At 44.4% G+C, this 60,948-nt stretch overlaps 1 protein-coding gene and 2 long non-coding RNA genes across 4 annotated transcripts in view; 2 read left to right on the top strand and 1 right to left on the bottom strand.

Annotated features, from left to right (window-relative positions):
* The first annotated feature begins 423 nt into the window (after positions 1–423).
* LOC140586885 (uncharacterized) lies at positions 424–3,419 on the top strand. 2 transcript variants are annotated; one of them, XR_011988680.1, is made up of 3 exons: positions 424–1,402; positions 1,506–1,573; positions 1,669–3,419. It is a non-coding gene; the product is annotated as an uncharacterized lncRNA (long non-coding RNA). The 2 variants fall into 2 exon arrangements; XR_011988679.1 differs by having other exon boundaries at positions 424–1,573.
* Positions 3,420–11,475: 8,056 nt separating this feature from the next.
* On the bottom strand, positions 11,476–13,625 carry LOC140586886 (uncharacterized). The gene is made up of 3 exons (XR_011988681.1): positions 12,647–13,625; positions 12,476–12,543; positions 11,476–12,380 (listed from the first exon to the last, which is right to left on the bottom strand). It is a non-coding gene; the product is annotated as an uncharacterized lncRNA (long non-coding RNA).
* A 31,849-nt stretch (positions 13,626–45,474) lies between these two features.
* The window catches only part of LOC140586887 (cytosolic phospholipase A2-like), a 17,709-nt gene continuing 2,235 nt past the window's right edge, over positions 45,475–60,948 (top strand). Inside the window, exons 1-4 of the mRNA XM_072708378.1 lie at positions 45,475–45,731; positions 48,112–48,294; positions 51,225–51,409; positions 52,647–52,836. Coding sequence (XP_072564479.1) covers positions 48,207–48,294; positions 51,225–51,409; positions 52,647–52,836 — 463 coding nt within the window. The 5' untranslated portion in view covers positions 45,475–45,731; positions 48,112–48,206. The remainder of the gene's footprint in view (positions 45,732–48,111; positions 48,295–51,224; positions 51,410–52,646; positions 52,837–60,948) is intronic.

Raw genomic sequence — 60,948 nt, 5'->3', positions numbered from 1 at the left:
GTCGCGGTCTGTGAAAACCCAAGCGAACGCGTTAATTCACACCAGGAGCCGCATTATTTTGCTTTTTCACAATTTACTGGATATAATAATTGAATAACCAAGGTGTGCATGTGATTTCACAAACACACACGAATTTGTGAATGTGCAATTTACTTTGTTTTGTAATGTTTTAATAGAGTAAATTCAAAGATGATCTGTGAATGCCTGGCGAAAATATCGAACCCACTGAGAGAGAGATAGAATGCCGCTTATGTCAAAGTGACAGGTTGGGTCAAAGGTCACAAAGGTCAAATAAATCAAAAAGTGACAGGCGGGGGCTGCAAGCCGGGTGACGTCATGAGGTAGTGGGAGGGGGGGCTTTTTTTTTTGGCTGTGAGCCAGTTGAGCGTTGGGATAGGGGTTTATTTGTATATAGTTTATTTATTTATTATAATTATTATAATTTAATTATGTATTATTATTTAATTATGTATTATTATGTAATTATTATTTTATATTGAGTAGAGTGCTTATGAGTGTGGTGTTTTGTCTGCATCCAGCGGGTGCCGAGCAGGGGGGACTGAGCAGGGGGGTTGGTGCGTTAAGGTCCCAAACACTGGGTCTGAGTGGGGGTGGGTTACCTGATGGAGTGTGAGCGTACGCTGTACCACCGTGGTAAGGTCCGTGGCTTTGGAGAATCTGTAGAAAAGGGCTCTGAGAGAGCGATGCTGTGTCTGTTGCGGTACCGTGGTAAGGTCCCATGGCTTTGGATAATCCGCAAAGGACTCGGAGAGAGCGATGCCGGAGAGCTGAGAGTTGTGCTGCGCGAGACTGAAAGAAATCCTGTGAGAATGACCAAGTTGGAGCTAAGAATGAGAGGAGGAGCTGGGTCTGACGTCCAGTAAAAAAACGCTTAGCAGTAGTTTGACCGTCTGTGTGTGTGTGTATGTGTGTGTGAAAGCCGACACCCCCCTGCAGCAGTAGCAGTTTGGCCTTGTGTTTTTCCTCATGCAACCTATGTACATCCCGATAGGTCAAATCCCGGTCAAACTGTAATTTCGGCCACAGATCAAGTTTGACACTTTGTATTTCAGTAAATTTTGTTAAAAGTTTTGTCTTTTCCCCCCGACTCCCCGCCACACATCAAGTTTGACATTTTGTATTTCAGTAAATTTTGTCTTTTCCCCCCGACTCCCCCCATACCGTCTACGCAGTTAAAACGTACATCGAAATAGACAACAGATAAAACTTGACAGGACGTATATTTCTCCTTAAAGAATCCTAAAAAGTAAGCAACCGGTGAAATTTTTATTACCTTGAGAAGGGTCCCCCTCCTTTGGTAAAGAGACACAAGTACCCCACACCCCGTATCATCAAGGCATTGCCCTACTGGAAAGAGAAAACTACATGGGACCTGCATAGAGTAAGTATATTATTTCTTTTACGCGTGTTTTATGATATTTTACGCGTGTTTTATGATAAACACAATACAATAAAATAACTTAAAATAATTATTTTATTTTTAGAGATTCAGCTATTTTGGGTTTGTTTTTTTTTCTCTACGGGAGACACTGCGGATAGAAAACTCCATATAGTGAGTATATTATTTCTTTTATACATATGATAAACGCTATACATTAAAAATAACTTATTCTAATAATAGGTATTCTCTATTATTTTATGTACAAGAGAGACGGCACGGACCGGTCAAGAGAAAATCTACGCAAGACCTGAATCAGCAGGTATGGATGGAGCAACACCCCCCCTCCTATACCTGAAGCGCTATTAAATGAAATAGACAACATCAACAACGCTAATAATGATGAAAATGATGCGGTTTACTTTGCTCAACACGACTCGCCACCCGCAGCGTCTGGTGAAGCGACGGCCCAAGAGCCCTGTTTGCTACCATCCTTAGAGACATTATTAATAACCTTCCGGTGCTGATAGGGTCGGCACCGACCCATTTTTAAGTTTAACATGCATAAAAGCACCACATATATTTGTGCATACTCTTAAAACAAAAGGCTCCATATTGAACCTTTTAGCTTGGTACATATATGACACTCCTTGGACATTCTCAATTAAAAGAAATGGCACCTTTTTGAAGGCAATGGTTATATTTCCTCTGGTTAGAACCCCTATAGTTCTATATAGCACACCCAAGAACCTTTTTTTTCGAAATATATACTGCATCAAAGTTTTTTGACTTTGTCAGGAATCTCTATTTAAACTAAATAAATTAAAACAAAATCAAGGTAAGGCATCCCCACACATGTAAGGTAAGATAAGACCAGTTCAGTTTATTTATATAATTCTCTAGAGGTTTATTTTATCATTATTTTTTATTGAAAACGAGAGGAATGCTGTCAAAAGAAAGGTCCAGAAAGCCACACCAAAAATATTAAAACCAATCTTTTCATGGATAAGGAAGCCTAACAAGGTAACCAAGAAGTAAGAAACAAATTGGATGATAAATAATTGTTTTGAGGGTATCTTATGGCTGATGTACTGTAAGACACGTGCTGCTTGACACCGACCCGTCTAACATAAGAGACAGGAACAGAAAGCTAACATAGGCCGAAGGTTAAGCGTGTTAAATGAAAGGCAGCGGGATAATTCCCCATAATGCCGCACTATAACAAAATCAAACGCGACGTGAAAACGTTTAATAGACCTCAATAAAAATGTCAGGGACGTCTACGACAAACGCAGATTGTTGCCTAGTGGGGAAACTGCCTTTTGGATACCGAAATGTAAAACTAGCAGCATCGCAAAAAGGGTGTTGTAAGTCTTTAAAAATATTTCATCGAATGAATTTGTTAGTGTAACATGAAAGTGTTTCAAAGATGTACAGATGTTTTAAAATGTAATATGAAAGTTTTTCAAAGTAAGATGTACAGATGTTTTAAAATGTAACATGAAAGTTTTTCAAAGTAAGATGTACAGATGTTTTAAAATGTAACATGAAAGTTTTTCAAAGTAAGATGTACAGATGTTTTAAAAAATGTAACATGAAAGTTTTTCAAAGTAAGATGTACAGATGCTTTAAAAATGTTCGGGTGTTTTATTTTCTAGACGCGTTGTACAAAAACGGTTTGTTATGTGTACGCAGCGCAAGCATGTTTGTACAAAGTTTTATGCATTCATTTTGCGAATCAGTTTTGAAATCTAATATGAACGTGGCTTTTATTTTACAAAAACAAAGTTGCAAAAAATTTGTAGGCTCTTTATCAAAGCAGATTTTGTTAATATAACATGAAGTTTTTTTTTATTATTTTCAAAGTTGCACAAGGGTTTTAAAATGTAACATGTACACGTGTGTTTTATTTTTCAAACTTGTACAAAAACGTGTGTGTACATTTATCAAATGAGTTTTAAAATGCAACATGTACAGGTATTTTATTATTCAAAATAAAAGTTGTACATACATTTTGTTATATGTATGCAGCACGGTCATGTTTTTAAAATGTGCTAATATTTGCGGGATGGTGGGAATAAAGCGTATTTAAAAGGGGTACCTCTCGTGGAATCTACCAATCTTTAGCAGCTTTTGAACCCTGAGCCACACGGGGACTGGGGTTTTTAACCGTGAGACTCGACACCTAGCTACGCATTAGATCCTTACTTCAGCAATGGTCCCCATGTACCCAGTGTAGGGTCAGGTCCATCGCAAGAGAATGTCTCCGCCGTGAAAGAACGATCCACCAGCATTTTGTGTATCAACGAATCTGTAATCATTCTTTCCATTCATTATATGCTGAGTTTTCCAAAATTGTTTTTTAGCTGAAGCATCAAAAGCTGTAACTTCGAGTGCACCTGGTTTAATAGCATTTTATTTATAACAGTAGGAGCTTGTAAACTGCATTTAGCGGTCGCATGAAAACACATTAAAAACTTTAAAGAATAAAGCTTTAGTTATTTTTAATAAAGACGGCTTTCTAGTAAATGGTTTTCCTACAAGGTGACCCCGCGGCCTATACTTAAGACATCCGGGCGCCTGATTTGAGATGTTTACTGAGGACGGTATGTTAAGTTAACAGTGGTGACTGAGCTGCACCGTGTTTGACTCTTAATGAAACTTAGACCTAATTCAACAGAACCAGTCGTCATCCACTTTGCAGTGAGATTTCTGTGCGAAATGTGAACAAAGATTCATTTTCTTACTTTACCACTTATCGGATAACAAGGGAAATGGCAGCGGCAATAACCTACACAGTTATTTGTTCCTTCCATATGTATATATATAGCACCGCAGAACGTTTTGCACTTTTTTGCACTATTTGTTTATTGTTTGTTGTGTGTTCTACATGCATGTTTGCACTGGAGGATCTGCTTTTTATTCTCATTGTACATGAGTATAGTGACAATAAAAAGGCATTTCATTCATTCATAATATGTCGGACACAATGGCTCTGAGCACCAGGGAGTCCGCCGTGAGGCGCACGAGCTGCTAGCTGATGTAATGCTGCGAACGGTCGGGGCTCTGACATTCTTAAGGTGCGGCTATCTATCCCCGAGACACTTTAGCCAGGAGCGTGTATATTTGCGCTTATTAATGCTGCAGTGTCAGGGTTTTGCTGACTCTTATAGGAAGCTGGCTAGCAATAACATTTTTAGCTGGTCTTTTTCATTTAGTACATACACGGTTTAGAAGAAAACCTAATCACCATTAAAAAAAATTAATAAATAAACGTACAAAACTATTGAAATCCCCCAGAAGCATGTGCATATTTTTCTGGTTTGCATGTTGTGTGTGTGTGTGTGTGTGTGTGTGTGTGTGTGTGTGGTTACCTAAGCACAGTCGGCCTAGTGTTTGATAGGTGATGGAGAAGCGTACGGTCGTGGGGACAATAAACTACATGCGCCTATGCCAACATGTGTTTAAGTATAGCGACAAACATGGACGCTTTCTTTAACGTAAAACAGTTAAAGGCTCATACGGTTTTGTTTACATTTTTATTTTTTTAATTTCAAGTAGCCTCTAATCACCTTACATTAGTTCTGATTTACTGTAGTCACCAATCAGAGTATTTTAAAACAATGGCACTGAAATGTCACCACATGTTAAAGCTAACAAAGTAACATGATTATATCAGCGGAACAAACCAGTCGCCGGTACGTATAGACAGATCATGTGTTGCTCAACAATCGACAGCATTTTGAAATCTATTTGTATTTAGACAAATATATTGGGAATAAAGCGTTGTGTTTTAAAAGGCAGACATTGAGGTCGAATTTAAATTGGTCACAATTGTATTGTTTTCCGCAGCTAGAAGTGTCGGCTGAGGTTGATTTTAATTGGCATGTCAGTTTAGGATTCTTGCAGTAGAAGTTATGTAGTGAATTGCGGTACTCTGAAATTAAGTGATATGTGTATTAGAATCGTGAAGCGTCATCTTCCTTTGTTTTAGGTTCACCCCGGGCATTTTATGAATTGTAATGTAATATCAGACAGTGTGTGATGAATTTCTGAAGGCCTGTTATAGGCCTATATGACAATTTCGTGGAAACGTCTCATGGAAAAATGTAGTTGCAGTTTGTCAGGACTAAAGACTGGCTAATGTGACATGGTGAACAAGTCCTGTGGTTAAAGAATGCCGGCCTGTTGCTTAAAACATTGTGTTGTATGCCGAATGTTTCTTGCCCATAGACTACATGTTGCTATACTGTTCCTTTATAATATTCAACTATTATTTTTTAAATCATTTAATGAAATAGGTAAATACCTCATCATTGATGACTATGGTCCACCTGAGTGACAAGTAACCCGTCCTGGACAGAGGTTTCTTCAAGGCCTGTTGTGGGAACCCCATGGTGTAGGATTAAGAGAAAGAATACAGGGAGTGGTACAAATGAGCAGTTGTCCTGCCCCCTTTTACTCATTTTGGATGCTTAAATTACTAAATTGTGATTTTAATGCTCATCTGTATGATTCTATGGTCTGAGCGAGTCTCCAGTACTACATGAATGGTAAACTTAAAAACTCTACTTCTCTTAGCTTAATGATATTTTCTTTTACTGTGTACGATTGGTAGAAATGAAAATCGTGATTTGTCTCTCAGCTTGTGTGTGTGTGTGTGTGTGTGTCTGTGTGTGTGCGTGCGGTGTGTCAACAATGGCAATTATTCACTAAATTCTAAACAAACCCACATATAAAACCCCCTCCCCACCCACCCCAGACACCTATAAAACACAGCATTCTTGCTCTCACCCCCCACTCATTTTGTGAAAAAGCATGTCTGTTGCCAAGACTACAGCTCGTGTCTTGAGTCGTACATACTATGACCCCAGCCACCCGGGGTCATACGGAGGGGCCTCCAGACTGCAGAGAGCCGTGCAGGAAGATACGGGGGAAAAAAGTGGCTACTGATGACATCAGAGAGTGGCTGTCTATGCAAGACAGTTATACTTTACATAAGCCGGCTAAAAAGAATTTCCCCAGGAGCAGAGTGTTTAATACCGAGAGCCATGTATCAGCGGCAGGCCGGTTTATGCGACATGCAAGGGCTGGCGATGTACAACGACGGGTTAAAGTATCTCCTTACGGCAAACCCACATATAAAACCCCCTCCCCAACCTCCCCAGACACCAGCCCTTTTCCTGGAGGACATGTCTGAATTTACTTTTGGGTCGATACAGCACAACAAGTCTTCTCCTCAACTTAACCCCCAGCGATCCCCATCCATGACCCTCTATACTTTTGGACAGCGAATGGATACAACGCCACCAGAGCTTCCTCAATACACTCCGCGGCAGGCCGCATCATGGTGCCCGTATGGGGTTCTGTTCCAGTCACAACCTCCGCGTGCGGACTCTGCCCTAATGGATACATCGCGGGTTACTGCATCGATGTTGGATGATTTCCGCGATCGTTTTGCGGCTCCATCATTATCTGGAGATTCTGGGTGTGGCGGCATCACCGTAGCTGCCATGAAGATAATCAAAGGGTCACTTGCCTTTATTCTGGATCGGCTAATCGAAGATGACTTGAAGGCGACCTGTATCGGCTGTACTGTGAAACACCCTAGCCTGCTTCAGCACACGTGTCGCTATGAACCTGTACCGTTTTATTTCTTTAACAATTTTGAAAAGCTGTTCAAAAAGCTGTATAGGCCACGGCTTAAACATATTATCACAAAGGCGGTGGCCATGTTTCACCCTCATACCGCTCCTGTAAAAATACATGCATCAATCGATGTGTTAGTTTCTGAACTTAAAGGCCAAATTAATGTACGGGCCAAATTGCGCGAGCTGAAACGCTTCGCTGAAGACGGTGATTGTGAGTATGCTGTAGATGAGGCGTTTAATGATTTCTGCAATTTGTACACATGCGAGCACCCTATGGCTGGTGTGTAAACGTCTGTCAAAATGTGATTGGCTGCTCATTTTTATATGCTTTCTAAATAAAATGAGTTGAGTCATGAAAACATTGTGTCGTTATTGCTAACAAGTACTTGACCGTGTTTATTTTACGCCATCAAAACCCTGGGTCATTTGGTGGCGTAGATAGATTATACAGGGTGGTACACATGTTGCCTGCTTAAGGGTGACATAATGGGGTAGTTGTACATCGCCAGCCCTTGCATGTCGCATAAACCGGCCTGCCGCTGATACATGGCTCTCGGTATTAAACACTCTGCTCCTGGGGAAATTCTTTTTAGCCGGCTTATGTAAAGTATAACTGTCTTGCATAGACAGCCACTCTCTGATGTCATCAGTAGCCACTTTTTTCCCCCGTATCTTCCTGCACGGCTCTCTGCAGTCTGGAGGCCCCTCCGTATGACCCCGGGTGGCTGGGGTCATAGTATGTACGACTCAAGACACGAGCTGTAGTCTTGGCAACAGACATGCTTTTTCACAAAATGAGTGGGGGGTGAGAGCAAGAATGCTGTGTTTTATAGGTGTCTGGGGTGGGTGGGGAGGGGGTTTTATATGTGGGTTTGTTTAGAATTTAGTGAATAATTGCCATTGTTGACACACCGCACGCACACACACAGACACACACACACACACACACACAAGCTGAGAGACAAATCACGATTTTCATTTCTACCAATCGTACACAGTAAAAGAAAATATCATTAAGCTAAGAGAAGTAGAGTTTTTAAGTTTACCATTCATGTAGTACTGGAGACTCGCTCAGACCATAGAATCATACAGATGAGCATTAAAATCACAATTTAGTAATTTAAGCATCCAAAATGAGTAAAAGGGGGCAGGACAACTGCTCATTTGTACCACTCCCTGTATTCTTTCTCTTAATCCTACACCATGGGGTTCCCACAACAGGCCTTGAAGAAACCTCTGTCCAGGACGGGTTACTTGTCACTCAGGTGGACCATAGTCATCAATGATGAGGTATTTACCTATTTCATTAAATGATTTAAAAAATAATAGTTGAATATTATAAAGGAACAGTATAGCAACATGTAGTCTATGGGCAAGAAACATTCGGCATACAACACAATGTTTTAAGCAACAGGCCGGCATTCTTTAACCACAGGACTTGTTCACCATGTCACATTAGCCAGTCTTTAGTCCTGACAAACTGCAACTACATTTTTCCATGAGACGTTTCCACGAAATTGTCATATAGGCCTATAACAGGCCTTCAGAAATTCATCACACACTGTCTGATATTACATTACAATTCATAAAATGCCCGGGGTGAACCTAAAACAAAGGAAGATGACGCTTCACGATTCTAATACACATATCACTTAATTTCAGAGTACCGCAATTCACTACATAACTTCTACTGCAAGAATCCTAAACTGACATGCCAATTAAAATCAACCTCAGCCGACACTTCTAGCTGCGGAAAACAATACAATTGTGACCAATTTAAATTCGACCTCAATGTCTGCCTTTTAAAACACAACGCTTTATTCCCAATATATTTGTCTAAATACAAATAGATTTCAAAATGCTGTCGATTGTTGAGCAACACATGATCTGTCTATACGTACCGGCGACTGGTTTGTTCCGCTGATATAATCATGTTACTTTGTTAGCTTTAACATGTGGTGACATTTCAGTGCCATTGTTTTAAAATACTCTGATTGGTGACTACAGTAAATCAGAACTAATGTAAGGTGATTAGAGGCTACTTGAAATTAAAAAAATAAAAATGTAAACAAAACCGTATGAGCCTTTAACTGTTTTACGTTAAAGAAAGCGTCCATGTTTGTCGCTATACTTAAACACATGTTGGCATAGGCGCATGTAGTTTATTGTCCCCACGACCGTACGCTTCTCCATCACCTATCAAACACTAGGCCGACTGTGCTTAGGTAACCACACACACACACACACACACACACACACACACACACAACATGCAAACCAGAAAAATATGCACATGCTTCTGGGGGATTTCAATAGTTTTGTACGTTTATTTATTAATTTTTTTTAATGGTGATTAGGTTTTCTTCTAAACCGTGTATGTACTAAATGAAAAAGACCAGCTAAAAATGTTATTGCTAGCCAGCTTCCTATAAGAGTCAGCAAAACCCTGACACTGCAGCATTAATAAGCGCAAATATACACGCTCCTGGCTAAAGTGTCTCGGGGATAGATAGCCGCACCTTAAGAATGTCAGAGCCCCGACCGTTCGCAGCATTACATCAGCTAGCAGCTCGTGCGCCTCACGGCGGACTCCCTGGTGCTCAGAGCCATTGTGTCCGACATATTATGAATGAATGAAATGCCTTTTTATTGTCACTATACTCATGTACAATGAGAATAAAAAGCAGATCCTCCAGTGCAAACATGCATGTAGAACACACAACAAACAATAAACAAATAGTGCAAAAAAGTGCAAAACGTTCTGCGGTGCTATATATATACATATGGAAGGAACAAATAACTGTGTAGGTTATTGCCGCTGCCATTTCCCTTGTTATCCGATAAGTGGTAAAGTAAGAAAATGAATCTTTGTTCACATTTCGCACAGAAATCTCACTGCAAAGTGGATGACGACTGGTTCTGTTGAATTAGGTCTAAGTTTCATTAAGAGTCAAACACGGTGCAGCTCAGTCACCACTGTTAACTTAACATACCGTCCTCAGTAAACATCTCAAATCAGGCGCCCGGATGTCTTAAGTATAGGCCGCGGGGTCACCTTGTAGGAAAACCATTTACTAGAAAGCCGTCTTTATTAAAAATAACTAAAGCTTTATTCTTTAAAGTTTTTAATGTGTTTTCATGCGACCGCTAAATGCAGTTTACAAGCTCCTACTGTTATAAATAAAATGCTATTAAACCAGGTGCACTCGAAGTTACAGCTTTTGATGCTTCAGCTAAAAAACAATTTTGGAAAACTCAGCATATAATGAATGGAAAGAATGATTACAGATTCGTTGATACACAAAATGCTGGTGGATCGTTCTTTCACGGCGGAGACATTCTCTTGCGATGGACCTGACCCTACACTGGGTACATGGGGACCATTGCTGAAGTAAGGATCTAATGCGTAGCTAGGTGTCGAGTCTCACGGTTAAAAACCCCAGTCCCCGTGTGGCTCAGGGTTCAAAAGCTGCTAAAGATTGGTAGATTCCACGAGAGGTACCCCTTTTAAATACGCTTTATTCCCACCATCCCGCAAATATTAGCACATTTTAAAAACATGACCGTGCTGCATACATATAACAAAATGTATGTACAACTTTTATTTTGAATAATAAAATACCTGTACATGTTGCATTTTAAAACTCATTTGATAAATGTAAACACACGTTTTTGTACAAGTTTGAAAAATAAAACACACGTGTACATGTTACATTTTAAAACCCTTGTGCAACTTTGAAAATAATAAAAAAAAACTTCATGTTATATTAACAAAATCTGCTTTGATAAAGAGCCTACAAATTTTTTGCAACTTTGTTTTTGTAAAATAAAAGCCACGTTCATATTAGATTTCAAAACTGATTCGCAAAATGAATGCATAAAACTTTGTACAAACATGCTTGCGCTGCGTACACATAACAAACCGTTTTTGTACAACGCGTCTAGAAAATAAAACACCCGAACATTTTTAAAGCATCTGTACATCTTACTTTGAAAAACTTTCATGTTACATTTTTTAAAACATCTGTACATCTTACTTTGAAAAACTTTCATGTTACATTTTAAAACATCTGTACATCTTACTTTGAAAAACTTTCATGTTACATTTTAAAACATCTGTACATCTTACTTTGAAAAACTTTCATATTACATTTTAAAACATCTGTACATCTTTGAAACACTTTCATGTTACACTAACAAATTCATTCGATGAAATATTTTTAAAGACTTACAACACCCTTTTTGCGATGCTGCTAGTTTTACATTTCGGTATCCAAAAGGCAGTTTCCCCACTAGGCAACAATCTGCGTTTGTCGTAGACGTCCCTGACATTTTTATTGAGGTCTATTAAACGTTTTCACGTCGCGTTTGATTTTGTTATAGTGCGGCATTATGGGGAATTATCCCGCTGCCTTTCATTTAACATGCTTAACCTTCGGCCTATGTTAGCTTTCTGTTCCTGTCTCTTATGTTAGACGGGTCGGTGTCAAGCAGCACGTGTCTTACAGTACATCAGCCATAAGATACCCTCAAAACAATTATTTATCATCCAATTTGTTTCTTACTTCTTGGTTACCTTGTTAGGCTTCCTTATCCATGAAAAGATTGGTTTTAATATTTTTGGTGTGGCTTTCTGGACCTTTCTTTTGACAGCATTCCTCTCGTTTTCAATAAAAAATAATGATAAAATAAACCTCTAGAGAATTATATAAATAAACTGAACTGGTCTTATCTTACCTTACATGTGTGGGGATGCCTTACCTTGATTTTGTTTTAATTTATTTAGTTTAAATAGAGATTCCTGACAAAGTCAAAAAACTTTGATGCAGTATATATTTCGAAAAAAAAGGTTCTTGGGTGTGCTATATAGAACTATAGGGGTTCTAACCAGAGGAAATATAACCATTGCCTTCAAAAAGGTGCCATTTCTTTTAATTGAGAATGTCCAAGGAGTGTCATATATGTACCAAGCTAAAAGGTTCAATATGGAGCCTTTTGTTTTAAGAGTATGCACAAATATATGTGGTGCTTTTATGCATGTTAAACTTAAAAATGGGTCGGTGCCGACCCTATCAGCACCGGAAGGTTATTAATAATGTCTCTAAGGATGGTAGCAAACAGGGCTCTTGGGCCGTCGCTTCACCAGACGCTGCGGGTGGCGAGTCGTGTTGAGCAAAGTAAACCGCATCATTTTCATCATTATTAGCGTTGTTGATGTTGTCTATTTCATTTAATAGCGCTTCAGGTATAGGAGGGGGGGTGTTGCTCCATCCATACCTGCTGATTCAGGTCTTGCGTAGATTTTCTCTTGACCGGTCCGTGCCGTCTCTCTTGTACATAAAATAATAGAGAATACCTATTATTAGAATAAGTTATTTTTAATGTATAGCGTTTATCATATGTATAAAAGAAATAATATACTCACTATATGGAGTTTTCTATCCGCAGTGTCTCCCGTAGAGAAAAAAAAACAAACCCAAAATAGCTGAATCTCTAAAAATAAAATAATTATTTTAAGTTATTTTATTGTATTGTGTTTATCATAAAACACGCGTAAAATATCATAAAACACGCGTAAAAGAAATAATATACTTACTCTATGCAGGTCCCATGTAGTTTTCTCTTTCCAGTAGGGCAATGCCTTGATGATACGGGGTGTGGGGTACTTGTGTCTCTTTACCAAAGGAGGGGGACCCTTCTCAAGGTAATAAAAATTTCACCGGTTGCTTACTTTTTAGGATTCTTTAAGGAGAAATATACGTCCTGTCAAGTTTTATCTGTTGTCTATTTCGATGTACGTTTTAACTGCGTAGACGGTATGGGGGGAGTCGGGGGGAAAAGACAAAATTTACTGAAATACAAAATGTCAAACTTGATGTGTGGCGGGGAGTCGGGGGGAAAAGACAAAACTTTTAACAAAATTTACTGAAATACAAAGTGTCAAACTTGATCTGTGGCCGAAATTACAGTTTGACCGGGATTTGACCTATCGGGATGTACATAGGTTGCATGAGGAAAAACACAAGGCCAAACTGCTACTGCTGCAGGGGGGTGTCGGCTTTCACACACACATACACACACACACAGACGGTCAAACTACTGCTAAGCGTTTTTTTACTGGACGTCAGACCCAGCTCCTCCTCTCATTCTTAGCTCCAACTTGGTCATTCTCACAGGATTTCTTTCAGTCTCGCGCAGCACAACTCTCAGCTCTCCGGCATCGCTCTCTCCGAGTCCTTTGCGGATTATCCAAAGCCATGGGACCTTACCACGGTACCGCAACAGACACAGCATCGCTCTCTCAGAGCCCTTTTCTACAGATTCTCCAAAGCCACGGACCTTACCACGGTGGTACAGCGTACGCTCACACTCCATCAGGTAACCCACCCCCACTCAGACCCAGTGTTTGGGACCTTAACGCACCAACCCCCCTGCTCAGTCCCCCCTGCTCGGCACCCGCTGGATGCAGACAAAACACCACACTCATAAGCACTCTACTCAATATAAAATAATAATTACATAATAATACATAATTAAATAATAATACATAATTAAATTATAATAATTATAATAAATAAATAAACTATATACAAATAAACCCCTATCCCAACGCTCAACTGGCTCACAGCCAAAAAAAAAAGCCCCCCCTCCCACTACCTCATGACGTCACCCGGCTTGCAGCCCCCGCCTGTCACTTTTTGATTTATTTGACCTTTGTGACCTTTGACCCAACCTGTCACTTTGACATAAGCGGCATTCTATCTCTCTCTCCACTGCTAACTTTACTCCAGTCCGCTACCGCATCATTTCATCATAAGAAAGTAAATGTTCCCTTCCTTTAATGCTGAAAAATTGTACCATCGTACAAACACCACAACTTCATAATATTCTGCCAGTTTATGTGTCTATTGGTGATTCTTTTTCGTACTTTCTGTATAAAGAAATAAAATTGATAATGATAAACCTAACTTTATTTGGCTGTCTTATAATGTCTTATAAATGTACTCAGTACTATGAGCTTCTGTATATATTTTGCCCTTTCAGTGTAGCCTATATTATATGTCTGTCATGGTTGCGGGCATCTCGGGCACGGGAACGGGAACGGGGCATGGTGCACAAATAAGGGGCGGACGACCCACTTGCGGCTCCAGGAACAATAGAGGGGTTTATTAAACAAAGACAACAAAAACACAAGAAAACCAAAAAGACCACGAGGGGTCAAAACTAAAACAGGGAGGAATTTACTAGACTAAAACACACAAGGAAAACTAACTAGCACGACACTAAGGTAAACTACAATCAAGGGAAAACCAGAGACAAGACTAGACAAAGGCATAGATGACTTAGACAAAGGCATAGATGACTTAGACAAACCATAGACGAGTGTAGACCTCAGAGACAATAGTCCAGACACGATGAACCAGCGGGGAACAGAACAAAGGCAGGAACTAATATACTACAAGGGGTAATAACTAACACAGGGCAGGTGAGACTGATTAACAAGGACTAGGGAAACAAGACACAGGTGAAACCAATTAACTCAAAGAAACTAACAATCAGGGAAACTAAGAACTAACCAAGAATGCATATCAACACTAGGGAAGTACATAGGAATAACACAGGCAGGGGAACAAGAAACAAAACCGATTACTAAATCAGACACCAGGGTTTAACAAGCACAAAGGAAAAAACCAGGGAACTAAATACAAAAACAGAGGAGGTGGGATTCGAACACAAGACAAGAGGGAACTCAGGACCGAGGGGCAAACAGACAGCACATGCTTAATACATTGAGCCACGAGACCAGACAGGAGACAGGGGAGAACAAGGACTGACGTATGGACGGGATGACCAGCACCACCTGCTGGTCAAATGGGGAAGGGGCACGGAAGGACCACAGCGGGAGGCCGACCCTGACAATGTCATTTTCTTTATGTTAATGAGTTACTTCGATTCCTCGTTATTGAATGAGAACGAAATGAAGTTGGAATCAACGCAGCTCGTTTCGAGCTGAATCACATCGGCACCCTGCTGTGTTTCACCGTTGCTGTCTGCTGGAAGATGTGGACATGTCTGTGAAAATGCTTGGTTTCAGATCAGTGTCATCACCCCAAATTATGCGTTGTTTTGGTGCCAGTGAGTTATCCGTTTAAGAGTACACACACTGTAGACTGTCCACTTACATTGTTCTTAGTCACTCACACGTTTAAAAAGCAGTGCTGCTTCCCAGCATCCACCTGACTGTTTGCTGAGCATAGTGTAGTGAGTTGGGTCCCCTGCTTAATGCTGGATGTGTGAATCACTACCGTGGATCCAGCGCTGCTGATCCCTTCACATCCTGCTCTGAGAGTTTCCCATACCCAGGCCAAGTATGGAGCACCCCTCAACTGTCTGAGATATCACTGTGGCAACACAGGCATGTTCCAGCCTAACCACTGGTTTGAACTGAATTAACCCTTAGGAGTCTGAAGGTGTTTTGGAGCCCTGAAGAGATTCTGACATGTCCTGACATTTGTGTATTTTTCAGTTACTTATAAACATATAAATGTCTAAAGTCTGATAACATTGTATTCAGCAGAAACTGGGCTACAATAATATATGAGCAGCATGTATGTACAAGTCGTTATATTGGAGAAAATAACAGTTATGCGTGATTCTTGAAAACAACAAAAAAATAAGTCACTGAAATTAGACCACAAAACACATTCATGACATTTGTGTACAAGACTTTTGTGACCTGGATCTTGTAGTGTAGAGGTTTTACTTCAAAATGATGTGACAATCATCTCACTCACTCATTTACAGAAAACAATACATCCATTTAAATTTTCTAAGACACTTTTTGTTTGGAAAGGCCATATGCGAGGAGGTGGGAATGCTCATGAATAATGCTGTAGTTCACACCAGAGAAGACAAAGACCTGCATAATGAGCTGTATAATTACCCCTTTCAGTCAGGTATGGGACAGAGGAAAGTGCTACAAGAAAATACTTTGAGGACAGAAACATATTTCTTGGTTTGTGGTTTATTTAGCATGCATGTCCCGATGTGAGGTGCTGGTGAAGGCAAGGGTGATGCAGACACATTCCTAAAAACAAATAAATAAAAAAATGTTAGCATCTCAAACATTTACACCCGAAATGTTTGTGCTAAATAACATTACCGATAGCAGTATTATAGGCTAACCAAAACGGAGCCAAATATATATTAGCAACCATAATCTAAAGCTATCCAAAACGAGGTGAAATACATTAGGACATTTACAAACATCTGTAAACTCCATAAGGCATTATCTTAGCCACCAGGAAACAACATGTTTGCTACATAAGGCAGCATGTTAGCAGAGTTATCTACATGCTACACTAACCTATGTAAATGGCATTGAAAGCCAATGTTTCACATAAGCTGACAAAAGCTAGCTGAAGTGAGGAAAATATTTACTAATATTAGTTTATTATTATCAGAATAAGAGTTATATAAGACTTAATAACTTACCCCAGGGCTGTCAAGTTTTGAACACAGGCAAGAGTGACATTCCACAGGATGCCTTTTCATTGGTTGTTGTGTTGTATTTTACCCAGATACAATAGTACTATTTTCTGATTGGCTATTGTGTAGGCCCTTTCTTTTTTTTTGATTGGCTGGTAAGTGACAGGCTCTTGGGGCAAATCTTGTCCGACTTCAACGTCATGAAAAAGGCGTGTTTCCGACGGGAAGCGACGTTTTTCTTGACGTTTCGTGACGTTTTCATCCGAGTTCCGACTTGGAGAGAAATAGTCGAACGCACCATAATGTCACTCAACTCAGAATTTCCGAGATCCGATAGAAAAACGAACGCACCATTAGACTGTATGTGTTTTTAAACCGGGGGGCGTGGCCTTGTACGCATACTGCCCGGACTGTTTTCCGTGTGAATGGCTGTGGGCGTGCCCTGCCTCGGGTCATTAGCAGATAATGAAGTGCGACAGAAATTCTGTGCCTCTCCTTGGTTTCACATGGATTACATAAACCGAAAATATTTATTTTTCATTTAAATTGCTTTATTTAAAAGTAGACACTTTAATTACCCCCTTTAGTTTTGACCCCTCGTGGTCCTTTTGGTTTCATTGTGTTTATAGTGTTTTCTGTTTTATTTGAATAAATCCCCATCTGTCTCTGAGCCGCAAGTGGGTCGTCCGCCCCTTTTTGTGCCTGCACTATGCCTCGTTCCCGCACCCAAGCTGCCCGGCACCGTGACAAACTTTCTTACGCGTAACTTTCTTACTTGTAACATATGCAGAAACACGAGCCGCCCGGTACCATGACAGAACGAACCACCCTCAAGGACGATCCCCAGGCTCCGGGACACCTGCCCCCCCTGAAGGTCTGGATGACGTCCAGGCTCGTGTGGAGCAGCTCCGTTCCCTTCAAGCAGTCTGGAAATGGCTATTCCTGACCCCTACAGTCCTCCGGTCACCATGGTTGTGCCAGGCCCTGATGGAGGCTGGCAACCAACTTCTCCAGCTCTCTCCTGCATCTCCAGAGGAGGAGGTGTGTAAGCTGGAGACAGTTTTTTTGACACCTGGTGGACAAAAACAAGTCTCCTCTGCCGCTCTGCCCGAGCCCTGCCCAGGGGAAGCCTCCGCCACCACCGCCGCTCTGCCCGAGCCCTACCCAGGGGAAGCCTCCGCCGCCTCCGCCGCTCTGCCCGAGCCCTGCCCAGGGAAAGCCGCAGCCACCTCCGCCGCTCTGCCCGAGCCCTGCCCAGGGGAAGCCTCCGCCACCACCGCCGCTCTGCCCGAGCCCTGCCCAGGGGAAGCCGCAGCCGCCTCCGCCACTCTGCCCAAGCCCTGCCCAGGGGAAGCCTCCGCCGCTCTGCCCGAGCCCTGCCCAGGGGAAGCCTCCGGCGCTCTGCCCGAGCCCTGCCCAGGGGAAGCCTCCGCCGCCTCTTTCTCATCACCCTCCAGTTCCTGTCCTGTTCCTTCCTCATCGCTCCCCACTTCCCATCCTACAGACCCCTCCTCGTCATTCCCCAGTCCTGTAGTCCCTTCCTCGTCACCCTCAATTCCCAGTTCCAGTCCTGCAGTCACCTCATCGCCCTCCAGTCCTGCACTCCCTTCGTTGTCCCCTTCCAGTTCCCATCCTGCTGTCTCTTCCTCATCGCTTCCTGGTTCCTGTCCTGCAGTCCCTTCCTCATCGTTCCCCAGTTCCCGTCCTCATCCTGCAGTCCCTTCCTCCTTGCCCTCCAGTCAGTCACAGAGCCCACAACCTACCCATCCTTTCCCTTTTCTGTTTCCTGGCCAGCTGCCCCAACAAGTCCCATTTCTGCCCTTCCCTTTCAGTTCATCTGCCCCATTTCAGTCTCAGTGTCATGTCCCTGGTCATTTTCCCTCGCCCTGCTCCTTTTGTACCTTTCCTTTCCGGTTCCCCTACACCATTTTGTTTTCTGCCTCGTGCCCCTGGTCCTGATCCTCAGTGTCCGCCTCCATTTGTTCCTGGTCCCCTAGTTCTGCCCCATACTGTGCTCCCTTTTTTTGGCGTAACTTTTTTTGGCGTGATTATAAATGTGCTGTGTGTTATGTCATGTATAGTGGTTAATGATTATTGTGAGAACTGCTGTTTTACGCTCTGGGGTCGAGTGCATCGTCGGCGATGCAGCGTACTTTTCGCGTCTATTTCAGTTTATATCTCGTTGAAATCTGTTGGGGTAAGCAGTCTCCACCGGGTCCGTGGATGAGAAGAGATTCACAGCTGAGACGAGGAGTAGTTGCAAGTCACCAGTTTATTCTCTGACTGATTACAATCAGGGAGCGACTATCTGACATACATTCAGCATGTACAGTAAGAAGCTCGAACAATAGTTATCGGCTCTGTCTTTTTACATTTGCTCCAGTTTGTCAGTTAGTACATGACCCCCCCTCCCAGCATGTAATTGTGTCAGCATATTCAAATCGCATTCGCATGGTAATTTGATTAACAGCGCAACGGTGAAACGCGATCCAGATACGTCCCCATCAGCTCCATAAAAGGGGGGTAGGGACGTGGCCAGGTGACAATGGTTCATTCATACACATTAAAGTTGCTACATATTCAATGAAAGGAGCCAGAAATAGTTACATGAGTTAGGTTTTTCTTATTTATCCAAATGAATGTTGCAACTACACCATTTAGTCATCTTCATGTAGCCAAGACTTTGGTGATCAGATATCTGGGATCAAAACAAACTGCCAGCATTGCTTACTATGTACTTTTATGTTTCTGCAAGTGTTCCAAACTGCATTTTGCAATGTCTTTACTTTGATGTCAAATTACAAACTTACCAAAAATCTGACATATTTACAAAATACATTAAAATAAAGACGAGTGTAATGGCAAAACAAATATATAAAAAATAATTTGTCATGAATTAAGTTTATGATATTTGAAGAAATGTGTGATCATGCCCCAGTCAGTGAAAGTGTGTTTCTTACCCCTAGGCTCCAGAGGATTAATTATTGTGAGCATGACTCAGCGACCCACTATTAAAATACTTTATTAGAAATATTATTGTGTGTGTGTGTGCGCTCGCGCCTGTTTGCTAACCTGGAGCCGCTCAGTCATGTTACAGCTGGGAGTGGCAATTGAGAGCAGCAGCGCGAACACAGCCGCAGTGCATTAGGGAGAGAGATTGAAACTGAAGTATCGGTCTCATTAAACTGTTATTGATCAATATAAATACCAACATTATTATCGATATTATCGATACTTGGATCGATCCGCCCACCGCTATCGGACAGTATTGCTGTGTTATAATCACTTCAGCATAAATGTTAAACCTAGTGTTACTGTTTCTGTCATGTTGTCGATATCAAACAGTAAACATTGTAATGGGTTTTTATGTATGCCTACATGTGGGGCTAACAGAACACATCTACCAAATAGGTATACATATATACTATAAACCTGTTGTGGGGCGTTAGAAAGTCGGGCGTTAGAAAGTCGGGCGTTAGAAAGTCGGGCGTTAGAAAGTCATAAACTCCAAAGGAACTGAAAACAGGTAAAGTAAGAACTGACCAAGGAAACAGAAACTAACACTGGAATTAAACATGTAAAGACACAATCAGGGGTACAAGGAACAAAACCAAAACCAACTACAAAATCAGATACAAGAACTAAAGAAACTCAAATGAAACACTAGGGAGCAAAATACAACAGAGGAGGTGGGATTCAAACACAGGACAGAAGGGTACACAGACAACCACATGTGCAACACATTGAGCCACATGACTAGACAGGTAACAGGGGAAACTCAAAGACAAACATGAAGGACGGGATGACCAGCAATGCCTGCTGGCCAAACGGGGAAGGGACACAGAGTGACAACAGCAGGGGCTGACCCTGACACTTATTAATAAATAATATTTTTATATCACTATTATTTTTAAAAGAGTTGCTGATTTTGTAATACTGCTGCAGCATTCTCCACATGCTAATCACTGCCCACATCGAATTGGCACTTTGATCTGCCACATATCACTTTACTACCCCCTGTTGAATGTTGTATTGTATGTTGTTAGATATCTCGTAGTAGTAAGTACTTCATTATTAGGCTGCACAATATTGGAAAAGATGTATTTCTTCAATGAGTATTGCAGTATTTATTTAAATTTAAAATGCTTAAAACAAACCAATTTCTCACAAACACATCTATTCATGAGTGATTTAAACGGCAAGGATGAAAATTATTAGGATTAGCTCTTATGATTAGCTCTTGCCAAAACAGGACTTGTCAACTTTTGTGGTACTCAGAATTAACCCAAACAACTATGACTCTATAATCCTCTATAATCACTCTCACTCTGTCACACTTGAATCAAACTCCAGACCTCGCATGTAATGGGCAAAGTTTTCTTCTTTATTCAGCAATCCAGCATAGGGACAGAAGCAGGATTGACAAATTGGTGCGGAAGTCTAGCTCTGTGCTGGGATGCCCTCTGGAGACTGTAGAGGTGGTGGGTGAGAGGAGGATGCTAGCTAAGCTGACATCCATCATGAACAACCCACATCACCCTCTGCATGAGACTGTGAGTGTGCTGAGCAGCTCCTTCAGTCAGAGACTGATACACCCTCGCTGCAGGAAGGAGCGCTTTCGCAGATCATTCATCCCGACAGTAGTTAGACTCTATAACACATCATGATGTCATGAGTCACCCAGATACTTACCTCTACGGTCACCACTACTTACATAACGCACCTTATAGAGGTAAATGCAACTGTTTTAGTAGTGAAATAGTTGTTATTTAAATTACTTGCACTTTTTCCCACAACCCACTATCCATATATTACATACTGTGTATGGGTGTACATAGGCACTACTGCTGTATTCAGTGTTTATCTTATTTTATATTGTTATTTATTTTATTTTTTTCTTGTATTCTTATTCTGTATTTTTAATTTTTTTTTACTCTTGTACTCTTTTTATCTGTCTAGAGCTGTGGTAACACACAAATTTCCCCACTGTGGGATCAATAAAGTCCTATCCTATAGTGTTCCAGCCACACTTGGGTACAATGCGCAATGCACCCCGCACCCAGAAATCAGCAGACGAATTCCCCTATATGGACTTCTAAGTCCTGATTGGTTACCAAACATCTGCAAACCAGGTTTCGAACATACAACAAACATAATACGCCACCTCTATTGGTCTACTTCAAGGATGTTCAGCTTCCAATCCTCGTTAGGCCTAGGCCTCCTATGAGTCCCACACATAAGCCTGTCTATCCAGCCTAGGAAGGAGGGCAAAAACCCTAAAGATTAGGGAAATTCCACTCCCTTTTTTTTTTTTTTTTTTTTTTTTTTTTTAATTCCCTCCTCCACCCCCCCTCTGCGGGGGACTGTATCTATTTATTTTTTTTTTATTTTTTTTTTTTAAATTATTATTTATTTATTTATTTTTTATTTTATTTTATATTTTTATTTACTTCCTCAAAAGAAGGAGAGGGGGGGGGGACAAAGGAGAAGGAGGGAAGAGAGAGAGAGGGAGAGAGAGGAATGGAAAGAAAACAGAAAAAAAACAAAAAAAACAAAAGAAAAACAAAAAAAAACAAAAAAACCAAGAAAAAAACAAAACAGATAATCTGCTTCCATGTCTGTTGAAAAGAGAAAGACAACATACAACATCTGTACTAATCACAACGACCATCAAACGTTAAATGTTGTTGAACAGCACACACAACCAGCCTTACAACCCATGCCCAGAAACAACAGCCGATCAGGACAGTGTGTGTCCGTGAGCACGTGTCCGTGAGCACCTGTGTGCACACCTGTGTGTCAGCGCGCTGGTGTTCCTAAGGTTTCTCCAAGTAATTGTCTAGTAGTGTGTGTGGGGAGCCACAGCCCCGCCCACCCAGGACATGAAGTCGACACGGGGGAGACCCGGGCCCCAGATATCCAGAGGCCCCCCAGGGCACGGGAACCCCAGGAGGACCAACGCAGGGACAATTGCAGCCCCCACCGAGAAAAGGGCAGAGGAGCGCTCCGGAGGGGGGCCATCCGGCAGCCACATCACAGGAGCCCCAGGGGGCCGTGGCGACGAGCACGCAGGCCCCACTGGCGGCCGGCCACACCAGGGCAGACCGGACCCCGGGCCCAGAGATCCAAGGGACCCCCCACCCCCCAGCCAGGGCCCCGACAGAGCCGGAAGGGCCAGGCCCCGGCAGGCAACCGCCGAGAGTGAGCCAGCACACACCAGAGCATCCAGCCCCAGACATCGAGAACCACCAACGCATCGGCGGCCGGGGGCCTCATCCACCAGCAGGGAGTGTGGCGGGGGGCAATAGAGCCTGAGATGTTATTTCAGGTGGAGTCTAAGACCCAACCTGACACATACGTATAGACAGACAGGCACACACATACACAAGCATACGTTCCCACCCTCATGCACACATAAACAAATATTCACCCATTCGCCCAACATGAAGACACAGAAATGAACGCCGTACACACACTCACACTCCCCATATATACTCTATACTCCGAGATCTAGGCACCACCGCCCCCAGAGGGGCAATCCGCCACCAGACCCCGGAGATGGATCCCTTTTTTCCTCTGGCATGGGGACAAGAAGACCACCCCGGACCCCACAGCAGCCGAGAAGCCCACCAGCCCAGACCCCGACCGGACGGCCAGCTCCTCCCAGCCCCCGGCCCCAGATGGTGAACAGAGAACGGGGGTGTGAAAAGACCCCATGCTTCCCTCCGCCCGCTCATATGTGGTGTTGGTGCGTGTTGTTCTAAAGTGCTTTAAAACAGGGGAAGGGCATGGTGCTAACCACCCTCTGCCAATCAGCAGCTGGTGTCAGCTCGGCCCCTCCCCAGAACCCTCAATGTCTATATGCAACTTAAAATTGAGAACTGGGCACTGGCACCAGAGGTAAGGCTGAATGAACAGACCGCCCTCTGGACGCCATTCCTTGTGCCCACCCCCAAGGCCCTAAATGTATGTGTCATGAGAGAGTAAGTAATGAGAGTGTCTAAGTTGTGATGTGTGATTGAGACACAGGTGGCCACGGGAGGACAGAGGAGGAATCCCCTGCATCCCAGCGACGCACCTGCACCTCAAAGCCCTATATGTGTGTTGGGGTGACGGAGCGGGAGGAGGGAAGCATTTAGGGATGGGGAGGAAAGGATCGGGGGGGGCAAAGTACCCCCCCTCTGGAGCCAGCCCCCCCGCTGACCCCCATAAGCACCCCCGTTCCCCGAAATCCACCCAGGGCGGGAGAGCCGAGGCCCATCCAGTCCGGGGGCCCAGAGCAGCGGCACCACCGGGCACCACAGAGCCCGGGGCAGCCAACCAGACCCCACCACAGAGGGAAAAACTACACCCACCCCACCATTCAGTCAACTCCCAGACTACATAAGACAACAGACACCCAGGTTTGGTCCATTCTCCTACTCTATTGGATTCCCCCCCACCCCCGCAGAGTGGATACCCCTAAGGCAGGGACCACCTGCGGGCAGATGGTAACAACCTCCCCACCAGCTAAAGAGGCCCCCAGCCCCTCCAATGCGCCGAAGGTCCCCGCGCCGGGGCCGGGCCCCAGTGCACGCGCCAGCCCACACCCCGGCGACCCACCCACCAGGACCCAAGCCCCCCCAGCCCAGCCGGAACCCCAGCCCGGAGGCAGAGCGCCCCCAGAACCCCAAGCCCGCCCCGGACCCACCCAGGAGCAGCACGGCCGCCAGGCTGGTACCCTACGTCCGCCGGCACAGGCTACCCCAGCAGCGCTGCATGCAGCCACCAGAAAGACGCCACCCAAGAGCCACCAAAGCCCCATCCAGGCCAGGACCGCAGTCCCAGCGCCGAACCCCCCCAGAACCCCCCCCCCCCCCCCCAGGGAACCCCCAGACACCCCAAGCCCATAGGCCCCCCCCCACACCAACAACAAAGACCGAAGCGGGACAAACCTGCGACCCCCCACCGCCACTAGGTGATGGAGCTGATCAAAGGAGCCCAGAGAGATTGGTCTAATGTGGCGGCAGAAGCTGTATCAAGACTAATATGGTCCAGCAAACTCTCTCTATATTGGTTGATATTAAGGTTATTTTTATTTTTCCAGTTCATGAGGACAGTCTTCTTAGCAATGCATAAAGCGGTGAAAGCCATGTGGGTTGTGTTAATCTCGGTAGTGACACCATCTAAGTCACCCAACAAGCAGACTGAAGGAGAGGCTGGAATAGTACATTTCAGACACTTTGATAAGTCCTCACAAATCCTGCGCCAAAACATCTGAACAGGTGGACAGAACCAAAGAGCATGGATGTAATTGTCAGGTGTATCCCCTTGACAGTGTGAGCAGTTGTTAGAAGATGTAAAACCCATCCTGAACATCCGATGCCCTGTATAGTGCACTCTATGCAGGATTTTGTATTGTATTAATTGTAAATTGGGACTTCTAATCAGTTCAAAGGTTTTTAAGCATGTCTTAGACCAGAAATTGTGGTTCCAGCTGATTGATAAATCTGCCTCCCATTTTGCAATAGGAAGGGATATTGAATCATCCATTTTAGAAAGTGTCCTGTATATTTTAGACAGTAATTTGGGGGTTTTGAGATTAAGGAATTCTGCCACCCTTGGTGGTATTTGTAATTTGATTTGAGTAGACTTGAATTTCCTTTTTACTATAGATTTAACTTGTTGATATTCTAAAAATCTATTCTTGTTAATCCCATGTCTTTTAACTAATAAGTCAAAGGGGATAAAGTCTATTTCTTCAAATATATGTTCCAAGTATTTAATACCTTTACAACTCCAATCCGGGAAATTTATGATATTATTGTTTAGTAGTATGTCAGGGTTGTTCCAGATGGGAGTACGTTTGCATGGGATTAATGAAGACTCAGTCATTTTAAGAAACTCCCACCATGCTGTCAGAGAAGAGCTGATACTGATGCTTTTGAAGCATTCATGTCGTTTAATGTTTGAGCTAATGAATGGTAGATCCGAAATGTCTATGTTATTGCATAGAGCCTGTTCTACGTCTAGCCAAGGTTCATCTAAGAAGGTATGTTTTAGCCATCCTGAGATGTTTTGAAGCCTGTTGGCTAAGAAGTAGTGGTGAAAGTTAGGCAGATCTAGTCCTCCTTTGTCCTTGGTCCTTTGCAGCGTTTTTAGGCTAATACGCGGTGGTTTATCTTTCCAAAGGAATTTAGAGATGGCGGAGTCCAGAGATCTAAACCAGTCAGGTGATGGAATCATTGCAAATAAATAATTAATTCTTGGTAACACCATCATTTTTATTGATGCAACCCTTCCCATGAGTGATATGGGCAGGGACTTCCATCTAACCAGCTCATCCTCTACCTTCTTTAAAAGTGGGATGTGGTTTAATTTAGTTAAGTCTGCCAGCCTAGGTGAAACATTAATACCTAAATATTTAATATCCCCAGATTGCAGTGGAGTGGAGGAAGAGTTCTGAAAGGAGCAGTTAATTGGAAGAACTGTAGATTTTAACCAGTTTATTGAATAATCTGAGACTCTTGAGAAAGAGTTTATTAATGTAATTACCTCAGAGAGAGTGGTTTGTGAATGCTGGAGAAAAAGTAACACATCATCCGCATAAAGACTGACCTTATGTTCCACATTCTTGCATTTGATGCCTTTAATCACTATAGCCTGTCTAATTGCTGCTGCTAGTGGTTCAATAAAAATTGCAAACAGTGAGGGGGAGAGAGGGCATCCCTGCCTGGTGCCCCTCTTGAGACAGAAGCTAGAGGATGTTTGGTCATTTGTCCTAACACATGCTGTTGGGGAACTATATAATATTTTTAACCAGTTTATGAAAGAGGTTCCAAAACCAAATTTGTGTAATGTTGCAAATAAAAAACTCCAACTAACTCTATCGAATGCTTTTTCTGCATCTAGAGACAATATTATGATTTGAAGGTTTTTATTGCACGAATAGTCTATCAGATTGAGTAATCTACGTGTGTTTGTTGATGAGTGCCTCCCTTTTATGAAACCAGTTTGGTCAGGATGAATTATGTGAGGGGTTATCTTCTCTATTCTTTTTGAGAGAGCTTTGCAGATTATTTTAAGGTCAACATTAATAAGTGATATTGGACGATAGCTGGTAGGCAATATAGGGTCTTTGCCTGGTTTTAGCAAGAGACTAATGTTGGCAGAATTCATATTTGGTGGTAGGCTACCATTTTCCTTGGTTTCCTGCAACATTCTGTAGAATGTTGGTGACAGAATTGTCCAGAATTCTTTATAGAATTCTACTGGAAATCCATCTGGGCCTGGAGCCTTATTATTGGGCATACTGTTCAAAGCTTCCTGGAGTTCACCTGGTGTCAGCAGAGAATCCAGTTCTATCATTTGATTATCTGATAATTTCGGAAGGGTTATACTATCAAGAAACTGATCAATTTCGTCTTTAGATGGGTTTATCTGTGGTAAGTATAAAGATTTGTAAAAGTCCCTGAAAGTGTTGTTTATTCTATCAGGGTCATATACTGTATCCCCAGTTGAGTCTTTAACAGCACATATAGTTGTTTTTTCTTTATTTATTTTTAACTGGTTAGCTAAAAATCTACCTGATTTATTACCATATTCATAATTTTGCCAGCGAAGTCTTTGTGCTAAGAATTGTGTTTTTTTATGAATAATTTCATTTAATTCTAATTTTGCTTTACGTATTTTATTCAGCATTTCCTGTTCCTGGGATGATACATAAGCTTCTTTTAAGGATTTGATGTTTTCTTCTAATTCCTGAATATACTTGTTTTCTCTTTTCTTTTTATGTGATGAGAATGAGATTATTTTACCTCTCATCACAGCTTTGCCTGCTTCCCAGAGAACAGATGCTGATGTTCCAGGCAGGTCATTATAGTCTAAATATAAAGCCCACTCTTTTTTGAAATAGTTAATAAAATCTCCATCTTTAAGCAATGATGTATTAAATCTCCAGTTTCTAATTGGTGGAATGGCTTTCTTATTTATTAGGGTTAAAGATACAGGAGCATGATCGCTGACAGCTATAGGGTGTATCTCAGTGTCTGAAATGTCACTCAGCAGTGAGCTACTGATTAGGAAATAATCCAGACGAGAGTAAGAGTGATGGACGTGTGAGAAGAAAGTATATTCCCTACGGTTGGGGTGAAGAGAACGCCATGCATCACGAAGACCATAGTCACTCATGTACTGCTTAACTATATTTATGGATTCCCAATTGCGCTGAGCAGCTGTACTGAGCCTATCCATTTCTTTATTTAGTGCGAAATTGAGATCGCCCCCAAGAACGAGTGCGCTATCTAGGTGTTCAGAGAGTGCGGTAAAGAAAACGTGGAAGAATGAAGGGTTATCAACATTTGGACCATATATACTAACAATACATAACTTCTTGTTAAGTATAGACAATTTAATGATTATAAATCTACCTTCTGGATCTATAATTGTGTTGAGTAATGTGAAATTAACATTTTTATGTATTAAAATTGCTACTCCCCTTTGCCTAGAGTTATAACAGGCTGAGAACACATTAGGAAACTCAGGTGTTTTAAGTTCATCTGTAGCTGTGGCAGGTCTATGAGTCTCTTGTAATAAAACAACGTCTGCCTGTAGTTTTTTAAGCTGGCTAAATATTTTTAACCTCTTCTCTCTGGAGCCAGCTCCATGCACATTCCATGAGACAAACCTTAGTGTGCCCATAGACATGTGTGTGTAGCTAATATTGCACGTGCAAATGAGTCAGATACGAACGAGCGTGTGAGCGCTTGTGTGCGTGTGTATCCTATATGTCTGTGTGCACTATAAGGTCGGAGTGGTTGTGGTGAAGCTAAGTACATATGTACATTATCATGTCGTGCAGATGTGTAAAAATCGAGGGTGTTGTGTGTGATTGAGTAGAAATTTAAAGCAGGTGATCGGTGCAGGGAAAGCAGGGAGAAGTGAAAAAGACATACAAAGGGGCACGCGAGTAAGGGTGTAAGTAAGAAACATAGAAACGAAAACATTGTTAGGACTGAAGCGCTGCGGAGACTGACGGCAGTGTATTTGTTATGACATAACATTAAATTAGCGAATTAACATGTATAAGCTAGATTAAACAGAAGAGGATTTGGGAAAAGAAGAAAAATATAACAGGTTCTTATCTGGGGTGGCGTTAATATAACCAGGGAGTGATGTTAGGGTCGCGGTAGAGCTGTCCATCCACGTAGAGCCGATCCACGGCGATGACAGCTCGGGAGCCCTTCTGGATGGAGCTGCGTCGGATTGGGAACAGAACTTTGCGTCGCTCCAGAATCTCTTTGGGGAACTGGTCGTTTACGCCAAAGTCCGTTCCTTTCAGCTCCCTGCCGCGGCTCTTCACCTGCTGCTTCTGTTTGAAATTCCCGAATTTGGCCACAATAGGACGCGGTCTCAGGGCACCAGGCCTCTTAGCTCCCAGCCGATGGACTCTGTCAAAGCAGATGCTTTCCACAGTGTCCTCTGGAAGCTTCAGGTGGGTCTTGATAAATGTTTTAACCGTAATTTCTGCGTCCTCTTCAGCAGATTCCGGGATGCCTGAAAACACCAGGTTATCTCTCATACTACGGGCTTGGAGATCGATGACAGTCTCTTTTATTTTTTTATTTTCTTCTTTTAGATTGGTCACATTCTCAGTTAGAGACTTGACCGAGCCCCGTAGTGAGGCGTTTTCAGCAGCGAGTGTTTCCACCTGTTGCTGGCTGAATTCCAAAGACTCCCTCAGGGATGTGAACTCCTGATGCAAAATCTCGACCAGAGACAACCTCGCGTCGAAGCTGGACAATCGCTTGTCGATTGACTCCAGTATGTCGGCGAAGTCTTTACTAGTCGGCGAAGTTGCTCCGGGGGAGTCTGCCGGGCGACTTCTTTTGGATGACGGTGTCTCGCTTTTTCCCGGGGAAGATGTATTGAGGTTCTTCTTCATGACTGTAGTGTCGAAGTACCAGTCAATGTATTCTTCGAGTGATTCCAACTTCCCCTCGCTGTCCTCGCTCAGCTCGCTGTTCATTCAGATTTTCCGCCAAGTCTCCGGCGTCTGACGTCACTTACAGCATTTCCGAAATTCCACTCCCAACCCAGCAAAAAGGTGCAACCCCCCCCTTCTGTCACACCCTGCTCCGTACGATCCCGATGTGTGCCACGCCCCCCTCATTACCTCGTGTTCTTCCCTGATGGATCTCACCTGTTGCTCGTTTCCCTCAGCTTGTTTAGTGTATTTAGTCCTTGTCAGAGTCAGTCATCCCCAGATCAGTCATTGTTGTACTGTCCGTAGATGTCCGTGCCTGTCCGTCTGTGTAAATAAATCCCGGTTACCTGACGTTCTGGCTGCACGTCGCCTGTTTCCACGGCTCGCCCGCCCCGTATCGTGACAGAATGACTGATCTCCGAAAAAGCACAAAGCGGCAGACCGAGCACGATCGGCTCGGCCTGCTGCAGGAATTTGTGTACTGGCGTTCCCAGCCAGAGGTCGAGGAGGACCCAGTAGCCCTGGAGTTGGCTAACCGGGGCACGGACCTCCTTGGCAAGGACCGCCCAGCCGGGCAGGAATACCCGCTCCAGAGAGCCCGGAAATGCCTCCGTCGGCTACTGCGCCGGCTCACCGAGCGAGGGGAGAAACAGCAGGAAGAGACTCCATCACTCTTCCTGGGAGCCTGCTCTCTCCTCCCCGCCTGGGATGACACCGCCACTATCAGCCTGGCCAGCTCCCATCCGGAGAAGCCACCTCCGATGGAGGCTTACTTCTATCGGCCGGAGCGTCTGGGGCACGGCGGAATTCGCGCCGTAAGAGACGCCGTTCCCCGGGTTCCCAAAGCCCTACAAGGGAGGGCGCCCACGCGCTCAGCACCCCTCCTGCCGGCTCCGGACCTGCATGCTCCAGACCTGCCCGTGGCACCGCCTGCTGCTGCTGTTGCCGCCGCTCTGCCTGCGGCTGCGCTGCCGGCTGCTGCCGCTGATATGTCCGTGGCTGCACTGCCTGCTGCTGCCGCCCCTCTGCCCGCGGCACCGCCTGCTGCAGCTGCCGCCGATCTGCCCGCGGCTGCGCTGCCTGCTGCCTCTGCCGATCTGCCCGCGGCTGCGCTGCCTGCTGCCGCCGCCGATCTGCCTGCAGCACCGCCTTGACTCTCCTGTCCTGCTTGACCCACCTGACCCGCCTGTCATGCCTGCTCTGCCTGCAGTCCCTGCAGCTGCCACCACTCTGGCTGCGGTGCCCACGACGGCGCCCCCTGCTGGCCGTGTGATGGCGGCGCCCACGACGGCGCCCCCTGCTGGCCGCGTGATGGCGGCGCCCGCCGAGGCGCCCCCTGCTGGCCGCGTGACGGAGGCGCACGCCGAGGCACCCCCTGCTGATCAAGTAACGGCGGTGCCCGCTGAGGCACTCCTTGCTAGCCACGTGACGGCGGCGCCCATCCTGCCGGCACCTGAACTACCTGTCTTGCCTGTCCTGCCGGCACCTGAACTGCCTGTCTCGCCTGTCCTGCCGGCACCTGAACTGCCTGTCTCGCCTGTCCTGCTGGCACCTGAACTGCCTGTCTCGCCTGTCCTGCCGGCTCCTGAACTGCCTGTCTCGCTTGTCCTGCCGGCTCCTGAACTGCCTGTCTCGCCGGTCCTGCCGGTTCCTGAACTGCCTGAGGTGGCCGCGGTTGCGCTCCCTGCTGGTCGTGTGATGGCGGCGCCCGCTGTGGCGCTCCCTGTTGGTCGCGTGCTGGCAGCGCCCGCCGAGGCGCCCCCTGCTGACCGTACGCCCGAGGCGCCTGCCCAGGCGGCCCCTGCTGGTCGCACGCCTGCAGCTGCCTCCGCTCTGCCTGAGGTGCCCGCCGAGGCGCCCCCTACGGGCCACACGCCCGCGGCCCCGTCCAAGGCCGCCTCTCCCGTCCTGCCCGCGGCCCTGCCTGAGGCCGCCCCTCCCGTCCTGCCCGCGGCCCGGCCTGCGGCCACGCCCGAGGCTCCGGCTGCCCCGCTTGTTGCCTCCCTCCTGACTCCCTCGCCCTTACCCCGGCAAGGCCAACGCCCCCCAGGACCCCGTCTCTCAGTGTCCAGCAAAGGACGGGGACATAGGCGTCGGGTCCTGGTCCCGCCCGCCCTGCCCCCTGGCTCGCCCGTTCGGCCCCTGGCTGTGGCTCGTTGGCTGCCTGCGAGTCCTCCGGCTCGGGGTCGGCGGTCCCCTCCGGGTCCCCCCCTGGATCCTCGGTGCCGGTCCTCGGTCCCGCCTCCGGGTCCATGTCGGCCGCCTCCGGGCCCCCCTGCTCCGGCTGGGCGTCGGACGGCGCCTTCCCCGGCTTCGGCTGCGCCTCCGCCTGCCGCGGCTTCCCCCTCCTGCCTGCCTTCACTGGTGTTCCCTCCGGCTCCCTCCGTGTCCCCTCCGTCACTCCCTCGTCCCGTTCCCTTGGCCCCTGGGTGGTCCCCTCCTGCTCCCTCCTCCCTCTCCCCTGCGGCCCCTCCGGCCGCTGCCCGTCGCCCGCCTGGGCTCCCTCGTGCTCCCCTTGTTCCTCCTCCGTTCCCGTCTGTCCCTCCTGCCTTTGTTCCTCGTCCCTCTCTGTCTCCTCCGTTCACTCCTGGCCCTTTTGTTCTGCCTTTCTCCTCTTCTTCTGTGTCTCCCTTCCTGGTTTGTCTGTCCGCCTTCCCTGTCTTGTGTCGTGTTTTGTCTTTCTTCTCGTCCCTGTTCTTGTTCTGCGTCTCCGTTCTGTTCCCTGTTTTTGGTTGACGTTCTGCTTTGTTTTCCAGGTCCTGTTTTCCCGGTTCGTCTCGTCCGTCGCCTCTCCTCTGGCGCGCCCGGTGTGCGCGCCTTTGGGGGGGGGTTCTGTCACACCCTGCTCCGTACGATCCCGATGTGTGCCACGCCCCCCTCATTACCTCGTGTTCTTCCCTGATGGATCTCACCTGTTGCTCGTTTCCCTCAGCTTGTTTAGTGTATTTAGTCCTTGTCAGAGTCAGTCATCCCCAGATCAGTCATTGTTGTACTGTCCGTAGATGTCCGTGCCTGTCCGTCTGTGTAAATAAATCCCGGTTACCTGACGTTCTGGCTGCACGTCGCCTGTTTCCACGGCTCGCCCGCCCCGTATCGTGACACCTTCGGTGTCCATGGCTGGCATGGCTCACAACGCTATCAGTAAGGGAAACCCCAACCCTATATTACCTAAATAAAGACTTTAGCGTAAACATATACAACCCTTATGGGTACATAACTTGCTTGTGTGTTCAAATGCTACCATACAACAAACTGCATCTAGCATAGTATAGCAGCTACATTTCAAGGCTTCCTGCAGGTCCCCTTTCTCCCCCCGGCGATGTTCCCTTCAGCCCAGTTCTCCAAGGTCTGTGGCCTGCAAAGCTGGTTCCGTGCAGGTGGCTGTGAGGCAAGGACACACAGCACCATCCCCAAAACAACAAAACCTGAGACACAAGAACAATCCCACAATGCCTCCCAACCCTGGCCTACCATTACTTAAAATTTCCCTTCCACACTTTGAACTAATGTTAAACATATACGACATAATCCTGAAAAGGAGTGGTCACTAAAATTAAACAGCTCGCAGATCTTCACACTGCAAGAAATGCAAAGATGGAGAAAGCGAAGAACAGTGAGAGTATGCCACTGTCTATGGTGTCCTCGTCGACCCTTATGAAATGCCAGCAAACACATGGACAAGGGATCCCGATGTGCTACCTTGGCTTTCTAATGGGGACACAGTCAACCACCTAGTTTCTGTCATTAGTGCGTACACTTTTAAAGAGTTTAAAAACTACAAATCTCTTGAAGCGCACGAACAGTTCACAGCCGGCTGGGCACATTGTCATCGTCAAAGATTTTAGGCATGTTTATTTATATAGCACAATTCAGGCACAAGGCAATTCAAAGTGCTTTACAAAGACAAGGATACAATCAAATTAAAATGTCAAAATCACATTTCAAAGATAAGTGAAAAAGAAATAATAATGAAAATAAATAATCTTATTAATCAATTACAATGAACACATAGATAATAATAAGAAAAAGCCAAAACAAATAAATAGGTGACTGAAAAGACGTCACATTTTAATGACAGAAAATGACTGGTGCTGCACTAGGAAACTCTGACCATGCAACAATTCATCTAATTCCAGCATACAGACAAAATCTGAAAACTGCTAAACCTGTCGTTACTAGAGTGAAACACTGAACATGTGGAGCAGTAGAGCAATTAAAATCATGCTTTGACTCGACAGACTGGAATGTTTTGCTACTAACAGCGTGGATGAATACACGGACACTGTAACATGGCACATAAGCTTCTGCGAGGACTCTCGCATTCCCAAAAAGTCTGTTGTCAGCTATAATAATGACGAACCATGGTTTACAACTGAACTCAGGCAGCTTCCTAAAACAAAAGATGTAGCCTACAGGAGTGGTGACAAAAACCTGTTCAAATTCTACTGCGGGTTTGAAAAGCCACATTCGCGCATCATACAGCCCTCACCTTTTCAATGGCCTTCTTCACACCTGGGTACCTTCACACCTCGCCCACACTATACCCAGCTCACCCCCCCCCCCCCCCCCCCACGTCCAGCCACCTCCCCAGGAGAATCAACGACAGAGATGTAAACAAGATCTTCAGTAGCCAGAATACAAGCAAAGCTCCTGGTTCAGACTCTGTCTCCCCAGCCACTCTGAAGCACTGTGCAGATCAACCATCACCTGTCTTCACAGATATTTTCAACCAGTCACTGGATCTTTGTGTCTTAAATCATCCACAATAACACCTTTTCCAAAGAAACCCAGAGTCTCTTGCCTCAGTGACTACAGACTGGTGGCTCTCACATCAGTGGTAATGAAGGCTTTTGAGAGACTTGTGCTGTCATACCTTAAAACCATCACAGACCCATCGCTTGACCCTCTATAGCACAGGTGTCAAACTCCAGTCCTGGAGGGCCGGAGTCCTGCACATTTTTGGGTTTCCCCTCGTTTAACACACCTGATTCAACTCCTTGTGCTAATTACCACACAGCTCTTGAGCTGAATCATTTGTGGTGGAACAGGGAAAGAACTAAGCTACACAGGGCTCTGGCCCCCCAGGACTGGAGTTTGACACCCCTGCTCTATAGTCTGCCTACAGAACCAACAGACCTGTGGACAACGCAGTGAACACTGGAGTCCATTTCTTGCTCCGACCCTTGGAGTGCCCTGAGGCATATGTAAGGATTCTGTTTGTGGACTTTAGCTTTGCATTTAATACTATTCTATCGGAGCTAATGCGGACTGAACTCTCACAACTGTCCGTGCCTGATCCAAAATAACATGTTATAACCACGATGGCCCAGTTTTACGCTGCAATAATTGAGTCATCCTCACCTCCTCCATCACAGCCTGGTTTGGATCAGCCACTGAACGAGAGAAGGCCAGACTGCAACACATCATCCACTCAGCAGAGCGAATAATCGGCAGTAACCTGTCTACCCTCCAGACCCTGTACATCACCAGAACCAGGAAACGGGCATACAAAATTTTTGAGGACCCATCTCACCCTGCTCACCAAATCTTTCAAGTCGTACCCTCCAGGAGAAGACTCATGGCAATCAGAACCAAGACCACAAGACACGCCAAGAGCTTCTCCCCTTAGGCAGTCTCTCTCATTAACCAAGCCAGTCTCTGAATGGACGTTCAATTAATCGTCAGCTGCAGTGAAATATCCACCAGCATAACCAGTGAACAACTGATAAACTTCCTCTATGATTATATTCTGCACTCTTGCACATTATGCACACATACTGCAAACTCTGTATACATATTGCACTCTTGCACATATAGTTGACTTGGCTGCTACTTAATAACGGCACCATTTAAGAGCCCTTTAAATTATTATACCATTTATATATTTTATATTGATACTACAATTATTACTATGTACACACATATATAAATATCATTTTACCATCATTACTGCCATTAATAAACTTAATTATCATATAATTATCATATTACCCAATTGCCAGTCTATTGTTTATTACCTTTCTGCATATGTCTTTGCTAAATGTGGTATGTTCTTTGTAATGTCATGTAAAAGCACAACCAAGACAAATTCCTTGTATGGAAACATATCTGGCTAATAAAAGGATTCTGATTCCGATTCTACATCCTTCATCAGGACTAGAAAACTTCCATCCAGCGTTGCATTTCACTTTGACGCTGTCGCTTTTGAAACACTTTTCTGTGATCTAGCTCTTATTTTGGTCGCCGGCTATCATCCAACAAAAGGTTCATTTCAGCTCTCCTAATCTGACATAAACCACACTCACAAACACTTTCGGGTTACTATGCCACCGGTAAGGGATGGACTCCGGTCGGGATGGGTTTCCAGCATTTCCTATCCTGGTTGTTCTCTTTAGGGACAAACACAAGAATGGAGTCTACCCAGTTAGAAATTGTACGTTCCTCGTACATTCAGAGAACATACCCATTAGTGTAAAGGACGTTGCTGTGTAACCTTCCCAGAACGTTCCCGGGATGTCACGATGTGGAGTTCTTTAGACGTTCGGGGAACATCATTTTCGGAACATTCGGGGAACTTTCAGGACGTGTTGGGAACGTTTCGGGCTCCAAACTTTAATGTTCTTTTTGGTCCTATTTGGTCTTTTCATCACTTTCCCAGGATTTTTATAGATCCTGAGTGACAATTACAGTAACCTTTAGGGGACCTACCTGGAATGTTATTTTTTAGTTCTTGCACCACCTTCTCAAAGCTAGGGCTGTACGATCACATTGCCATATGTGATATTTCCGTGAGTAATATTGAGATTTTTATACAACAGAAAAGGAGAGATTACCCGAAATAACCTGTAATGAAATAGGACTTGTTATTATCTACCAATTAACATAGTATGACAAATAGGTTAGTGGTGTTGCCCCGAGCTGCAACAACAGACACAAAACAGTACCTAATCCGATGAGTAATATTGTGCATGCGCACATCGCAATGATGTGTGCAGGTGGATTTTTCGTACAGCACAACTCAGATCGTTTGCAGAACTTTAGTAATATTACAGGGACTTTTGCACAACATTTAGGTGACTTAAAGTTTAATATATGCAATAATACCAAAATGTGTTTACGCTATAAAACAATTATATCCAATGCATTTCAGTTCTTATTATTTCTTTTATTGTTCATAATTCGAGCGAGAGAGAGAGATGTTTTGGTTTTGGACCAAAAATGACAATTATTTATAACAATTATTTAAACAAATTATTTACATGAAACAATTATTTCAGTCATTGTAGTAACATCTAAAATGTTCTTTTCTCAAACTGAGCTGAAACCATCCAAAAACACTATCAATAAAAAAGAAATGTTTGAGAGAAAACTCAGTCACTGTCTTGAATTTGTCGTCGTGTAGATGGCCCAGGTTCTTCTTCCGCTGCCTGAAAATCATAAATAACAATATTTTCCAGTCACTTCATTTACTTTTTAATTGCTTTTGATTACCCTTAGGTGTACAGGCTATGAGGTAACTTAGCATATTAACCAAATGTGTTTGCCATGTAAAGTGTGGAAATATAAGAGAAAAGTGAGATTATTAGTGGTTAGACTATGAGTAGGTGTCCATGAATTTGTGACAGAAACAAAGGTTTAATAGAGAGACAAGGTGAAGGGTAATAAAAGTAACGAGTTACACTAATATCTTGGATGTCCTCCTATGTTGCCATAAAATGTTACAGCACCTTTGTCACGACCGGGTGACGGGCGAGCGAGTGGGGTGCGGGATAGCAGGATCAGGGAGACTGCAATCCAAGGGCAACGTGGTTTATTATGGAGAACAAGCAGACAAGGGAGCACTCGGTTAACAACATCAATGACAGACCTGGGGAAACAGACTCGAACGCGGACTGAAATACACAAGACAAGCCGAAATAACAGGAAACAGGTGATCACAATCGGGGTAGTGCACGTGAGTAATGAGGGGACGTGGCACGCACGAGGATCGGACGAGCTGGGCGTGACAACCTTGGCTTGTCCGATTTAAGTGAACAGGTACTATGAATTTAAAAATGGCATCAATGTGCAGTGCAGTTTTAAGTGTTAACTGCTCCGAAGAAAAACAAAAAAAACTTACAGGTATCGGGTGGATCTTTGCACGGTGAGGTGCGTGTTTTAGGGTATCCCCTATATAATTTTCAATGTCCTTCTCGCTAAACCTCGGAAATTGTGCAGCACAAGCTCCTAGAAAAAATGCAGTATTTAATAAATATTAAATAATGGGTCTATGCAATGTAATGGACAACATTTTGTGAAATCTAACCGTTTAACATACTAGGTAATTCATTTAGCGATATATGTGGTTTTTAATTTTCTGTTTCAAACATATGCATGATTATAAGAAGAAGGGTCTTTTAGAAGCTTACTTAAAACAACATGGTGGAGTGCTGTTCCCAAGAAGGACAGCTTTCCTTTTCGGCCTTTCAGGCCGTAACGTGACCAGACCTCGTTTGTAGCTATCTTTCTGAGGATTCTCCTCACAACGTCCCCAATGCTGCAGCCTCCCATCAGACTAAAAAAACGGATCTATACAACATATGAAGATAAATACTTAAAAACAATTCTTAGTGTTGCTATTAGACAAACCCTTTTAAACAGCAATATGGCATATCAACATACCATCTTTTGTTTTTGTTCTGGGCCCTCCAACTGCAATTTGAATCCCTCAAGCTCTTGCACTGTCCTGCAGGGCTTCTCAAAACACATGTTCTCCATGGACGCCGGGCCAGGGGGATTTTTTTGAATGGTCTGGACCAGGCGTTCAATACTGTTTCCAGTGTCTGCCTGCATCCTTTCAATGGCCATCATGATTCTTTCATGGACGGGGTCTAGGGGGCTTAACAGGGTTGCCAACTAACGCATCTGGCGTGACACTTAAGGCCAATTGATGCTTCACTTTTCCGTGTTCGCTTTCAGTTGCGGACAAGGGGACGTCACGTAAATTTCACGGTTTCTCGCGTTCGATTTTTACAATCTTATCCTAATTTTATCATATCCTATGTTATCTAATGTTATACAACCTATCCTATCCTTATATATAATATTATATATTATTTTATGCTATACAATCTTATTCTAACCTTATCGTAAGCTATCCTAATTTTATCGTATCCTATGTTATGTTATATAATGTTATCTTAACCTTATCTCTACTTATCATTATCTTAATCTTATCCTTTATCTTATACAATTTTATCTTAAACTTCTTCTTTTAACCTATCCTATCTTGATTTTATGGTATCCTATGTTATGCAATTGTTTCTTTTTTTTGTCAATGTATTTTTTATTGGTTTTTTCAGACATACAAAAACCCCCCACGGATACAAGCATTAAGACAAATAAACACAACACCACAAGACAAATTAAAAAAAAAAACACAGGGTCCAGAGTAGTCACTCAGTTACTTTGTACACATCACACATTATCCAGAGTCAAGGTGCATTGTCAGCTGTTCTATATGAGAAATAAAAGGATGTCATACCATATCAAACTTTCCCACTTATCCATGCAATGCATATCTAATCTTTTCAATCTTAAGGAAAAACATGACACCACATATCCATCTGCCAAAGGAGGGGGGTTTCCTCATTTTTCCAATTTAAAAGAATGAGTCGCCGAGCCAAAAGGGAGGAGTAGGCTATACAATTTAATTGTGTCTTTCGTAATAGGAGATCATTCAATGGTACGCCAAAAAGTCCGATAAAAGGACCAAGGTCAAATGTTACCCCCGAAATCACAGAATACACCTCAAATATTGAAGACCAGAATGCAGTCATACTTGGACATGACCAAAAAGTGTGAAAGAGAGTAGCAGGTGCTTGTCTACATCTGTCACAAATAGGATTAACCCCCGGGTAAATCTTGGATAACTTAACCCCAGACATGTGAAGTCTATGTACAATCTTGAACTGAATGAGGCAGTGCCTCGAACAAATAGAGGAGGAGTGGATTCTTTGAAGTATGTTAGACCATTGATCATCATTAATAGTTGTACCCATATCCTTCTCCCAATTTTCTTTTACTATTGTCAGTGAAGAACCTTCCATGTCAAATATATTTGTGTACAGCTTTGAGACGGTTCCCCTAACCTCTGGCTGAGTTTCTATGATTGAATCAAGAAATGATGTCTGAGGTAGTGAAGGAAAATGACTGATGTTATTCTGTATGAAATGTCTAACTTGTAGGTATCTGAAAAAGTGATTTGCTGGCAGAGCAAACTCCTGTCTAACCTGATCAAATGACATGAAGACGCCATCCTTATATAACGTCATAATATTCAACACTCCATTTTTAAACCATTGTCTGAATGCATTATCTAATAGAGAAGCTGGAAATAGCAGGTTGGCCATGACAGGGACGTAAACAGACATGGAGGCTAGGCCATAATGTTTACGAAACTGAGACCAGATTCTTAGTGAATGAAGCACTACTGGATTCCGGCAGGTCTGGGGTGCATGTAAAGGAATAGATGAACACAAAAGAGCTGAAAGTGAGATTGGACCACAAGAAGTAGATTTGATTTGCAGCCAGCCTGGAAGATCAATAGAGGATGTGTCCCAACGCCAATTCAGTAGGCATTTGATATTAGCAGCCCAATAATAAATTAGAAAATTTGGCAGAGCCATTCCTTCATATCTTTTAGGTCTTTGCAGAAACAACTTCCTGATTCTAGGTGTTTTATTATTCCAGATAAAAGTTGAAATAACTCTATCAAGTTTTGTAAAAAATGTTTTTGTAAGAAAACAGGGAATACACTGGAATAAAAATAGGAACTTGGGAAGGATGTTCATTTTAATTATACTAATTCGCCCAGCTAATGATAATGGCAGTGTGGACCAGCGTGTAAGATCCTTTTGGGTGCGCTCCTTTTGGGTGCGCTTTGGGTGCATGATGGCGGCGCCCCCTGCTGGCCGCGTGATGGCGGCTCCCGTCGGGGCGCCCCCTGCTGGCCAGGAACTGAGGGTGCCCGCTGCAGCTCCACCCGAGGGCCTGGCTTCGCCTCCGCCTGCAGCGGAGGAAGCCGCTCTGTCCGAGGCGCCCCCTATTGGCCGCACGCCCGAAGCGCCTGCCGAGGCGCCCCCTGCTGGCCACACGCCCAAGGTGCCCGCCGAGGCGCCCCCTGCTGGCCAAGTGATGACGGCGCCCGCCGAGGCACCCCCTGCTGGCCACACGCCCAAGGTTCCTGGCGAGGCGCCCCCTGCTGACCAAGTGAAGACGGCGCCCGCCGAGGCGCCCCCTGCTGACCACACACCCGCGGCCCTGCCTGAGGCCGCCTCTCCCGTCCTGCCCGCGGCCCTGCCTGAGGCCACCTCTCCCGTCCTGCCCGCGGCCCTGCCTGAGGCCGCCACTCCCGTCCTGCCCGCGGCCCTGCCTGAGGCCGCCTCTCTGCCCATCCAGCCCAGCTCTTCTGTCCAGCCCGTCCAGCCCAGCTCGCCAGTCCTGGCTGAGGCTCCGGCTGCACCGCCTGCTGCCACGCCCCCTTCTTTGCCCGAGCCTCCACCCACTTCAGCTCCTATGACTCCCCCGCCCTTGCCCCGGCAAGGCCAACACCCCCAAAGACCCTGCCTTTCGGTGTCCCGTAAGGGACGGGGACACAGGCGTCGGGCCCGGGTCCCACCCGCCCTGCCCCCTGACTCGCCCGTTCGGCCCCTGGCTGTGGCTCGGTGGCTGCCTGCGGGTGCTCCGGCTCGGGGTCGGCGGTCGCCTTCGGATCCCCTCCCGGTGCCTCGGTGCCTGGTCCTCGGCGTCACCTCCGGCTCCATGTCGGTCGCCTCCGGGCCCCCCTGCTTTGGCGGGGCGTCGGGCGGCGCCTTCGCCGGCTCCGGCTGCGCCATCGCCTGCCGCGGCTTCCCCCTCCTGCCCGCCTTCGCTGGTGTTCCCTCCTGCTCCCTCCGTGTCCCCTCCGTCTCTCCCTCGTCCCGTTCCCTCGGCCCCTGTGTGGTTCCCTCCTGCTCCCTTCTCCCTCTCGCCTGTGGCCCCTCCGGCCGCTGCCCGTCGCCTGTCTGGGGTCCTTCAGGTGCCCCTTGTTCCTCCTCCCTTTCCCTTTCTGCCTCCTGTCTCTGCTCCTCCGCCCTCTGTGTCTCCTCTGTTCCCTCCTCGTCCCTTTGTCCCTCCTGTCTCTGCTCCTCGTCCCCCTCTGGTTCCTTTGTTCACTCCTGGCCCCTTCGTGTCACCTGTGGGTGTTCCTGTTGTGTTTCCCTTCTCTGTCTGCCTGTCTGCCTTTCCTGTTCTTTGTCGTGTCCTGTCTTTCTTTTCGTCCTTGTTCCTGTTCTGTGTCTCTGTCCTGTTTCCGGTGTCTGGTTGATGTTTTGCTTCTGTCTTCCAGGTTTTGGGCCCCTCTCGGGCGTGCCCGGTGTGCGCGCCTTTGGGGGGGGGTTATGTCATGCACTGCTCCGTCCTCTCCTAATGTGTGCCACGCCCACCTCGTTACCTCGTGTTCATCCCTAATTGTTCTCATCCTGGCCTGTTCTGTTCACCATATCTTGTCCATATTAGTCCGCGTCTCCCACTGTTTCCGAGATCGGTCATTGATGTTGTCAAGTCTCGTGCCAGTCCGTGCTTGTTTACCCTGTCTTCCCTGAATAAACCCCGTTTGCCTGACCGCTTGGCTCTACTCGCCTGCTTCCCCACTCGCCAGCGAACATAACACATAGCCTATTTATATGAGGAAGAGAACAAGAATTCCTGGCATGTTGAAAAAAGTGCCTACACCAAACCTTGCCATAGACTAATAAGAACCGAGAGAAAAAAGGGAAAATAAATCTCTTTCTCATAAATTGAGCAACATAGCACTATCTGCATTTAGTAGGCTATAGACCTGGTTAATTCAACTTTGACACTGACGGTGAAATAAACCTGTACAGTTCGGTCACTTAAAAAACACTGACCGTTTTTGAAAGTTATGTCTGTACCTGATCATGATGGAGGAGAATGGTAGTCTTTATATACGAGATGGCGCGATGAGGATCGGTAAAGGTTTTTTCCTCGCCATCAAATGTAGCTGGATAACGGAGACCAAATTTCACATCCTTAACAGTTCTAAGGAGCTGCTTTGCCTCTTTAAAGGCAGCTCACTTCTTTGCTATCTCCGGAGTGAAGTCCGGAAAGATGTGCACACGCTTCTCCTTGTAAAACAGCTGCTTCTTCTGGCTGGAGAGGCGAAGGATGCGATCCTTCATGTCACCATGATGTACGCGGATTATGAATGGTCTTGGCCTCTCCCCTTCCCGCAGCCTCGGTGCTAATGAACGGTGGCCCCGGTCCAGACGTGGAGTTTCCTCCAGGTTCGGTATCTCCTTCAAAGCAGTCGCGCAGAATTGCCACGGGTTGGTCCCCTCTTAGCCCTCCTCTATTCCAACAAGCCAAATATTCTGATGCCGGCTACGGGCTTCCAAATCCATGCATTTAGTTGTCAGGTTACACACATCTGACTGCAGTTTTTTTGCGGCAGTTTCCAAAGTAAAGACTGTAGAGCTCCACGCCATGGTAGACTGCTCGAGGTCGTCCAAACGCTTGGAATGCTGTGCATTAGCAGTCTGTAAGGAGCTAGCCGTAGAATGCAACTCTTGGCGGATAGAAGTTATTTCTTGCCAGAGGACAGCAGTTTGTGTATCTATTGTGTATCGCTGTCATAATTTTCTCAACCGAATCCGAAGAAAGTTGCTGTGCATCACCCTCAGTGGTAGCCTTCTTGCTAGCTGTAGCAGGTTTCTGTGAGCGACTAGCCATTTTTAAACGAGGAGGAAAACAAAACTTTTAAATGCGTTTTCTTGCTGCCTTAGTCCTTCAATTAGTGATGTTAAACTTTTCAGATAAATATTTATCTATCAATATGGCTTCTGCAAGTATGTAAATATAATGAAAATGAAATTGCTCGCTGAGCTCCAGGACCTCACAGCCTCACATGTCTCATTGGAGACAGGAAACGAATGCTTGGGAGACTTATGCGCTGGTCCCGGATTGGGCCGCCTGCATTTCCGTAGGGGTACTTCACCTATAAAAACACACCAGTCAGTGCACAGATTGCCTGATATGCAGAACAGCATTTACTATAGAGAATAGCAACGCTGGAAAGGTTCATGTGCACCAAGGCTAGCAGCCCACTCAATCCAAATGCTGGCATCAGGAACTGACTATTGAATCAAATAATTTATATAAGTGAACTTTATTGTCATTCACACCATACAACAGTACAACAACGGAAGCATAGCTGTACAAAATTGCGTATCTCCAGGCTCAATGTGCAGACATAAAAAGACAGCTGCACATAGTCAACATATGGATAACACAAAGAAAATTTCGCTTCTTACACAGAAGTAATTAAGACTGTGTAAAACAGCATAAGGCAGCACAGGGCAGACACTAAATATACAAACCAATATACATATATCTTGCGCCTTCCATAAATTGCATTATTTCTTTACTCTCAGAGTACCTAAAGTAAGAATTCTGCCTTTTCTGATTTAAATTATGGGGACATATTCACCTGTTATTTTACTATTTCACAATGATTATCTGTGATGTTTAAACACATCAAAGAAGCAGAATTTACCGATTCCATTATACAATACAGTAACCATGTGGATTAGAGCCCTGTATGTTTACCGTTTCATGGTAACAAACATGATCTATTACAGTAAGTAAAACTCCATCCATCCCTTATGAATATTTTATTTTTAAGTATTCCAAGACACACACTTCCAAAACAAGATGATTGTCACAGAATACAAGACTCAACAACACCAGACAGCCCTATTCTGACTTTCATTCTTCAAGTGTTGAGTTACTCTGGCCATCGTTTTGCCATTCTTACCGGGGCTAATGGAACCAGGGCTGTTTTCTGGAGCAATCCACACAAGTTTCGGGGTGACAATGAAACAAGACGGACCAATTAGTGCTGGGCTGTTTATCGGATATTTACGGAATATCGATATATTATCAAAACCAGATAAAGGAGGACACAATACAGTTTATATCGACATAATTTGGTCGTTAGTTAAAATCGGGCACTATTAAAGACTTTGAATATAATTCCTTCCCCTTTTAGAAGTAACGCGAGAGCTGTGGTCCCGACGTTGCACAGACTCCCAAAATTCACAGCAAAAAGCGACCCATTCAGTTAGGATTCATGGGGGTTTGGTGGAGGGCTTAAGTCAAGGGAGGTGATGCTACGATTATACAATTCCTTGGTAAGACCCCACCTAGAATATTGTGTGCAGGTTTGGTCACCATACCTTAAGAAGGACATTGGTGCGTTGGAAAGGGTGCAAGGTAGGGCTACAAGAATGATTCCTGGTCTTAGAGGAATGTCTTATGAGGAGAGGTTAGCGGAACTGAATCTGTTTAGCCTTGAGCAAAGGAGACTAAGGGGGGACATGATCCAGGTCTATAAGATTCTAACAGGTCTGGATGCTGTTCAGCCAAATGGCTACTTTAATATTACTTTAAATAGTAGAACTCGTGGCCATAAGTGGAAATTAGTGGGAGAACATTTTAAACTGAATTTGAGAAAGAACTTCTTTACACAGTGTGTAGTTAGAGTATGGAAAAGTCTTCCTGCTAGTGTAGTGCAAGCCAAAAACCTGGGTTCATTTAAATCAGAGCTGGATAAGATTTTAACAACTATGAGCCGTTAGTTAAGTTCTCCCCAAACAAGCTTGATGGGCCGAATGGCCTCCTCTGGTTTGTAAATTTCTTATGGTCTTATGTTTACCCCAATGAAACAGGACATGGTCATAGACAATGATAAAGCTTCTAGACACTGAAATTAATATTGAGCCACATTTTTTTCCCCAAAGATGCAAATTCCTTTGGTTTTATTTATAATATTCTTCAAGGGTGCCAATGATTTTGCCACGTTTTTTTTTTTTTTTACAGAATAAATTATTCCAAAGATATACCAAGACTTATAAGGATTTTTTAAATGAAATGAATAGCTAGAGATTTGTTGAGATATTTGAGGAAAATTAGAATCATTGTATGTATTATCTATATTATGTGAATGTTTTTGCTCACTTTCTTGAGGGGTACTGATATTTCTGGAAGCTATTTATCTGGGCAGTAGGTACATATCAAATGTAACAACTGAGTGATGCCCATTGTCATACTGTATATTAACCTGTGAAATATTTTGGTTTTCCAGCACGCCCTGTTAGATCCCTGTTTTCCCATGTTCCGAAAAGCGTTGGTAGGTATTCACCACGGCGGACCGTGTGCACAGCACAATCTTTGTTCTGACCCAGTCATCTGGCCATTATGACTTGGCCTTTGTCAGTCACTCAGATATGTATCTCTGCCCATTTCATCTGTATTCAACATATTGACTGTGAGTACCTAATATCAGCTGATTGTCTATTATATCCCAGACCAAGACATGCATTGTTTCTATGGTATAATGAATAATATCCGCTTCATGTGGGACAGGTCATAATGTTTTGGTTCATTGGTGAATAAGGCTATTTATCTGGGTAGTATGTATATACACTCTATGGACAAAAGTACTGGGAGACACCTCTTAATCATTGAATACAGGTGCTTCATTCAGCCCCTTTGTTACTGGTGTGTAAAATCAAGCATATTGCCATGCAGTCAGGTTTACAAACATTCGTGAAAGAAATGTGTCCATCTGAAGAGGTCATTGAATTCAAGCGTGGTAGTGTCATAGTATGCCACCTATGCAAGTTAGTTTGTGAAATTTCTTCCCTGCTAGATATTCCACGGTCAACTGTAAGTGCCTATTATTGCAAATTGGAAGCATTTAGGAACAAGAGAAACTGTTGTAAATGCAGAGTTCCAGACTTTCTCTGGCATTAACCCCAGTGCACCGGGAGCTTCATGGAATGGGCTTCCATGGCCAAGCAGCTGTATGTAAGCCTCACATCACCAAGTGCAATGGCAAGCATTTGATCGAGTGGTGTAAGACATACCACCGCTGGACACCTAAGCAATGGAAATGTGTTCTGTGGAGGCCCTTTTCTGTTCCAGCATGACTGTGGTCCAGTGTACATCTATTTTCATGACCTAATGCAAAGATACTAACAGTTATGGGCATGTCCAAATCAGAGCGTGTGAGCGGAGTGGAACGGAGCGTGAGCGAGGAGCAGAGCAGGCGGAATTTAGTCAGAGTGCATAGCGGTTTTTTAATTAAGGCTGGAGCGGTCTCTCTGTCTCGCTCCAAGTTCGCTCCGATACCGCTCACACTACGACTCTGAGGCGTGCCCAAATCTACCCAGAATTCATTTGTACAATTATCAAGACTGTTACACAAATTGGCCGAGATGGAATTCGCAAAGTATTTCACAAAGGAAACTGATAGGTCATACAAGTGTACTATTCTTATCAAACGTATAGATAACAATAATGTACAGCAAGAACAACAATGTCATGAAACTGTTTCAGTGAGTAAAGATTCACTTTGGAATCACTTTTCTCAGAAACATGAGAGTGCTACGCGAACAGGTGGAAGCCAGAGCAAAACGTTGGCAAGTTTTATATGGTTGTAGCATATCAAGTCTATAAAGTAAATTAAAGTATAAAAGCCTATAAAGTAAATATTGGTAATCAAATAAATTCGTTTTGTCATTCAAAGTAGGTCTAATAGGATTTTTTTAATTTCACGTAACGCTGTCAGTGAAATTTTATTTTATAGAGAGACGCGCAGCATCAAGAGAAAAAAAATTGAGGAATTTAAAACGTGGATGCTTAGCCTGTATATTCTTTAGGCTATTAAGCTCACTGATTCCTTTATTTTTAAGCTTATTTTTGTATGGAATGCCATTGCCAAACGTGTCCGTTGTTGCCTATATGTTGCTTAAAAATAAATATTTTCTGTTCTGAGTGGCAATATTGCCATTGCTCATATTTCTTTATGATATAAGGCTTCGGTTTAAGGTGACATTTGTTAAGCATGCAGATTATTTGTCCCTCTTTTAAATTGGAGCGAGCGTGGAGCGATTTGACTGGAGGAAATTTTAGTGGAGCGAGGAGCGGTGTTGAGCGGAGCGGCGTAGTGCGAATTAGAGCGGAGGAGCGGGCGGAGCCAACAGCCTCGTGGTGAGGAGCGGAAATTCTCACCGCTCCACTCCACTCACATGCTCTGGTCCAAATCAATTTCACTATTTTGCCCGCGGAAAAAACAGGCTTTGTGCCAGCACAAGGCGGAAAAGGGTTGTCCTAACTCTTAATTATTCAGTGGCGTGTTTTGGGTATAACATGCAATGAACAAATCGGACCGGTGTATCACCTCACCTTTAGCAGGCAGTGGTGCATGAACTATTGTGGAGGTGCAATGGCCAGGTGTCCCAACAGTTTTGTCCATGTAGTGTATTAAATGCATGAACTGAGTGTTGCCCATTGTAGTTTATAAACCTGTGAAATGTTTTGGTTTTATGGAAACCTTGGAGCCCGATAGTATTATGGGAAATGAAAACTTTGGCAACGAACCATGTTCAGGTCAGAACCAGAAGTAGATATGGGTTGTAATCCTGTGCATGTCTCTATTCAGCTGTACTGTAAGGTGCATACCTGCTGGTGGCCATTGTTGTTTTTCTCCTGTGTGCATAATGCAGGTGGGATTCAATGGTCCCTCATACTGCAGTGGGCTCAGACAACTTTCCCCGCTCTCTTTGGGCGCAAGTACCGGGCCAGCAAGGTGCACAGCTTCATGCAAGGCTTAAAGTTGAGCCCCATTGTCCAATCCTCAACTCCTAAGGAGTCGGCACCGGAGATGAAGAAGGCGACAAAAGTCAGAGGTCTGGGTCTGTTAAGTCTGTCTTTCTGACCAGAAACTCAGCAATGAAAGATGATGGAAACCATGACTGCAGGATAGGTAGAAACTGTCTCTATAAACTAACAGGCTTCAAAGTAAATGCTAATGGTTCATGAACCTCTTGTGAGATGTTTTGGCATCATTGCTGGAAGGACTTGTAGCTAATATTGGGGAGAAGAAACACAAACCAAACGAACCTATAAAACTATAAAACATTTTTAGTGCTCATTTTTTCCATTTAAAATAAGAAGAACCAGCCTAGTGGACAGCGTCATCTCACACATCCTTGGATGGGGGTTAAATACTGCTCCCACTCAGTGTGTGTGTGCAGTTCAGATGTTCTTCCCATCTTGCATGGGTTTCCTGCTGCAGTCCAACTTTGTGCAGTTAGGTGAACTCACATCTCTGACTTACAGAAGCCTTGAACCGCATTTGATAATTTTTTTTTCGGAGACAATAAGTCGTTATTTCGACATAGTAAGTTGTTATAACGAGATATCTCATAATTTTGACATAATACGTCGTTATAACGAGACAGTAAGTCATTATTTCGACATAATTCAGATCGAGTTCTAGGTCATATTTTTTCGAACTGGTTGGTTTGACTTTTAAGAAATTCGAGTTCTAATGAGTTTGAGTACTGAGGTACCACTGTATATAAATATGAGTAAATACAAAATACTTAATAAATTTACATAACATCCTCATGACAGAATATTTATGAGTGAAACACAGCCACACTTCAGACCATTTAACTTTAGGCATTTTAACTGTGTTTAAGGTAGCTGCTAGTTAACATTAGGCATCTGCCAGATCAAGCCTCCCCACATCAGGGCAAGTGAGGTTCTGTGATGCTTCTGACGCCTGAGCAGCAGATATGTCATGCCAGCAAATATGTCAATCAACAGCTCAGGTATTTAAGTGGCAGCTGTTGCGTTCGGCGGGCAGGCGAACAAGGAAGTCAGGCGAGTAGAGCCAAGCGGACGGGTAAGCGGGGTTTATTGGCTGGATGAAAGGCACACTAGGCACAACAAGCACGAGACACTACTACATCAATGACCGATCTGGGAGATAGTGGGAGACGCGGACTAATATACACAGGTCAAGTCAAAAGGAACAGGAAACAGGTGATGACAATCAGGGATTAACACGAGGTAACGAGGCGGGTGTGGCACACACAAGGATCGGACGGAGCTGAGTGTGACAGAACCCCCCCCCCCCAAAAGGCGCGCACACCGGGCGCACCAGAGGGGAGGCGACGGACGAGAAGAGGGAACAGGACCTGAAAGACAAAAATGCAAGACATCCACGGGGAACCGGAAACAGAACAGACACGCAGAACAAGCAGAGGGGCAGAAACCAAGACAAAACCTGACAAAGGACGGGGAACGCAGACAGACAGACCAGGAAGGGAGACACAGGGGGAACATCCACAGGCGGAACAAAAGGGCCAGGAGGGAATGGAGGCACAACAGGAGGAGAAGGAGCAGGAACAGGAGGGACAAAGGGACGAGGAGCAGACCAGGGAGACCAGACAGGAAGGGATGGAGGACAAAGGGGAGCTCGAGGGAGCCCAGATGGGCGGCGGCAGGAGGGGCTGCAGGCGAGAGGGAGGCAGGAGCCGCAGGGGACCACACAGGGGCCAAGGGAATGGGTCGAGGGAGTGACGGAGGAGACATGGAGGGAGCAGGAGGGACCACCGGCATAGGCAGGTAGGAGGGGGAAGCCGCGGCCGGTGAAGGGGAAGCCAGAGCTGGAGAAGGCGCCGTCCGACGCCCTGCCGAAGCAGGGGGGTCCGGAGGCGCCCGACACGGAGCCGGAGGCAGGACCGAGGACTTGCACCGAGGGGGGACCCGGAGGCAACTGCCGACCCAGAGCCGGAGGAACTGCAGGCCACCCCGGAGCCCCAGCCAAGGCGCGCGAGGGCGAGCCAGGGGGCAGGGCGGGCGGGCGGGACCCCGGCCCTGCGCTTGTGTTCCCTCCCCTTTCGGGACACAGAAAGGCGGGGCCTCGGTGGGTGTCGGCCTCGCTGGGGTAAGGGCCAAGGAGTCACTGGAACCGCAGCGGGTGGAGGCTTGGGCAGAGCAGGGGGCGTAGCGGCAGGCGGTGCAGCCGGGCTGGACAGGCAGGACGGGCGAGCCGGGCTGGACAGGCGGGTCAGGCCGGGCCGCGAGCAGAGCGGTGACCTCAGCAGGCACCTTGGGCGTGCGGCCAGCAGGGGGCGCCTCAGCGGGCACCTCGGGCGTGCGGCCAGCAGGGGGCGCCTCAGCGGGCACCTCGGATGGTGCCACGGGCAGTGCAGCGGCAGCAGCAGGCGGGAGGTCTGTCCTTTCAGGACGGATATCCGGCAGCTCTCGCCAGTAACCCACCTCGTGCAGTAGGACGAGCCATAGGTCCTCGTCCTGCCGTGGTGAGTCTTTAGGGAGATCGGTCATTCTGTTGCGTTCGGCGGGCGGGCGAACAAGGAAGTCAGGTGAGTAGAGCCAAGCGGACGGGTAAGCGTTTATTGGCTGGATGAAAGGCACACTAGGCACAACAAGCAAGAGACACTACTACATCAATGACCGATCTGGGAGATAGTGGGAGACTCGGACTAATATACACAGGACAAGTCAAAAGGAACAGGAAACAGGTGATGACAATCAGGGATTAACATGAGGTAACGAGGTGGGTGTGGCACACACGAGGATAGGACGGAGCCGGCCATGACAGCAGCGAAATCTGCATTGCAATAAGTCAGCTACATCTATGTTTAACCATTGTGGCAATAAACCTAGAAAACCAGAAAAAAATTTATATTAGCCTAAATGCTCATGTCATGGGAGAGCTCTATGTTGTGTCTATGTTGTGCTGTGGGTAACATACTTACTGATGCTCCACAAACCTTTTCTCTGTTCTGAATCTTGGAAACAGACCACCATGAGTTTAACTCCATCCACGAGCCTCTGGACCTGACAACTGAGAAGATGTATATGGTGGACAGCGGCCTTAGCTTTAATCTACCATACCCACTCATCCTCAGGCCAGAGAGGGGCGTGGACCTCATAATATCTTTTGACTATTCCGAAAGGGAGAGTGATTCCACATCACCCTTTGAGGTCAGTGATCTGACAAGCAGAAGGTCAATATTCAGGTTGTTGTTTCTATACAATTAAAAAATGCATCAAAATCAATTTTAACATAAGTATGTATCACGTTGGCGGATAAGGCGAGCAGGAAAGCAGGCGAGTTGAGCCGAGCGGACGGGTAAAAGGGGTTCATTCGGCACAGAAGGGCAGACATCCACGAATACTCCAACCATACAACAACATTACAATGACAGATCTGGGGGATACTGACTTAGACACGAACTAAATACACAAGACAGGCTGAACTTAACAAGCAACAGGTGATTACAATCATGAAGTAACACGAGGTAATGAGGGGGCGTGGCACACAGGAGGATCGGACGACCCGGGCGTGACAGAATGACTTATTAGTAGCTTTGCTGCTAACCCATGACCTTTATTTAATACATTTTTCCAACAATTAAAAAGCTAAGAAATATTGACCTAAGTTATTTTCCAAAATAATATTCTGCTGCTCACTGTCATCATGTCATTGATGTGATTGAGTTTTACATTCAGTCTTTTAAATCGATTAAATATATGAGCATTCTGATATCAGTTTCAGGAAAGTAATATACTGTACAGTGTTGTGTAAGTTTTAGGCAGTCAAAAGAAATGTTTAAAGCTATTTATCAACATAGTAAATACACATTTGTGCAGAACGGAAAACACAATTTAACATTGTAATATATGAAAATTAAGAGTAAAACAACAAAAACTAGTTTGTTTTCCACAAAGTTACTGATATCTAGTTGGATGGCTAGATGAACACCGCTTCAGTTCCAAAACCTCTCCTCAGCCATTCCATGTATTCATTAACTTTCACCACTACCTCACTAAATTAATTCACTGAGTTAATTTAAAAAGTCAATGACATATTGATTAGCTCTATGAGGTGTGCTAGTGGTCAAAAAATACATGGGTATATGGATGGTTGCTGGAAATGATGGGGTGATTTTAGCAGAGACTTTGAAATGTCTAAGCTAACACACTTTGACAGGCATAAAAGCGTGGTTTTACACCAATATAAAGATCATTTAAACATCATTTTCTTTGACTACCAAAGACTTTTGCACAGCGCTGTATGCTTGTAAATGAAAAGGGTTAATGTATTTTGGGGCTATTTTTCCTAAACAGAAAAAACTGTTTGACAGCTTTGTGTAGGATTATACAGAATTCTTTGCATAGTTTCTGGAGATATTACTGGTGCTCTGACCTTTGTCCTCAGGAGCTTCGCTTGGCTGAGAAATGGGCCCATCTGAACAAGCTGCCCTTCCCTAAGATAGACCCCACAGTGTTTAAACCAGAGGACCCGAAAGAATGCTACGTCTTTAAGCCTGAAGATGGCCAGAGGAACTGCCCCACCATCATCCACTTTGTGCTGGCCAATACTAACTTCAGGAACTTCAAATTCCCAGGTACTTGAGGCACTTGGTATCATGAAAGTAAAAAAGGGATAATGGAAAGAATCAAGTATGTGTTGCCCAGTAACATGAAATGGGCAGTGTTTGTAATATGCATGACTGAAGGTAGAGCAGGTTTGCTGAAAATAAGCATTTAACACAAATACAAAAAAATTAGCTAGCTACTATTATCAGTTTACAGTGCAACGCACTGTAATCAGTGCATGCTCCTCACCTCTACTATTATCAGCTTTATTGGCAAAGTATGTTTAGACATACAAGGAAAGATCTCCGGTTTTTCATAGCTCTCAGTATACTAAACAAGACAGAGATATAGCAAAAAAATGGGATTACAAAAAACAAACAAGTAAGTACAGTATGTATAGAAGAGTCTTAAGCCACAGGGCCAAAGTGCAAAGATGCTGGTTACTATATATACATGAGGTACAGTTGATGCTTGGTGATAACAGATCATTGCACAGTATTGATCCTTGATAGTTAAGTGTTCATCAGAGTGAAATCCTGTGAAAAGAAACTTCATGTTTCTGGTTGTTTTGGCGTACAGTACTCTGTAGTGCTTGTCAGAGGGGAGCAGTTTAAATGATTTGTGATGGGTCTGCAGTGCCCATTTCCTGACTCTGGACATGTATGAGTTCTGAATGGAAAAATTGTATCTGCAATGCTGACTGTCCGTTGTAATCAGTTCCTGTCCTGTTTGGTGGCTGAACCAAACCAGACCGTGATGAATGTACAGCGAACAGCCTGGATTGTTGCAGAATAGAATTGGGTCAGCAGCTCTTGTGGCAGGTTGACTTTCCTGAGTTGGCACAGGAAGTACATCCTCTGTTGGGCCTTTTTGACAATTGTGTCTATGTTGGCCGCCCACTTTAGATCCTGGGGAATTATGGATCCCAGAAACCTGAAAGTTTCCACAGCAGACACAATGCTGTTGCACAGGGTGAGTGGGGGCAGTGCTGGTGGGCACCTCCTGAAGACCACATTAGACGGCCAGCTGTTCAGCCTCCCGCCTGTATGCAGACTCGTCACCTGTCCCTGCTGAGGCCGATGACCATCATGTCATCTGCAAACTTCAGCAGCTTAACAGAAGGGTCCCCTGCAGTCATTTGTGTAGAATAGGCATGTAACAATGAATCACGAATCAGTTAAAAATCGATGTAAATGTATGACGATTTAAACCGGCTGATGTGGAAAATGAATCGCTACTTTAGGAGTAAGTTACGGTACTTTACTTAACAAATTGGTGTAATATTACTTTTGATTTCACAACGTCAGTTCGACGTCAGATGTCACTGCGTATTCACATCGACGTCGTACGTTAGTTTTTGGTTTTGACCGAATGCAAGATGGAGAGCGAATTTGAAATTGAGGACAAGCCCCCCCCCCTCCCCCCCCGATCTTAAATCGGCGGTGTGGCAGCATTTTAGCTTTCCGCTAATCACAAACGAAAACGGCGAAAAAAGCACAGACAAAACAAAAAGTGCTTGCAAACATTGTAAAAGACTGATAACATACACAAATAGCACAACGAACATGCTTCAGCATGTCCACCGGCACCACAGTGAGCTCAATTCACCACCGCCAGAGTAAAGATTATTAAAAGGGCAAACCACGCTAAAAAGCTGCACATGCAAGCCTCAGTTTATGTGGTAACGAGTGCACCTTCATAATGCATTCATTATGCATCTATAGAACATTCAGTGCACCTTCCTAATGGATTAATAGAACATTCATAAGCAACATGCAAGTACACTTTAACATCCCTTAACAGCTTTAATATACATTAATAACAAACATTACATGATTATACAATTATAATGTTTGTTATTATTATATAATGTTTGTTATTAATGTATATTACAGCTGTTAAGGGATGTTAGGATGTAAAGGTATTTTTTAGCAGTATTTTATTCAATTTCAGTTGCACTGTTAAGAAGAGGACACGTTTTGCACAGTTTAGAAAGATTAATAAAGGAATATTTTTGAATAAATTTGTCTGTAGCTCATTCTGTTAAAAAATCATGAAATCGTGAATCATATCGAATCGTGAGTTGAGTGTATCGTTACATTCCGAGTGTAGAGGGAGAAGAACAGAGGGGTAAAGACACTCCTGGGGGGCACCAGTGCTGATCGTCAACCAAAACACAATGGAAGTCAATAGGAATATATGAGCTCTATAATACTAATTTATTGTTGTAAAAATACAATTCTTACTAGCAAAAACGATCATTCTTACTAGTATGAATCGCATTTAGATATCTTGAATTCATATTCTTATTAATAAAATTAAATTTTTCTAGTAAGAATGTTATTTTTACGATGATGAGTAAGCCTTATGCTAATAAAAGATAATTTGGCTTGCCATAGGTCGTGAGGGGTGATTCACCTTCCCAGTTCAAAACATGTGACAGAACACATAGCAAGTTTGATTGGTGAGCTCATTACGTAGCTTACGAGGATTGTTCAGAATTTATGAATAGTATTTTGAACTGACCAAACCCTGTACGATGTTGAATTGGAATGACAGAATTTAATTAATTTCAATTCAATGCAATCATACAACATATGAATATATATATATATATATACACACACACACACCAGTGTTAATTTTGGCAAGAATTTTTTTAGTTTCAGTCTTAGTCACTTACTGAAAATTGTATTTGGATTAAAGTCACATTTTAGTCTTTTGTTTTGTTTTAGTTAAGACTTAGTCAGTGGAACTCAGGTTTAATTTTAGTCAATTTTTAGTGAGACAGGTCACAGACAGGTTAATGATACTGAAATGGATTTTGCTGAAGGATATTTCTCCTGGCTATATAAATTCCCTTGAGTAAGCACACCTTCTACGTAAGCACACCTTATACATAAGTACACCTTATACTGTATATAAACACAACCCTGTGACACTTAGTTATCTAGGCTGAGGATGTGTTACTGAATTACCATACTTCTCTCATATTTAAACACGAATGCTTAAGGTTTGTTAGAAAAAGTGCAATACAGTGTCAGGGTCAGCCCCTGCTGTGGTCCTTCCATGTCCCTTCCCTGTTTGACCAGCAGGTGCTGCTGGTCATCCTGTTCTTTGTGTTAGTCTTTGTTCTCCCCTGTTACCTGTCTAGCCACATGGCTCAACGTGTTGAGCATGTGATTGTCTAAGTACCCTTCTGTCCTGTGTTCGAATCCTGCCACCTCCTGTTTTTGTATTTTGGTTTTGTTCCTTGTGCCCTTGCCTGTGTTTTTACCTGTTTAATTCCCTAGTGTTTTTTGGTATAAGTTTTTCTAGTTCCTGTGATTTGTATTTGGTTCAGTTCTATGTGCCCCTGCTTGTGTTTCTACCTGTCTGTTATTCCCCTAGTGTAGATGCTGTTTCCTTCTTTGTCAGTCTTAGTTTTCCCATCCCAGTTCCCTGAGTTAATTGTTCCACCTGTTTCCTGTTCTTGTGCCTGCCCTTGTGTGTTTTCCCGATTGCTCGTTGTCCTGCACCTTCCCCAATTGGTTAATTGCTTGTCTCACTCCTGCTGCCTCGTTACTCTGTTCAGTGTTCCTATTTAAGTTCCTGCCTGTGTTTAGTTCACTAGTGGTTCATTGTCTATGTCTAGGTTGTTCGTGATTGCGTTTAGTTGATTTGTATTGCTTGTGTTTCATGGTTTGTTTCTGAGATTCCCCGTATTAGTTGTGTAGTTAGGTTTTGTTATTTGATTTTGCTAATTAATCCCTTTTTGGTTTTTGACCCCTTGTGGTCCTTTTGGTTTCTTTGTGTTTGTAGTTTTTTCTGTCTTTTGTAATAAACCGTTTTTGTGTTCCTGGAGCCGCAAGTGGGTCGTCCGCCCTTTTCTTGCGCACCATGCCGCGCTCCTGTACCCGAGATGCCCGCAATCATGACATACAGTCACATTTCCTTCACAAGTCGTATTTATTTTCTGCATACATCAACAACACATATTTATACTTTTCCCTGTTTCATTTTTGTTATTAGGGCATTAAAACACCCATCAAATTTAACTGTATGGCCATTTGATATTGTGATAAATTAAAATTGTGTTAATAGGGCATCTAAACACCTATCAAACACCCATTTAACTGTATGCAAAACCTGTCTTCACAATTTACAATATCCCTTTTTCAAAAACAGAAAGTACATAATACAGTAAAATTGCTTGAATGACAAAGTACATTATTGTACCATTTAGGACTAAGCATTAAGCGTATGTGTCTTTCCTTCTGTTTCCTAGATACAGTTTACTTAACTCAGTTTAGTTTCAGGAAGATACTTCTCTGCAAGATGACCCTTGCACACACCTGTGTGTGTGTGTGTGTGTGTGTGAGAGAGAGAAAGAGAGAGAGAGAGAGAATTCTGAATTGAATAACAATTCATATTCATAAACAAATGGAACTTTTTACACCTTTATAAATTCCTCCCTCTGGTTTCCCCTTACCTCCATGTATTACGCTCTCCTTGGCTGTGGCTGGTTGCCGCACTCATTGCCAGTCGCAGCACCTTCCATACCTACAGGATTTGGAGTCGCCGGCAGGTCCAGATATTTATCCTGCTAGATATCTGACAAGCGTCTGCAATGCGTCGTTGACTCCGTCGTCGTAAACAGTTCATACAGTGATCGCGCGCCGATTTGCCTGAGACCAAGCAGAAAAAACAAATCATCCAATGAGAAAGATGCATGGAGACAGTGAGAATTGGTACATGCGCTTGCAGATTTATGAGTATGTAAATGATTGGTTATAAAGAATAACTAAACCAATGCTTTGAGATGGCTACTGTGATCTAGGTTGTCTGCCCAAACAGCCCTCTAGGTCCTTTTCCATGTGCATATATTTATTGTTTTTGCATATTTGTTTATGTTTATTACCATTTGTGAGGAGTCTGCATGCAGTAGCTTTTCCTGAGTGTCTGAGAGTTGTCAGATGATTAGGGTTTATCCACTAAAGCAGATAATGGAAAAGCAGCTGATGCGGCTTCGTCAGGTCCTGGAACAGGCAACAGGGTCTCCCCAGGGCTTGGAATGGGTGCTTTGGAGGCACTGTGGATGCAGCAGCCAGAGAAATGGGTGCCAGCAGAGCCAGCAGCACTACTGGCATTGGAGACACAGGATCTAGTGAGGCTAGGTTGGCATGGCACGTGTAGGCAGGCAGTTAGAGGCCAGCAGACTGACCGAACAGGCTGGGCAGTCAGATGCTGGTGGCATGGCTGGGAGGCTGTGAAGACAGAGGGTGGTAGAGTGTTGGATGCAGGTGGAGCAGCCGGACATTCAGGAGCAGGTGGAGTGGGTTGGAAGCTTGGGACTGGCAGAGCAGCCAGAGAATTGGGTGCAGGCAAAGCAGCCAGAGTGTCAGGCACTGTGGAAATAGGCAAAGCCAACTATAGCTGCAGGATGGCAGTGGGCGAGGCCAATTCTAGCAGCTCAATGACAGCAAACATTGGAGACTCGGGAGGAGCAGCCTCCTCTGGGCTGGACACCGAAACTGCAGGCAAAACAACAGCGAATGTGTCTGATGCTATCGACTAGACTTATAGTCAAGACCGCCTAAACCAAGACCAAGACACTACCAAGACCAGAGGGTATTGAGACCAAGATAAGACCAAGACAGACCGACTCAAGACCAAGACAAAGTCGAGACGAGACCAAGACCGAGACTGAGACCGAAAAAAAGGACTCCCTTAACTTTTGTGTGCTGTTGAGGACTGACATGACAGGTACTGACTGGTCCCAAAGTCATCTGACAAAACAGCTAACACCTCTAACAACTGTCTAAAGGATGGGAAATATGTAACCGATTTCAAATATACTTAATTTGTAGATGAAATTGTAACATCAAATTGAACAATTATAAACTTGAAATTGCATCATGTCCCATTGTAGTAGTACTAGCAAAATGACACTGTATGATATCAACTTCCCTGAAATGGATTAGGCCTGTTAAGTCAACAACGCGATATGCAGATGTTATTTAAAAGTCAATGGTCACACTTATTTAGTCAAACAACACCATTTTAAGTAAAATACTCTAATCAAATAATACAAAGACATGCGCACACGTCACATGAATCAAATGCAAACTACAAATACTATATATACCAATACAAACTGCACATCAAATTGTGCATTAATAAGAATAAGGACAAGTGCTTAAAAGATTCTGACATCTTGATGTCTGCAGTGGCATGTGATTACACATTTAACTAACGTTTAACTAGCGCTACACTTATTTTGCGCATATAACGCATATTTTGATTGGATGAGTACCAATGTCTGAATCACAACAAAATGCATGTATGTCATTGATTGGTTGCATTTGAAGGGCGCGAAAGGCGAAATAATAATAATGTTGCATTATCGAACGCTATGTTGTGTGTCATGGATATTTTTTGCTCCAAATCTTCCGACCACTATGTCGATCTGAGACAGCAAGACCAAGACAGCGAGACCAAGACAAGACCGAGGGATCCGAGGCCAAGACAAGACCATAGACCGTCGAGACTGTGACAAGACCAAGACAGCATAAAAGTGGTCTTGAGACCGGTCTCGAGACCAAGACCGGTCTCGAGACATCCAACTCTACTATCGGCATGGGCAGAGAGTGAGGCACCACCGTGGGCTTCTCAGAACCAGGAACTAGAGATGTGGGGTGTTCAAGACCAGATACTGGAGACATGGCTCCTCAGGATCGGGAAATGGAGACGTCTCAACCAGCCGCTGTACCACCCCAAGGGCATTCATGATCCATAATACCTCCTGAGGATCCATGATTGGGGTCACTACTTCCATCTTTTCTCCTATCAGTCAGAGTAGTGCAGTAGCCTCCAGCAACTTCCACAGTGAGGACGCACGGTTCCAGTGCTGGTGTGAGTCGAGAAGCACAAAGCCAGAATACAGGGTTTAGATAGCACCTTTGCCGCAAATGGTTCAAAGCACACTAGTTCCTTCCTCTATCCTAAGAGTTACTGGACCCCCGGAATGTGGTCAAATAGAGGCTCAGAAGCCGGAGTGGAGATATAGGCCACTGGATTGTTGGAGTCCAGTCATTCTGTCACATTGGAGGGCAAGAGTGATTCAAAACGCAGCCTTTAGGTGTACTAAGGGGATTGATTGTGAGTAGCAATCCAAACCAGGAGAGAGCAACACACAAGACAACAAGGGGTCCAACCCAGGAGGGCCCTTGGGCTAAGCTAAGACTGAGGAGCAGGGCAGAAAAGCAGAAGAAACACCAATGGACATGGAGAATAACTGGATTAGCACACTAACACAAGCGGGAACTTATATACTAAGCATGGGGATAAAAATGAATGGAAGGAGGAAAGATGGCCAGAAGAGATGTCTACTGGGTGTCTCTTCTGGCCAAACAGGAACACAACAGGCCAGACAGAAATGGAACATGACATTGTTGTTAAAATAGTTTTGTTAATTTAAGCTTTTATGATTTTTAAGTTTGTCCCTTTCATTTAGTGTGCTATATGGCTTTATGTGCATCTAAACAGTCTCCAAAGTCTTGAGACCCAAAGTACATGCCAAAGGGAGTAACACCAGTCTTCTGTAATCTGCCTGAAAAACCTCGCTGGAATTTCTGCCCTTACTTCTATGATATGGTGAAGTCACCTTGTAACACAATCCTTATTGGTCACCTATCTGAAAGAATCTGTCTGCAGACTGCAGGAGAGGGGCAGAACGTGTAAGGCAAGCTGACCAATCAGAACATACTGGGCTCATCAGGGGTGTGACTTAAAGGTCTACCAGAGCATTTCAGATAGTAGGTGAATAGAGAGATACAGTATGAGAAAAGTAATGTTTTTGGAACATCGAAAAATGTAAATCTATTCCAGCAGACCTCAAAAATAAAATTATCAATAGTGAAAATGAGCATAATAGGTCCACTTTCAATAATTTTCTAGATTATGTATTTGATGCTTACTTTGCTTTTATGTTTAACTGAATATCTTATTGAAAATGCAGGCATTTTTTTCTCCACAACAGCATAATCATGAAATTTATCAAGTTATGAAAAACAGTATTTTATAACACTATATTTATCATGACCTGCTCGTCCGATCCTCCTGTGTGCCACGCCCCCCTCGTTACCTTGTGTTACTTCCTG

This window comes from Paramormyrops kingsleyae, unplaced genomic scaffold (assembly GCF_048594095.1).
Source record: "Paramormyrops kingsleyae isolate MSU_618 unplaced genomic scaffold, PKINGS_0.4 ups79, whole genome shotgun sequence".
Classification (NCBI taxonomy): domain Eukaryota; kingdom Metazoa; phylum Chordata; class Actinopteri; order Osteoglossiformes; family Mormyridae; genus Paramormyrops; species Paramormyrops kingsleyae.
This window is presented reverse-complemented; position numbering and strand designations above follow the sequence as displayed.